General features: G+C 42.4%; 2 protein-coding genes across 2 annotated transcripts; both read left to right on the plus strand.

Moving 5' to 3' along the window:
- The first annotated feature begins 3802 nt into the window (after positions 1–3802).
- On the plus strand, positions 3803–11731 carry ltc4s (leukotriene C4 synthase). Its single transcript, XM_015952208.3, has 5 exons — positions 3803–3980; positions 4529–4628; positions 10007–10077; positions 10191–10272; positions 11058–11731. The coding sequence occupies exons 1-5, from the start codon at positions 3926–3928 to the stop codon at positions 11197–11199; spliced, it is 450 nt and encodes a 149-aa protein (XP_015807694.1). The 5' UTR covers positions 3803–3925; the 3' UTR covers positions 11200–11731.
- A 3991-nt stretch (positions 11732–15722) lies between these two features.
- Positions 15723–55509, plus strand: ccdc69 (coiled-coil domain containing 69). The gene is made up of 9 exons (XM_015952197.3): positions 15723–15838; positions 47804–47861; positions 51795–51973; positions 52625–52712; positions 52934–53007; positions 53108–53209; positions 53399–53518; positions 53743–53840; positions 55127–55509. Exons 1-9 carry the CDS (start codon positions 15818–15820, stop codon positions 55293–55295), a joined length of 909 nt encoding a protein of 302 aa, XP_015807683.3. The 5' UTR covers positions 15723–15817; the 3' UTR covers positions 55296–55509.
- The last annotated feature ends 6684 nt before the right edge of the window (positions 55510–62193 follow it).

Below are 62193 nucleotides of genomic sequence, written 5' to 3' on the forward strand. Positions count from 1 at the left end.
GGTTTGTGTTTGGGGTTCTGGTTCTGCTGGGCCTGCCGGTGTTTCTGGGTTCTATTGTTGTGAACGGGCTCTTTGTAAATGTTTATAAATATATTTTATGTAAACCTTTCCTAATGTTCTGCAGAAATAGAAGTTATTTTTATATATTGCAGCAGATTTTTGTAAGTATTTTGTACTTTTGATATGTTCTCTGTAAAACAAGAGTATTATGTAAATATAGTTCTTTAGAAACAAACTGTTCTCCTGTGCTTTTGTTAGAACTTCACTCAACAAAATAGCTTCTGTGAAATTAAATGGCAATTAAAAGCAAACTGAAAAATATATTTATGAAACAAACATGAATATTGTCTTAAAATCACAATTTTGCATTTTTGCAACAGATTCATCTTAATACAAAGTTATTAATGCTAAATATTTGGTGACATTAATTAAAATTAAATGAGATATTACAAGGTAGAAAACAACAAATGGAGCATAAGTAAAAAAACATTTAAATGATTGCAAAATTATGCACATTTGTGATAATCTGCTACAGTAGGATGAAGCGTAGGTTGTGCTTGCACCTATAAATTAACACACCTGTAGGATTAGGTTAGGATGTGGGCAAGAGGTCTGTCTATGGGTCGTGGCTAGACTATATTCTATTTTATTTCCATCTTGAAACCAATTTTTTTTTTCTAATGTGAAAACATCGAAGGATGCTTGTAAGTAAAAAAAAAACGTGCCAGATGATTGAATAAAAGGTGATTCAGCAGGTTTTCTCACTTCATTATGAAAGTTAAATGTTTATTTTTTTAATCATGAACAGAATCTGAAGCTGTTTAATATTATAGGTAGAACAGTTCCTCGAGTTTTTCATGCAGGCTGAAAATGGTCAGTACACCTATCTCCGGCATTGGCTTCTGATGGAAAGTAACAGTGAAACTTAAGGATTTGAAAATCCGATCTACATTAAAATCACTTATTGTTTGTGGATTCTCCCATCTTGACTTGCAAAGGGAAGGCTGTTGGTTTGGTGTCCAGGAAACGGCAGAGAAAGTCGACTAGTAGAAGCTAGCAATTAGCATTAGCAACTCTACCACACAGCAGAACTCCTCCAGGCTGGTGTTATATGTGGAGAAGCTTAAGTGTTGCAACACAGAGTGAGTGGTTGTCACTTTGCAGTTAGCCAATCAGATGCGACTCAAGCGAGATGTCCAAATATCAAGAAATAAGACTCCAAATCCTTTCTTAAGTATCTATGGAGGAACATGCTAACTCTACACAGAAATGTTGCAGCAGGGTTTTGAACCTGCAACCTTCTTGCTGCAACAACAGTTCTACCAACTTCACTACCATGCAGCCAGATCTGTGAAGATTTAATGATTCTTCATCTCAATGCAGGAATTAAATTATCCAACTTCCTGTTTCTGTTATATAAAATCTTGATGCACAAGATTAGTGTCATCACCAGGCCCAGAAGCCTGGTTCTGGGATGGTACTGACTAGGTTCTGCTGTGTAGCGTTGGAAAGGCCATGTAATGCCAAAGGTCATGGTACTGTCCACAGCCATCTTCATCAGTGTGCTTAAAGCTCAACTGTCTGCTTTCCAGACCAGAACACATGATCTGTTTATGTAACACATTCTCACGCTCGAGGCGCCTAAAAATGATGCTGGGTGACCAAGAGTTTGTTTCAGACAAACGCGTTGGGAGACATGCGCTGTGCCAGAGCATCATTTTCTAACTGCCACGGTAAAACAGAGATTTCACTGAATTCTGACCTTTACCCTCTTGTGCATGCAAAACTTTGTTTCTAGTTGTAACTTCCCTCTCCAACACGGTTAACGGGAAGTTTAGAATAAGCAACAGGGTCAAGGTTAGGATGTGGGTGAGGGGAGGGTTAAATGTCAGTGAAATGTGCATTTCACGCGGACGTCGTTAACCAACGCTCTGGCACAGCACGTCGGAAACAAACGCTTGGTCACCCTGCTTCATTTTTTTAATGCTTCGGGTGTGAGAATGTTGGTTTATGACCTCACCATCTGGGGAACCATCATAACAAACTTACCCTCCTCCCTTATCTTGTGCTGCAAGTCACAAGACTCCCAAAAGAAGACAGAACTAACATTTTATGCTATGATTGTCTCACTTTACAGATTAATTACAATCATAGACCAATGAGGCGACGGTGGCACAGGAGTTAAGTGCTCGCCCCGTAGTCAGAAGGTTGCAGGTTCGAGCCCCGCTCAGTCCGTCACTGTCGTTGTGTCCTTGGGCAAGACACTTAACCCACGTTGCCTGCTGGTGGTGGTCGGAGGGACCGGTGGCGCCAGTGCTCGGCAGCCTCGCCTCTGTCAGTGCGCCCCAGGGCTGCTGTGTCTACATCGTAGCTCATCCCCACCAGTGTGTGAATGTGTGTGTGTGAATGGGTGAATGACTGATTGAGTTGTAAAGCACCTTGGGGGGTTCCAGGACTCTAGAAGGTGCTATATCAAATACAGGCCATTTACCATTTTACCATTTTATCTAAAGTGAATTTAATAAGACTTGATTGCTTGACAGTAAGATGAATCAAAATAACTGTTTGTATCATTTCGGATCTTAATTACACCAAACGAACCTACTTGATGAGTTAATGATGATTTTATTATCAGTCATGTCACATTTTAATATTAGTGTATTAACTATGACAGTTACATCATATTTAGATCCCACAATAAGTGAAATAATCCTTTACAGGAGTCTTAGCAGCAGATGTGATGTCAGGTGACTTTGTTAATGCCTCCCACATTTTTCTGGATTCTGATTGGCCCAACACGAACCTTAAAAGAGAGAGGCACTTCCCCTGTTTTTGAGTTCCAGCCAAAATGCTAAATGAGCTCCTCTTGTGAGATCCAGCCAGATCTTACAATAGAACCCTTTTTAGCAGCATAGAGCCACCCCTTTTCAAAACCAAACAGCCATTGTGTGTTTTAACCTGCAACAACTTCATTAGACGTAGAAAATAACCGGTGAGCCGCCAGCAGACACCCAGAGTGTCTCACTGACCAGCTGAGTCATATTCTAAAGGGCCTACGACCTTTGAATGCCCCAGAAGTCTAATCCACTCGTCATCCATGTCGAGCCGGCTTCGTCTCACCAGCTGGATCTCTGGGAACTCTCACCACGAATGCATAGATTCTGCACACTGGTGTTGGATGGGTTATGATTGAGTGATAACTAACCAAATATCATTAAATTCAACCAGATTATTCTTGTAATCTCAGTCTTCACATCTTTTCCTAAATCACCTAATTAGACTGTAATTACATCCATGGTCATGTTTCATTTGAGTTGAGTAGGGTTTACCTTGAATAATCATTTACCTTCAGTTATTCTGTTTGATCGTTAGTCGTAAAAATATAGTACTAAATAGATTTCTATAAACTATATTTTTGCTTCTGTGTTGTGCTGGTTCCCTGGGTACCCAAGGTATTTACTCCCAGAGTCAATCAGATATTAACGGTTAAGCAATATAATGATCCATATTTTTGTGGAACATTATACTTGTTGAATACCTTTCACATTTTATTGAAAGTTTATCAATTGTGAACACTTACAAAACATTACAGCTGCATCCAGGACCACACCTGGTTCCAAGTCCAAACCCAGACTGTGATGATGACCTGCAGTTGGACTCCTTAAGATGTGTTTAAGAACAGGATGAAATCAGACTTGGAACTGGACCGGGTTCTGATTCTGTTTCATCCTGAAATCCAGAACCTGAAACCATCAGCAGCAAAATAAACCTAAAAATAAAAGTGGCAGGCAGCAGTTGTGTTTAGGCCTCACCTTAAGGTGTGTGTTTAGGCTCCGCCTCCGGCAGGTGTTTTCTAGTTCAGCTTACAGCTCTCGGTCAGTCTTCTCTGCTCAGGTGAGCCGGACTGACCTGTCACCCTGCAGTCATGGAAGAGGCGGTCGGCCTGGGCGCTGTCACTGTGCTGGCGGTCCTGGAACAAGGTAGGTGCATGCTGGGAAATCTTGCAGGGAACTTTCTGTAGGTTGGGTCATTTTAGAGCTGATTTTCTGATCCAGAGTCAGAAGGTTCTCTATTCGGTATAACAATAAAGTTTTAAGTATCAGGCATGGCAGAAAAGCAGAAGCTTTGATGCTCCACCTGAGAGTAAATCTGCAAGGCTTGTCACCAGCATTCAGACATCAATTCTGTTTGCTTCACAGCCAGACAGGACACGGGAAAAAACAAAAAGAAAAAAAAAGAAGCTTCTTTATTCTGATGGAGGCTTTGTCTCTAAATGAATCCTATAACAATTTTCTGTTTAAAGCCACATAATACCTGCTGCCTGGTAAGATGAGATGTTGTAGAAGATCTGTCTTAGAAACTGAGTCAGAACTTTCCTTTGTAATAAAAAGTTTGACATCAGCAGAAAGCAAAGCTGCTGCTATACTTTTTATTGTAGAAACTGTTTTTACAGAGGCTTTAGGTCAGGGTGAAATGTAAGTGTTTTCATTTAAATTCAGATGAATCGTTCTCTGTTTTCTGGTTCCAGCGTATTTCTCTCTGCAGGTTATTTACGCCAGGAGGAAGTATTCAGTGTCTCCGCCCACTACCAGCGGGCCACCTGAGTTTGAACGAGTCTTCAGAGCTCAGTTAGTCTTTGTGTGTGTGTGTTCTTGTCCTTACTACATACTGAGGACCATTATGAGGTTTTAACCAACAGCGTGAGGTCATTTTTGCAATCATCACATTTTTAAAATGTTGATCAGTTAGTTTTAGAGGTATAGTGTGAACTCAGTTTTGAAGAAGAAAATATAATTTCTATAGCGCCTCTCAAGATAAAAATCACGAGGTGCTTCACAAAAACAAAAAATGTAAATATAAAAAAAAAATTTGATAATGGTTGAAAAATATATTTAAAATGAGCAAAAATAGACAATTGTAATTAAAAAATTGTTAAGAAGGAGAGCGAGTGAATAGGAAAGAGGGAAAACAGTGGATCCTGAGGAAGGTGGAATAGGTGGGGAGAGCAGAATAAAGAGAGAGTGGTGAAGAAGGTCATACAAAAGCCAGCTTGAACAAGTGAGTCTTCAGCTGCTTTATAAAGGAGTCCACTGAGTCCACTGATCTCAGGCTCAGGGGGAGAGAGTTCCAGAGTCTGGGGGCCACAGCAGCAAATGATCTGTCACCTTTGGTCTTTAGCCTGGTGCTGCACAACCAGTAGGCTTTGATCACTGGACCTCAGGGACCTGCTGGGGGTGTATGGACTAAGAAGATCACCAATGTAAGATGGTGCTTGTCCATGTAAGGCCCTATAGACCAGAACCAGGATCTTGAAATGAACCCTGAAGTTGACTGGCAGCCAGTGAAGCTGGAGGAGAAGCGGGGTGATGTGGGTGTGTTTGGAGGACTTGGTCAGAAGCCGAGCACAGGCATTCTGAACCACCTGTAGACGGTTCAGGGAGGTTCTGCTCAGACACGTGAAAAGAGAGTTACAGTAGTCTAAGCGTGAGGAGATGAAGGTGTGGAGAACAGTCTCAAGTTCAGAGCGGGACAGAATGGAACTCAGCTTAGCAACGTTCCTGAGATGGAAGAAGGAAGAGCGAACAAGAGAACTGACATGAGAATCCAGGGTAAGAGCTGGGTCAAAGGTCACACCAAGATTCCTGACGGAGGGTTTGGTGTGAGAAGCAAGCTGACCAAGAGAGTCTCTGACTTTGGGAACCAGCTTGTCTGGGGCACAGATGAGGATCTCAGTCTTATCCTCATTCAGCTGTAGAAAGCTCCCAGCCATCCAGGTTTTGATAGAGTCTAAGCAGGTGTGTAACAGCTGCAGCTTAGACATCTCATGGGGCTTAAAGGAGATGTACAGCTGGATGTCATCTGCATAAAGATGGTAGGAGATTCCTTTGAAGGAGCTCAGGATGTGCTGAAGAGGAAGCAGATAGAGGAGGAAGAGCAGAGGCCCCAGCACAGAACCTTGTGGGACACCATGGGTAAGAGAGGTGGTGGAGGACCTAAACTTTGCGACGGCCACAGAAACGGAGCGCTCAGAAAGATAAGAGAACACTCCAGAGCAGATCCTGATAGGCCTACCCAGTCTCTCAGCCTCTCCAGTAGCAGGTGATGGTCAACAGTGTCAAAGGCTGCAGTCAGGTCCAGCAGGACCAGAACAGAACAGTCCCCTGCATCACTGTGAGTCAGAAGGTCATTAGAGACCCTAAGAAGAGCTGTTTCAGTAGAATGAGCTCTACGAAAACCTGACTGGAAGCAATCATAGATGTTATGTTCATCAAGAGCAACTGTGAGTTGTTTAGCCACAACCTTTTCCAAGATCTTGGAGATGAACAGAAGTTTAGAGATGGGTCTGAAGCTGCTATGGAGAGAGGGGTCAAGACTCGGTTTTTTTAAGAAGCGGGTGGATTACAGCATTCTTAAAGTAAGCAGGGACCTGACCAGAAACCAGAGAAGCATTAATTATAGAGAGCATGCTGGGACCGATGGACTGAAAAGCACTATTAAACAAAGATGAGGGTAAGATGTTGAGGGGGCATGCAGAGGTCTTCTTAGAGTTAACTAGTTTGGTTAACTCAGGCAAAGAAACAGGAGCAAAGCTTTCTAGGATGATTGGCCTGGTTGGAGTCGGGAGAAGCAGCGATAAGGCTGAAGGAGAGATGCTAGATCTAACATTACTGACTTTGTCCACAAAGAAAGACAGAAAGTTCTCACAGTCTGCAACAGAGTGGATGGAGGCTGTAAGAGTGGCAGGAGAGACGATGCTGCTGATGCTGTTAAACAGCACCTTGGGGTTCCCTTTGCTCTGGGACACCAGGTTGGAAAAATAGAAAACCCTAGCATCTCTGACTGCAGAGTTAAAGGATGACAGAAGATCCTTTAGGTGCAGCAGATGGACGTGGAGATGGGTTTTCTTCCACAAACGCTCAATTTTTCGGCATTGGCGCTTCAGGCTGCGAAGGCTGTCATTAAACCAGGGAGTAGGGTTCACTGCAGGAACTGATCTGGTTCTGACAGGACAGATGTTGTCCAGAATGGAGAGGCAGTGCTCGTTAAACGGAGAAGTTAAGGAATCTGGGTCGTTATCAGAAGAACAGGGTGGATCAAAAGCAGCAGAAAAATTGCCAGCTGTGCTCTCATTAAGAAAACGAGAACGAACCACACGGCGAGCAGGAGGTGGGGACGCAGAAACTGACAAGTTAAAGAAAATGCAATGGTGATCTGAAATATAAACATCCTCAGGACAAACACTGTCAGCATTTAGACTCTGGGTAAAAACAAGGTCTAGAGTGTGCCCCCTGGTGTGTGTGGGGCCAGAAACATGCTGGGTAAAACTGAAGGAGTCCATGAGGCTGGAGAAATTCATGGCAAAGTGGTCAGAGGGATCATCAACGTGGATGTTAAAATCACCAACAATCACCAGTCTGGACAGCTTCACAGTGGAGGATAGAAAGTCACGAAACTCCTGAAGGAAAGAACTGTTTGGACCAGGTGGACGATAGACCACAGCACAGTAGAATGGGACCTTATGCCTGACTTTAATCAGCTGCAGTTCAAAGGAAGCAAAGTGACCAGGTTGTAGAGCTACATGGAAGATGGTCTCTGAAAACAACAGCTAGTTCTCCACCATGACCAGAACCCCGGGGCTGGCTAAGAAAAGAATAACCACTCGGGCAGAGTTCAATCAGACCAGAACAATCAGATGTTTGCTGCCAAACTTCAGTCAGAAACAGAAAATCCAGGTTTTTAGAGAGAATTAGATCATTAAGCAGGAAGGACTTATTGTTAACAGAGCAGGTATTTAATAGAGCCATGCTGAGTGAGGTGGAGGAATCAGAAACTACAGAAACAGCTGGAGTTAGTGGATGTAAATTAGCAGGGTTAGATCCACGGTGTTTATAAAAACCACTTATGGAGGGAACAGGAGGAGAAACCACTGAGGAATGAGGATAAACCGACCTTAAAAAACATGGACGGAGAAACCGCGCCGCAATGCGGCCTGGCGGGAATGCGGAAGTGGCTCTCAAGTCGCCAAACAAAGGACAAGAAGCTAGAAGATCACGCCAATGTTTACTAGATAAACCACACTTTAAGAGAAGTCTTATTCTCACCTGGATTCCTGCTCGTTTACCTCTTTTCCTCCAACGTTTTTCTGGGACTGGATAAACATCACTGGAGGCGCCCTGGTTGGAATCGTCGTTTGGCTCCGGACCAGTGCACCACTCAGGTAAACAAACAGGGAGGTGCGTCCTTGGTGCATCTTGGGCGATTGTGAACGAACGGAAGGACAAAAGAGTCTGGCGATCATAGGAGATGGTAGAAGGGACACTACTGAAGAGGATCGCAGACAGGAGCAAGGTGGAAAAGAGGAGGTTAGTGAAGAAAAGTTTGAAAAAGTGGCCAGTGACTGCGGCTAAGCCAAGCACAGGCACCATCTTGTTACCCACCGGAAGCGGTCCACATTTTTTGGTTAAATTTAGGGTTAGGAATAGGTCAGCATTGGTTATGGTTAGAGTTAAAATGAATGGAAGTCAATGGATGGTCCTCACTAAGATAGGAAGACAAAAGTGTGTGTGTCACTGTATAGAATAGAATAGAATAGAATAGAATAGACTAGAATAGAATAGAATAGAATAGAATAGAATTTATTGATCCCACAGTGGGGAAATTCACTTGTTACAGCAGATAGTAAATAGTTTAAATTAATAGTAAATAAATAAATAAATAGTAATAAATAGTAAATGAATAAATAGTGTAATTTGACTCTGAGCATCATTAAAGTGTCCACTTTGAAAAAATAAATTATTACATAACTAAATCAACTGTTTTTGGTTTTCAAGCCTGATGAATAATTAATCAGGTTCTTACATGACCTGCAGTGTTTATCCTGTTTATATAATATATAATGGTATTGGTCAGTAATTACAACCATGTCCATTATTATTATTATTATTATTATTATTATTATTATTATTATTATTATTATTATCATTAGTTGTAGTAGTAGTTATAGTTCTGTGAACATCATCAGTCTGAAGAAACAGATTCATTCTTAACAATCCTATCAGCTAATGGCTAGTCATAGTGGGGTCAAATTACTTAGGCTGTTTTTAAACAGCTCTAATCACAAAACTCTCAGCAGTTCATCTGATGAGTAAAACAACAAGTCTCCTTTTTACAACACAGATACTAAAATCTTGTATTTAAATTCTGGGACTAAAATAGTTCGATCCACAACCTAGAGGATTCGTTAAAAACTGCATCTGCAGTTTGGAAGGAGTCTTTCCATAAAATGTCTTGATTTCTTTAAAACAGAAACCTTCACATTAAACTGTTTATACTACTGACAAACCCTAACCTTGTTACAGTACCTGCTTACATAATAAGATCATTCAGATCATAAAAGACTTCTAAAAGCTTTAAACTCCTAGCATGAATTTAAAATCTCTCTCTTTTGTTTTACTGTGTTTTATATATTTCTGGGTTTCTGTTTAAGCTGAAATGTTTAAAGCCATACTATGCAACTTTTTCATATTTTAAATCATTTTCTTGAGCCAATATGTGCTAAAATGACCCATTACAGGGTTAATGAAAAGTCACTCAGACCCCCACTGCCCTCTGTGGCCAGAATACCGCATTTGCAACTTCAGAGTGCCGGTCCGGTCTGTTGCCTTTAGAAATTATGGAGCTGACATACCTGGATCTGCTGTCTGCTTCCAGCATGTTTCCTGCATGTTTTGGATCATGAACACAACTGATTTATATAATTTAATTATGAATCACTCCTGTAGACACTAACGAAGGCTGAGGAGACATTTCAGCTGTTAGATTAAGGTGTTAAAAAGATGAACGCACAGCGAGGAGATAAGTTTTGTTTTGGCTCTACTAAATGAACACTGGGGTGCTACAAGCAAGCAAAACTGCGAAGTAGGCTTTTAAATAAATTAAAAAAGGTGTTTGTAGTGCCTCCTAGAGGTCACGCCTGGTAACACACCTGATCTGTTTGTATGTGCAGAGCAAACTGTTCAGAGTATTTCCCCATCTTCGTCACGTTGCTGTGGATATCTGGAGTCTTCTTCAACCAAGGTGAGAAATACGCACACCCTTTCTCCAGTCATGAACTTTGTATGATGAGTTGTGTGTGTGTGTGTGTGTGTGTGTGTGTGTGTGTGTGTGTGTGTGTGTGTGTGTGTGTTTAGGGTTGTCAAGTGTCTGTGGTTTGCTGTATCTTTATGGACGACTGCGTTACTTCTGGGGATACTCAGTGTCTGCCAAGGGACGGTAAGAACCACAGAAATGGAACTGGTCCAAATAAAACTGGTCTGATTTTACAAATTCTGATTTATAATGACAATAAAAAAGTTTAAAGTGAATAAAATGAACAAGAACAACTACAAAAACACACTAAATCAAGAAAAATGGAACCAGAACCAATGAATTTAGTCTAAGAGTTTCTACAAGAACTAGTTCAGGAGCTGATGAATGATCAGGAGGTAGAGAGGGTTGTTCAGAAGTCAGAGGGTTCTAGGATCGATCCCAGCTGCTTGCAGGGAATTCTGCTGCTGTGTCGTTGGGCAAGACGCTTAACCCTCCTTAAGTGCTGGTAGTGGTCGGAGGAACTGGTGTTGCCTGTGCTCAACAACCTCACCTCTGTCAGTAAGCCCAGGGATGCTGTGGCTACAATGTAGCTCATCACCACTAAGGTGTGAAAGGATGAATGATAATTCAGACAGGTGCAGGTCATTTATCATCAGATCTATGAAATAATTTTTATGTTGACCTTAAACCTGGGGAGGTCATCGGTCCACTGTTGACCAAAGAGAGATTATTTATACTTCTGACAGCTGATGGTCTAACAGGCATGGACGACTGTAGATTCACCCTGAGGTGAGGCGTCAATAACCCAAGAACTCCATGTCAGACTACAGGACTCCATTAGAAGGTCAAAGGTCACAGGTTACAATGTCAAAGAGAAAGCAGCGGCAGCTCAGTGGTGATTCTAGAGTTGTAGAACTGGTTCTGTTATACTATTTGTTAAAAATCCTTTGGTCTGTCGTCTGTTTCAGTTTGGCTCCTCTCTACTTCAGCTCTCAGATTCTGTGGGTTCTGATCGGGTTCTCCTCCATCGGTGTTCTGTTGATGTTCTCCCAGGTGTACCTGAACGTGGACCTGCTGCAGGAGCTCGGTTCTGCTCTCGGCCTGTCCTGATTCACATGGGAGCGATAAAGGCACTGACTGACAACCAGAAAGTTTTTATTACTTTAGTCTATGTAAAACTTTTTTTTTCTCAGATGGACTCAAATAATGCAGCTTTTCACTAAATTGAGGCCGTAGCATCAACTAAACACTACAGCTCTAGGAACGGGTACATCAGAGGGACGACCAGGAGAAGAAAGCAGGTGTTTAATAAGTTTTCCCTGAAATCTTTGAACCCCCCCCCCCTCCCCCCCCAGCAATTACATCTGTAGGAAGAATGTTTCACCACAAGGTGGCAGTAGTTCTATGTCCCAGAGAAAAATCATTTCCAGTTAACAAGAGTAAAAACAGATAAAAGAAAACACAGCAATGGATTAGGAAGGACTTTATTTTTTTAAAGAAAGAAAATTTTGGCTTTGTAATAAAAAAAAGATCTAAAACTGATTTTGCTGCTAAAACTAAACTATGTTTGTAACTTTAGGTTTCACTGTAATTTCTGGAACACACACTCTTTAATAAAAGTCACACCCTGGTTGCTTCTGTTCTCATGGTGTTATTTACTTATTGGTTCAACCCAAGGAGAGCCGGTCTGAGGAGGAAACAACAACACATCTGTGGTCTCCAGCAGCGCTTCAGATTTTTACGATTTTATGAAGAGTCTCTAACTGCAGTCATAAGACTTCAGCTCCTCTGAAGCTGTAAAAAACAGCCAGAACACGCCTGTTGGGATGAAAACACATGGATCCTGATCTGTTTAGTCTCCAGTCATCCATCATCTAACAAACTCAGATCCCATTCAGAGCCAACAAACAGAAACTTTTCACTGGCTCTGAAAGTTGTTTTACTCAGAGTTTTATGCTGGAGGTAAGAAGTAGATTTACTCAAATGTTACTCAAACTTTATTACTTTTTATTACAGTAAAAATAGCTGCTTCTGAACATCACTTACAAAACCACTGACTGGTTTTGGGCTTTTATTGTGAAGCAGGAATCAGGAATATTTTATAAGCTTTATAAATAATGTTATATGTCACTATCAGATTGCTGTTTTCAGTCATTGAAATAAATTATTTGATATAAACTGAAAATCCAACTCAAATGTTGGGTTTGTACTTGAGATGAGTATCAGATGATGTTTGAGGACTCTCAGCCTGTATGGATTTTCTCACGCTGATCTGGAATCTGCTCCACAAAGAGCTGCTCACTATTTATAGAGCAGCTAGTCTGAGTTTATATTAGCAGCCGTAGCTGGCCCGTACAGTACAGCCCTCCGTCAGCCTCCGTCAGCCTGGACATTATCACCCCTCACCCGTCCCACAGACTCCACACAGAATGCGGACATGAGAGTATTTTTAGCAGCTTCGCGTCTCTCTGGCAGACCATAGAACAGCAGTTGGTGTTTTTAGTGTCAGAACAAGTTTCCATCCAACAACAGCTGCTTGACTTTCTTGTGGCTCCTCCTACCCAGAGCTACACTCACTGAAGGCCCTGCCCACAACACTCATGATGGTGATGCTGGTTAGAATAGAATAGAATAGAGTGAAATAGAATAGTTGATTTGTCACTACAGTAACCCACAACTAAATGATTTTACGGCTTTCTTACTTAAACTGCAGTGATACTTTGAGCAAAATTCAACAATGTAATCAATAAAAACAGAGATGAAAACCCATAAAAACGGTTAAAAACAGAGAATAGTGATTTTTAGAAGATACTGCTGTGGGATAGAAGCTGTTCTTCAACCAAGTGTTGTTTGTTTTGAAAGTGTGGGATCTTCTCCTGAATGGCAGGGGGACAAACAGTGAATGTCCTAGGTGAGTGTTGTCATTGCTCACTGTCCTCACACTCCACTGGTCAGCACATACTGTGTTTTGAGGAGCAACATCTTAGTGACATTTTCATCACCCAGATAAGGTCCCTCCTGTCTTCCACAGTGGAGTTCCCAAACCACATGGTGCAGCAGTGGCATAGAATGCTCTCTGTGGGACTATGATCAAAGTTCATGAGCAGCCTAGGTGTCAGACCGCACTTTTTCAGTCTTCCCAGAAAGAAAAACTGTTTACTGACCATGTCAGATCCTCATGGTAAAAACCCTCTGGAACACTGGAGGTCATCCCTTTAAAGGTCAATGGATTCTTCCAAAAGTCCACAATAACCTCCTTGGGTCAAGTGGTGGTTAAAGGAAAAGTTCCCTGAGGAATTATTTTTTACTCTGAGCCGCTCAGAGTTTCACATGCAGGCTAAGTGTGAAAATAGTCTTCTACCCATATTTCCTGCATTAGCCGCCGATAGAAAATAGTTGGGGAAACTCTCGGATTAAAAGTAAGTGAATTGTAAATCATAATGTCAAACTAATGTGGCAAGGTGGATAAACGAGGGCCCGGGCGGGTGATCCATCGGGACATTGTGACAGGACACTCACACTGCCACACTAACATTCATTGATTCACCCATCTTGGCTTGCGACGGGGACGACTGTTGTTGTTCAGCATCCAGGAGAGAGCAGAGCACCTCTTGGCTAGTAGAAGCTAACTGTTAGCATTAGCATCGGCAACCCCACAACATGGCAGAACTCATTCAGGCTTGTGTTATTTGTTTGTGTTATTTTATTTAAAAATAATTTTTGCACCTTAAACTGGCTGTGTGTGGAAAATATGTTTGTGTGCGTAGGTGTGTGTGTGTGTGAGTGTGTGAAGAAAGGAAAGAAAGAAATCAAGCTTTTATATAGCGCCTCTCAAGATAAAAATCACAAGGTGCTTCACAAAAACAAAAAATGTTTAAATATAAAAAGAGTTAAAGTGAGGGAGGGAGAGAGCGTGTGACTTCTATTTTAGCCTTGTTATTTTATTTTACTTATATTTTACTACCTCCTTACGTGGGCTGTCTTTAATGAGCACTAAGTCAATTTCTTTGCACACCTGTGCAATGACAATAAAAAGATCTTGAATCTATTAGCGGAGATAAAACATCAACATTGCAAAGCAGAGTCAGTATCAGTGGTGTTGCTGTTAGCCAATCAGAGGGGAGATTACTGAATATCAGGAAACAAGACTCCAAGTCCTGTCCTCAGCTCATCTTTACCGTGGCTCAATTCTGGTTCCTGAAACAGGAGCACAAGGGCTTTTTCTTCACAGAGATTGATTCACGAGGCATTCGTTGAAACTAGAGACCATTGCAAATGCAAACCTGAACATGGTTTTAGAACCAAGTTGTTATTTGCATACCAAAGAAGAAGAAAGTTGCAGTTACAGAGATTTCACTTCAAGAGCAGCTAAGATACTGCAGTGATACTAAAAAAAAGAACACACACGCCCACCCATTGCTTGTTTATTTATTTTTCCTTGTTGAATCTCTTTCCTTCTCAACTCTTTCCAAGAGGAGACACGTTAAACACGGAACATTATCAAAAGTTACAAGCTAAAAAAATTACATCAAAGTAAACAAATCAAAAAAGTTAACCTCCACATGGCAAATACAAATGCTGTTTAAGGATGGAAACTGGTGAGTCTATGTCTGTAGGAAACTCAAAGATTTGAGGCTTTTAGTTTATACTGACTGGAGCTTCTGCAGAACATTACCATAACCGTTATTTCAGACAAAGGAACCCTACAGCGCATGTCACAGACGCGCTGCCTTCACCAGCTGTGGGAAATTTCAAATAACCACGCAATGAAGGTCCTGCTTTTCGTAAATAAGTGATATTTTATTAAATAAAAATAATTTATTTTAATTATTTCAATTACAAATCTGGTGAGGTTAATGTAAAAACTGTTTATTTTACTTAAAGAAATATAAATGAATTTCAAATTTTTAATGGGTGGCAAAAATTAATTTTGGCAGATATTAAGAAAACACCCCAATTTAAATGAAAATGAGTCAGATCCATGTTTGAGCTCAGATAATATGCTCTACTCAAAAGAAATAAAAGAAATGCTTTCATATTCAGTATCAGAAACTGATCTGGTCAGAGGGGGTGGCGCCACAGAATTATACTGGCATCTGCATAGGCAGGTCTAGCAGGCACTGTTCTTCTCAGATGAGAGCAGGTTCACTTTGTACCACTCATATGGCATCATGTGGAAAAAGTATTCAGGTGGTTCCACATTTGCTTCACCTACATCCAATAATGTTTAGGTCCATCTATACCATCTGTAAACCAATTAGGAGTAGCTCCACTGCTGTCAAACGGGTATATGAGCAAGAGGGGGTCAAAATACTGAGAGTTACTGCAAAGACATTTCAGCCAATGAAAATGTCCTGTATCACCAGTTTTCCAGGTTCAGTTTGTTGATGCGTTTGAATTAAGGCCCTTCTCTAGGTTGATCATTGTACTTAGATATTTTTTCCTAACATAATAATCAATTTATTCCAGTTTGGACAGACATCATACATTTTAATAGTTTATTTCCAACGGAACTAAGATCTTAGACAATTTTTAAGAAACATTCATCTGATTTTCAGCCAAAAACGTGGATTCCGAGTGTCACTGAATGTATCACCGAGAAGCCCCGCCCCATGGCCGGTGGCCTTCGGAGTTTTTTTTTTTTTTTATTTAGTCAGAGTTTGAAAGTTGGAAACAGAACCGGAGAAGGACCGGCGTGTAGCGGACAGCAGAGATCCGAGGAGGAGGGATGGGCTGCAGCCACAGTAAGGTGAGCAACTCCACCGATAAACCGGGCGAAGAACCGCGTAGAGCTGAGAGAAAGGGACTTTGTTCGGGCCGGAGTTAGCTGGCTGGCAGGCGGCCACCGGAGGCTGCTGAGACCGCTGCGTAGAGATGAGCTCCGGGTGGAGCTCGGAGCTCATTTCACCTCCACATCCCACTTTATGTATCTGGATCAGAACCACGGAGGCAGATGGAGTTATGGGTTTGATTGCATCAGAAAAACAATTAATGCGATTTTTTTTATCCGAACATCTGTTTTCAATCAGTTTGAAAACGAGTTTTCCCACGTTCCCCAAACGGGCCCCAAAGCTTGTTAAACTTCTGACTCATGGACTCACCACACTCAGCAGTAAAACCTCTTAACCACTCGGATGTTCTGTGATAACAATTTTATTTATCACTAATAAGGTTGACTCATATTCTCACACGTTTGGACCATCTCTGGGTTGCCGCGGTCTCCGGGTTCGGGATTTGGCCCAAAGGTATGAGTCCAGGTCCGACTCGGGTCTTCTGTTGTCCAGATGTGTCCTGCAGGTCACATCTGGACCCTGTCTGGAGGATCTGTTGCTGAGCTGATTTAGAACTTTCAAAGTGACCTTTAGTTCTCAGAGGTCAAGTAATGTTTCATTAAAGGAATTTAAAGGTAAGGAACAACAGATGTTTCTGTTTGGACGAACTAAAGTGTTTCTTTAGGTTTTTTTTGGTGTCCGAGCTTCAGGATTTGTGGCTGATTATTTTTTCCTTTCTTGGTGGAAACAAGATGTTTGACAGCTGCTGTCCCCTGGTTATTGATAGAAACTGACTCCATGGTGTCCAACTTGAGGCCCGTGCAGCTGCAGCAGGGATGGACTTTGATGGTTTTATCTGGATCCCTTCTGAACACTGATGTTTATACCCTGGGATAGAGTTGGGAAAGATGCCATATAGTTTCGATCTTGTAGAAAACCAGATATGGCTTCAAGACAAACTCTGAAACATCTTTGATTTCTACAGTAATTACGGTAGTTATTGTCCTCATGTTTGAGACAAGCTGGTGTGAGATTCCATGCCTGGAGCTTCTCCTAGAGCCTTCCAGGTGGATCCGACATGAGGCGATGTCACTGAAACACATTACCACTTAGCTCAGTTTAATGGATACTACAGTTTTGGTCAGAGGTTTACATACACTTAAAATATAATATAATGGCTCTACTGAGTGTCCCGTTATTTCTAAAACTCTGATTTTTCTCTGATAGAGTGACTGGAACAGATACTTCTTTGTCACAAAAAACATTCATGAAGTTTGGTTCTTTAATGTCTTTATTATGGGTTAACAGAGAAAAGTGATCACATTTGCTGGGTCACAAATATACATACAGCAACATGAACTAGCAATTTTGGTGACTTAGAAACGTGTCAGTGAACTGAGCTTCATAGCATGGCCTCTTAACTTCTTGTGAGTGATTATGAGTGACTACAGCTGGTGACTTCTCTTAGGCCAGGTAAATAGGGCTCATTGGATACAAACGCCCACAAACTACAATGGGAAAGTCAAAGGAGCTCAGCATGGATCTGAAAAAGTGAATTATTGACTTGAACAAGTCAGGAAAGTCACTTGGGGCCATTTCAAAGCAGCTGCAGGTCCCAAGAGCAACAGTGCAAACAATTGTTTGTAAGTATAAGGTGCATGGCACTGTTTCATCACTGCCAAGATCAGGAAGAAAACGCAAGCTATCACCTGCTGCTGAGAGAAAATTGGTCAGGAGGGTAAAGAGTGAACCAAGAATCACCAAAAAGCAGATCTGCCAAGAATTAGAAGCTGCTGGAACACAGGTGTCATTGTCCACAGTCAAACGTGTTTTGCATCTCCATGGACTGAGAGGCTGCCATGCAAGAAGGAAGCCTTTGCTCCAAAAGCGGCACCTTAAGGCTCGACTGAAGTTTGCTGCTGATCACATGGACAAAGATAAGACCTTCTGGAGGAAAGTTCTGTGGTCAGACGAAACGAAAATCGAGCTTTTTGGCCACAATGCCCAGCAATATGTTTGGAGGAGAAAAGGTGAGGCCTTTAACCCCAAGAACACCATGCCTACAGTCAAGCATGGTGGTGGGAATATTATGCTGTGGGGCTGTTTTGCTGCCAATGGAACTGGTGCTTTACAGAGAGTAAATGGGATAATGAAGAAGGAGGATTACCTTCACAATCTTCAACATAACCTAAAATCATCAGCACGAAGGCTGGGTCTTGGGCGCAGTTGGGTGTTCCAACAGGACAATGACTCCAAACACACATCAAAAGTGGTAAAGGAATGGCTAAATCAGGCTAGAATAAGGGTTTTAGAATGGCCTTCCCAAAGTCCTGACTTAAACCCCATTGAAAACATGTGGACAGTGCTGAAGAAACAAGTCCATATCAGAAAGCCATCAAATTTAACTGAACTTCACCAATTCTGTCAAGAGGAGTGGTCAAAGATTCAACCAGAAGCTTGCCAGAAGCTTGTGGATGGCTACCAAAAGCACCTAATTGAAGTGAAAATGGCTAAGGGACATGTAATCAAATATTAGCACTGCTGTATGTATATTTGTGACCCAGCAAATGTGATCACTTTTCTCTGTTAACCCATAATAAAGACATTAAAGAACCAAACTTCATGAATGTTTTTTGTGACAAAGAAGTATCTGTTCCAATCACTCTGAGAAAAATCTGAGTTTTAGAAATAACGGGACACTCAGTAGAGCCATTATATTATATTTTTTACAAGTGTATGTAAACTTCTGACCACAACTGTATATAAAAGGTGGTAGCTCAGTCTTTTATCTTGGACTTTAAAACATTTTGCATCCTGTAAAAAACAAACACATTTTAGATAAAATAGCCATATAAATATTCAGAATAAGCTTAAACTGCAATAAAATACTTGAAAAGAGGCTCTTAGAGCAAAATGATAAACGTTACTGACAAACTGTTTTCTTTAGAAACTGTTAAACATGCATAATGTTTTTCACCTCTGTTGTAATAATAATGAAATACTGTGAAAACTTCACGTGTAAGCAGAAGCCTAGATGACTGGAGTCTTAGTAGAAAACTCAAACAGAACCTGGTTTCTGGCCAAGTCCCAGTCCAGCTGAGATCAAAGCTTCTACTAAAGGACAGGTGGACTCTCTGTGGACACGACATGGAGCACCCGTTGGTTCAAAGAACTGTTAACACACTCTAAGGATGCTGGGTTATATTTCCATGGAAACCTGACTAATAGAAGAGAACACAGAAACAATTAGACAACTGATTTGAAATTTTTTGATTGTTGCATCAAAAATCTGAGAAAACCCTTTGGCAACGTGTACAGAACTTGCCAGTTTTGCCTCTTTTTGGTTGGGATGATCCTAAACTTTTAAAAAACTTGGAGCTGTTAAAATGTTCTAATTCAGCTCTGATTTGTTGTTCAATTCAATTTTATTTATATGACAAGAGTCGTCTCAAGGCACTTCACATAATAAACATTCCAATCCAGGTCACTTCATTAAGCCAATCAGAAAAAATGTTTCCTATATAAGGAACCCAGCAAATTGCATCAAGTCACTGACTAGTGTCAGTGACTTCACAGCAATCCTCATACTAAGCAAGCATAAAGCGACAGTGGAGAGGAAAACTCCCTTTTAACAGGAAGAAACCTCCAGAGAATCCTGGCTCAGTATAGACCCTTTTACTACCTACGTCATCAAAAGTTGCGCGTGCAGCCTGGCAACGAGAGTGAAGGCTTCCTCATTCACACTTGATACCAAAACAGCGTTTTAAACCCTTTGTTTTGAAGTTCTGAGCACATAAAAATGTCGGGTTGTTGCGTGTATGGATGCCAGAATCGCTTCTCTTCAAGCAGTGGACTGAAACTTTACAGAATTCCGAAGGGAGCACATCCATTTCAACAAAATCGGAGGCATCTGTGGCTGCAGGCCATCAAAAGGGTTGATGAAAACTGGACTGAAAACACGATCCGAAATGCTCGAGTTTGTAGCGCCCATTTTATATCAGGTAAGGTAATTATGTTGTTCTTCAGTGGAGCTGGTTCTACATTTTTCCTGCTCAGGTCTTTCCATGCACATGCCTGATATGTAACTGCAGCCTTTTCTGTTTTTCCCATCCTAACACAAAGCTCAACTTTGAATAAAATTGCTGCTGCGTGGCTGCAGCATGGCCCAAGTCTGGAACATCAAAATGACAGAATTAAACAAATTTATACGCTTTATTTCATGCTTCAAATTAACATTTCATTCTAATTCATCTGTATTTTCCCATTGCATATTAGTATAAACGGTATTTCTCTAAAATTAACACGATTGTACTCTGAGCACGCTAAAAAAAGAAACCTATGCTATACTCACCCTGCCATGCAGGTACAGTTGGCTGTGAAGACGTAGTTCTCTGGTTTGTTTACTATGACCCAAGCCTCGTACATAGCAGTCTTGTGTCCTTGTCTTTGGCTAGGAAGGACTTCTGCCTTCAAGACGCAAAACTCAGAGTCTGTGTCGTGATATTTTACTTTCTGTACATGGCCACAGAAACATAGTTGTATGCATCTAACGATTTGTATGCCTGTAGCTTCTCACGTGTGTACTTACTGGGCCTCTCCACTAAAAACGTATATATATACATCGGGCCACTGGATATCTGGCCACGCACCTACATCTTCCACCCATTCTGTAATGCCACAGGGATCCGGGAGTCTGTTGCCATTCATTAAAGTGAGTTTAGTAATATAACATTCAAGATTTGCTGATGATAACCCCACAGCATAGCTTGATAAAGCCTGACACAACGCCATTCTCTGTTGCCAAGCTGCGCGCGCATTCTCGCTGACGTCATATTGTTTACAAACAGTAAAAGGGCTTATAAGCAGCCATCCTCCACGACTCACTGGGGATCGAGAAGACAGAGCAGACACACACACACACACACACACACACACACACACACACACACACACACACACACACACACACACACAACCAAGCATTGTGTCTATAGTTGCATTGTGATTTCTTAGTAAATATTCTATTTGGTGAGAGATAAACTTTATTGTATTTATCCTAGTGGATCTATAATTAAATGGGTAAACTAGCAGTAGCACGTCAAGGAAAGCAAAAAGTTATTATCAGGAGAGAGAGAATGTTTAAGTGGTTAGCAGCAGTGTGTTAGTCGATGGCCCCCTCCATGAGGCCACCACAGCTCAGCAGAACATCATTGTAGCTTCTTCTGGGGAGAAAAACACTTCGAGAGAAAATAAAGTTAACAGCTGAAATTGCAGAAAATAAAACAGTTAACTCATTCACTGCCATTGACGACTAAAGTCGTCATTTTAGATCCAACCGTTCACTGCCAATGACGACTAAAGTCGTCATTTGCATTTTTTTACTGTCTGAGCATTGGAACGAGCCCCCGCGCTGAGAGAACAAACATCTCAGCCCTGAAGCCGATCTTCATCCGCATACGTCACAGATCACATGATCAGGAAGCAGACCATCCATGTGTTTGGAGATCGTTTTGGGCCGTTCCTGTAAAAAAAGTGAGGAGCGAACCGGAGAAGCATCTGCCGATCACAATTCGACAACGGATTATGAAAGAACGGATAACGCTCGAAACACACGGCTTCTTCCTGATGTTAGAGGTGAGTCTCCTCTTTGTTTAGGTTGTTTTGGCATCGACATCATGCTAGCGCGCAACGTTCTGTGACTCTTAAAAAAACAGTAAAAACGGTGAGAAACGCTGGCAGCGAAGGCCGTTAATGATCAGGAAACGGCTGGCAGTGAATGAGTTAAAGAGCAGATTGTAGAAGAAAGTAGTAGTGTGTGAGAAGTGGTCAGTGTACCCTCCAGTAGTCTAAGCCTATAGCAGCATAACTACAGAGATAACTCTGGATAATCTATCCTATTTAGATGTAGGCATGTTGGAGGCAGGGCAAGGGAGAGCCGTCTTTACCGACTGTACACTCCACCTCCCTCTACTCCCCCACTTGTCCAGATTTAGGCTAACATCAGATTTTAACCATAGGCCCTATCAAATAAAAATGTCTTAAGCCTATTCTTAAAAGTAGACAAAGTGTCTGCCTCACGGACTAAGGCAGGGAGCTGGTTCCACAGGAGAGGAGCCTGATAACTGAAAGATCTGCCTCGCATCCTAATTTTATATATTCTGGGAACCACCAGTAAACCTGCTGCAGTCTGAGAGTGAAGTGCTCGGTTAGGAACGTATGGAACAATCAGATCACTGATGTATGATGAAACTTGATTATTAAGAGCTTTATATGTGAGAAGGAGGATGACTTCATTGATAAAATGGTTTTATTTGTGGTTCTGTTCCTTTTAAAGGGACACTAGACAGTTGTTGCTTACTTTAACACCTCTTAGTTACCATTTCAATCAATTGTTGTTAAAACAAACTGCTCCCCACTCTCGCTGTGCGCTCGTGTTTTCAAACCAACGGACTACAGAAGCACATACTTGTTGAAGACAAAAGCAGTCATGTCAACTGAGGTGACCAAACTCCTATGCGCCTCAGATGCACTTGTTTCTGGAGGTATCGGTCAGCTGGAGAAAGTTGCTTCAGATGACAGGATTTTGAGTCTTATTTCCTGATATTTGGACACCTCGCCTCTGATTGGCTAACAGCAACATCACTCTACCACTGACTCGGTTTGCTCTGCAACATTTTATCTCCACAAATAACACAAGCCTGAAGGAGTTCTGCTGTGTGGTGGAGTTGCTAATGCTAACGGTTAGCTTCTACTTGCCGAGAGGCACTTAGCTGTTTCCTGGATGCTATAACAACAACAGCAGCTTTCCTCATTGTGAGCCAAGATGGGGGGAGGCCGTGAACGTTAAGTGACAGTGTGACGTAGATCTGTCAGGTTTTCAAATTAGTTTCACCATCCTGCAGGAGATAAGTGTAGGAGACTATTTTCACATTCAACCTGCATAAAAGCACTTAGAGTGACTAAATTTAATCCGAAATTATAATTAAAAGAGTTTTTCAGTGAACCACACCTTTAAGGCCAGAACCAATTCAGTGTGAGATTATCTATGGATTATGGATTGTACTGACACCCAAACAGCAGCTGCAGCCTTCGGTCTTGATTGGCTGATCTGATCATCAGACCGTTGCCTGGACTTTAAAGCAGCTCACTGAGGGAGAAACCTCCTCCTCCGTTGGAGTGACGTAAAAGCCAAGTAAGTCTTTGGTAAGCTGAGGAGAGAACCGGGTCAATCCAACAGTGAGGTGCCTAGGATGGATTTAATGACATTAAACACTGAAACAAAACAAAGTAGTCCCAACGTTTTAACAAAATGCAAACCGATTAAAAGTTTATGAATTGGTAGACATTGAATAATAAAATAAATCACAAGTAAACATTGAAATTACTGACATTTGTAATTAAGGGGAATTTTTCTTCACTTTCCAAATTAAGTTTTTTTTTGACAAAATTTGTTTAGTTTTGCTTTGGATGTCGTGCTGAAGAGGATCTATTATATTTTTGCCCATACTTCTCAATTGTAATGTGTAATCATACCAACCATACCAATGACAAACCTGTTTACATCCATTGGTCATAACTGGGAATGTTAGATCTCATGCAAATGAACTGGACAAGCTTGAAGCGCTGATAAGGACCCTGTCAGGATGTCATGAAAGCCATATAATGTGTTTGACTGAACCATGGCTGCAGACCCCCATCCCTGACTTTAACATCCTCTTTGTTTGGTTTTTGGACAACATGAGCAGATTGATTTAACCCTCCCTCTGTCCTATTGGGTGACCCCACCAGGAAAATTGACCATTGAGCAGGGTTGATGGTTTATCACTTGGCTCCATGTGGCAGGGGTGAGGAGTGAGCACCACCTCACTCCTGCCACGTGGACCTCAAGGGATAAACCATCAACCCTGCTCAATGGTCAATTTTCCTGGTGGGGTCACCCAATAGGACAGAGGGAGGGTTAAAAAGATAAGAAGGTAGATTAGCAGTGCTTGTCAACAACATCTGTAATAATCTCACCCTAGTGCATTTGTGTCAACATCTGGAGAGTTTAACCATTTACAGTATATCCTATACAATTCCAACATTCCAACTGTATGTGAAATGCTCCACCAGAGAAAACAAAGCACATGATTTCTTCCAAGCTTGCCTGCTCTTGGAAAAGTGGATCACAATCTTGATATTCTCTATATGTGCAAGCTCTTTGTAATAGATGCAACCTGTGACCTGAGTTGATGTTTTGAGGCTACAAACTGGGATGCACTCTGTGAACCACATGGAGATGAAATCTGTGACTAACTAGCTATACTTATCTGTGGACAACATCATCCCCACTAGAACAGCAAAGCGATACCCCAATAACAAACCCTGGCTCACCAGGGACTTGAAGATGACCAGTCAACTAGAAAAAGGAGTCACCAGGGAAGGAGATAATCATTGAGGAATATTCAAAAGTAACTCGGTCAAGATATGTAAAAAACAATGAGGCAAACTGGAGATCATTCTCCAGTGAAACATTGTCAGATATGTGTGGTCAGGGGTAGGTAGGGATGGATACATTTGACATTTGAATCGATCCGGTACTAATTCCCGGTACCTACGAATCGATACTGGTACTTAACGGTACCAATTTTTGATACTTTTGAGTGTTTAATATTTTTAATACTCTTTTATAATTAAATATATATTTTTCTCAATATATAACCATATTTGATAAATATCAAGATAAATAACATACAACAGTTTGTATTTTAACATCGTCCTTGTAGTTTTATAAGTTGACATTTAAAATGAAGCGAACATCTTTACTATCATTTAAATTTACTGTGTATCTTCATTCCTTTTACCGTCCTTTTTCAATTGATTTTTCCTACTGGGAAGTTAGAATTTCCCAGGAGAAAGCGAACGCACCATTAGATGATAACAACGGTGGCATAGGAAGCTAAGATATCAAGCTAACGTTATCTTAAACGGTTTATATAACTGCTGGAGCAGATTTAAACGATGATGCCTCACACTTAAATCGTTGTCACTGGTTTCATCTTCACCCAATCACCTGTCGCATTTAGTAAAGTGAAGCCAAACTTTAGTGCGCGTTCATGTTCTTCTAGTCGGAATTTCGGAGTTCCGAGGAGAAAGCGAACGCACCATTAGTGAAACGGAAGCTAACAAATCAAGGTAACATTATCTTAAACATTTTATTTACCTACCGGAGCAGATTAAGATGAGGATGTCTCACTTAGATCGTTGTCACTGGTTTCGTCATCACCCAGTTACCCATCACATTTAGTGAAGTGGACCCAAGCTTTAGCGTGCGTTCTTTCTACCATGCTGCTCTGTTTGCAACTCGTTTGCAGCGACCGACGACATAACGCTCTTGCGCATGCGCAGCTGTCTAGGCAAGTTCTCGTTGTGAAGGTCGGGTACCGAAATGAGGCACCGTTTCAAATGAAGTGAATCAGTGCTCGGTCGGTACTGTGGAATTCGGTCGGTACTTTAAAAAGTACTGAATTCGGTACCCATCCCTAGGGGTAGGGTTGTCACGGTGTGAAAATTTAACCTCACGGTTATTGAGACCAAAATTATCACGGTTTTCGGTATTATCGCAGTATGTTTTTAAACGTACATTTTCAGACAACTAAATAAACCCTGTATATCAGGAAAATATTGTCCTCAGTTTGTGTCTAAAATTTGCCTAAAATGTGTTATTTTGTAATTATGTTGTTTATTTGTTTACATGTTTCCCCTTTAGTCTTTAAAATACCAATATTTGCCCATAACTTCTTATTTTTTGTCTGTTTGATGTCATCATTTAAAAAATATTAGATCAGATGATACTCGGTACTCAAGTAGCCTTCTAATCAAATACTTTTTTTTTACCCTTACTTGAGTAATAAACCCAATATCAGGAAATTATTGTCCTCGGTTTGTGTCCTTCCAGTGAGCTTTGCAGATGTGGGAAAATGTCATCAGGCAGTAATCATTGTTAAATTCATAATTATTCTCGGAGAGAGACCAACTCTTATCTGCCCCTGGGAGCCCCGTAATGCATGGCGTCATTTCTTCTTTTTTTTTCTTTCTCCGTGTCCTGTCTGGCTGTGAAGCAAACAGATTGATGTCTGAATGCTGGTGACAAGCCTTACAGATTTACTCTCAGGTGGAGCATCAAAGCGTCTGCTTTAATTGTCACGCCTGATACTTAAAACTTTATTGTTATTGTTTTTGAATGCTTTGCAATTCCGACCAGACACAGAGACCGAGGTGAAAGGAAGAGACAAAAGGTGGTGGTGGTGGTGGTGGGGGTTCCACGAAAGTGAACAATAATGAACAAGAGTCTGCTTCTGTGCTAAGAACATGTGCATACTCAGTGCATAGCGTCATTTCAATATGGGAGTGTCAGTGTCCGCAACACGGTTTATATGCAGGTAGCGGCGCTGCGGCTGCTTTATGTAGCGACCCGTTGCGTTCTCCCTCAACCCAAGTCCTCGGATCACGCATTTTAGCTAAAATGCTAAGGTTAGCTTGCCTTGCGTTGACTGTAGAGTTGTGGGTGATGGTCACGCAGATGTGTCATGAGATTTGAAGCGTTGCTGCCTTTCACAGACACTTTTTCTGCACGTGCCGCAAACAGGATAGCCGTCTTCTATCACCTGTCCCTCGGCGTTCTTCAAATATCCAAAAGATGCCCATACTTCCGACTTTGTCTTGTTAGAGGGATAATAAATGTCCTGAGCGCTGCCGTCTCCTCCTTTGGGCATTATTTCAGCTTTAGCTTCAAGAAAGTTTTGGTTGTAAACAACAAAGCGTGCATGTGCCGCCGGCAACTTCAGCAGATGATACGGCCGCTGGTAAGGGTCACCGCGCCTACACCGCAGCCACGGTAATCCACCGAGATAATATTTTTTTTAAAAACAAGACGGTTATTATTATTGTCAACTTTTTACCGAGGTTTACCGCTACACCGGTTACCGTGACAACCCTAGTCAGGGGTGAAGGAAACCACTGGTGTCAAGTAGAAGGATAATCAGGGAGATACAGGTCTGGATGAAGCCAATGAGGTAATATGTTCAGCATCCAGGTGCTCCTCATTGGGATGATGCTCCTCACACTCCCATTGAGGGGAAAGAGGCTCCTTGTGGAGAAACCCAGCCGTTTGAATGTGAAGAAGGTGTGTTTTTGAGAAGATGTTTGCAACAACGAGGAGGCGCTGAAAGCTTCAAATGGAAACATTTATTCGGCTCCTTAGGTTGAACTTTGACCTTTGTGTTGACTCAGAAATGTTGTCTTCTATTTAAACCTTGTTGATTATGGGAAGAATAAAACAGGAACTGTTAAGTTGCTCAGAGGAACTTCAGCTTTAATCAGAATATCAGGAGGAAGTCAAAAAGGAGCTGATTTTATTCAGATTGAAGTTTCAGAATTCTGTCAGGAGAATTCCTCCTTCAGCATACCAAGGATGTGTCCCGTTCTTCAGATAAAAAACTTCATCCTACTTTTATTTGTCTTGAATTTGTTTAATGCCACAGTGGTTTGAAACAGTTTTGACCCCAGGTTTAATTTTCAAACAAATGTTTTAAAACTTGACAGATATTTGAAGACACTTTTCCTCCAATCATGCAGGAACTAAAAGTCTCATAGTCATAGCTTATGGTGTGTGTGTTGAGGCAGAACCAGACTAAACACTCAGGATATCTTTCATTTCAGTGAGAGGCTGAATGGTTTTGTCTGAACATCTCTGATTTTTCTGGAGCACCGGGTCGGCTGCTGGTTTGTTTTTAGTTGATCTCACCATGACTTTTGACCCAGCTCTCACCCTGGACTCTCATGTCAGTTCTCTTGTTCACTCTTCCTTCTTCCATCTCAGGAACATTGCTAAACTGAGTCCCATTCTGTCCTGCTCTGAACTTGAGACAGTTCTCCACACCTTCATCTCCTCACGCTTAGACTACTGTAACTCTCTTTTCACGTGTCTGAGCAGAACCTCCCTGAACCATCTACAGGTGGTTCAGAATGCCTGTGCTCTGCTTCTGACCAAGTCCTCCAAACACACCCACATCACCCCGCTTCTCCTCCAGCTTCACTGGCTGCCAGTCAACTTCAGGGTTCATTTCAAGATCCTGGTTCTGGTCTAAAGGGCCTTACATGGACAAGCACCATCTTACATTGGTGATCTTCTTAGTCCCTACACCCCCAGCAGGTCCCTGAGGTCTGGGGTGGGGGACGACTCGCACCGCTGCGAACCGGTTCCGCCGTCACATTCCCGCAGAAACTGGTTGATCACACCGGGGCCAGACCACTAGCATGTGGCTTTACAACCACAAAAGCGAAAACGCTTTTAAAAGGGAGGGAGGAGTCTTAACTGTTGCTAAAGGTGTGTTGTGTGAGTGCAGTTATATACTGGTTAATATATTTTTGGGTTCAGTTGCTTTCATGTGGCCTAATGTGAGTCTATTTGGGATCATTGGAATGATCAGCAGCATTTCTTGATGTGACTTTATGGCAGTTGCCCTGGCATCATCGCAAGAAGGATGGCATTCATTTATTTTTGTTTTATTTGGTATTTTTCAGTCATTTTTGGAAATAGTGATTAATTTTGATTAATTCACAGCCAATGTTTAATTACATTTAAAAATTAGTTGTTTGACATCCCCAATTATAATAAATGTCTACAGATGAGATCAAACAAAACAGATGAGAATTGCCCTTAAAGAGCAAGTCACCCCCAAATAAACTTTTTTTTGCTGATAAACTAAATAAACGAGTGTCTAATCGTGCTGCAGACATGTGTCGTCAATAATTTGGCACTTCAGTGCATCTTAGTTCAAATTTAAATATTCTGCCTAAAACTGGCAGTGTTGTGCCGTTGTCAGGTAAAAACTCTGCACTGTATTTTAATTTAAATCTGCCACCGCTATTGGCTAAGAAGTATGCTATGATGTAAACTGGTACATTATGATGTCACAATGCTGTCGTGAGCCTGAGTGTGTGTGTATTTGTTAGCGGCTCCGCCCTCTCGGTCTGCCAGGCAACAGCATTTGTTGCATTTTTCAAACATGAAGTGGGAGTGGAGTTAGACTCTGGTAGGGGTTGACTTGCTCTTTAAGCTGTTTAACTTGGACCAAGCATTTTAGGTCACAGATAGGTGTAGCTTAGGGTCTCTGTCTATACACCTTATAAGACAATTTAGGTGATGGCATGTTGTTTTTCTGCTATTGAACTGTTTTCTAATAATGTTGTGTTTAATAAAGTGAAGGAAGCAGAAAAATAACGTTTCCCTAGCAGTTTTTAAAAATGTCCCTATGTAATCCGATTAATCGATTAATCGTGTCGAGACCCCATCCGATTCATCGATTATCCAAATAATCGTTTGTTGCAGCCCTACTTCTTAGTCCCTACACCCTCAGCAGGTCCCTGAGGTCCAGTGATCAAAGCCTACTGGTTGTGCAGCACCAGGCTAAAGATCAAAGGTGACAGATCATTTGCTGCTGTGGCCCCCAGACTCTGGAACTCTCTCCCCTGAGCCTGAGATCAGTGGACTCAGTGGTCTCCTTTAAAAAGCAGCGGAAAACTCATCTGTTCACGCTGGCGTTGGTGTGACCTCATGTTCACCCTTGTCTTCCTGACTATCTTCTCTTCATGCTGCTGTTTCTATCAGCTCTGTCTTTCCCGATCCAGCGATTACCCTTTTCCTTTTATTTTTCTTTCACATTTTTCAAATCAACCCCCCCCCCCCCCCCCATTTTCATTATATGTAGTTTTTAATCATCTTTTATTTTTAGGCCCGAGCAGCGAAAGCGCTGCGAAGGCCTCTTGTTTTTGCTCTGATTATTCTTTCTTTCTTTCTTTCTTTATTATTCCGGTGCCGCTTTGAACGGCTTTTTGGGGACCTTAACATACCCCAAAACTCACAATATTTTGCACAGTTGTCAGGCCTGGTGAAAAATTTGATATTTTAAAGGTCCCAAAAAAATCGCAAAGAAATTGGCTGAACAGCGCCCCCTACAAAGTGGAAAAAAAAAAACCTCTCCATAAAGCTTAGTTTATCGTACAGTTATGAAATTTGGTACACTTGTAGTACTCAACAGTCCGCACAGAAAAGTCTCTTGCAAGCATGATCAAAATCAAACAGGAAGTCGGCCATTTTGGGTTGAAATGGCGATTTTTTTGCCGTTTTTAAAGTCCGCTTCTGATTGGATTGCTCCATCATTTTTTGCACGATCGTCTCAAAAGTGGTGTAAAATTGCTCAGAAGGGATGGGCGAACAAAATGAGACAATAAAATGGACTTTTCGTAAATATTGAAGGGGCGGGGCCAGGCCTCGAAGTTTGACTACTCGCCAAAAAAATTTAAATTGCTATAACTTCATAAATGAATGGAATAGAGTTACCAAACTTTCTGTGGTCATTCGTCATCCACCCACAAAGTAAATTGAATGGTCGGATGATGACATCACACAAGCCCCGCCTCCTCAGGACCAAAAAGGTCAAGTTTTACTGTGAAAGGTCCCAAATTGCCCCATTTCACTTAATCATCACAAATTTGTAGCTGGTAACTCAAGACAAGTGGGGGTTGCTTGGCGTCACTTTATGGGAGTTTTCGGCAGAGGGCGGGGCTGTGGCGGCGCGGCGAAGTCAGGCGTACCGCCGTGGCCTTACGTTTGCTTCCCATTTCGTCATTTCTAAAGATATCGTCACGAAACTTCTTGTGAGTGATCCTAGTCCGGCCCCCCAAAAGATCTGATGTGAACATCTGGTAGGCGTGGCCTATTTTCTGAAATAGCGCCTCCTAGGACCATTAAAACTGTCGGCCCCAAGCCATGCTTTGACTGAGGATTACGAAATTTGGCACACTAATGTGGTGTCTCAGGACCTACAAAAAAGTCTCTTGGACCCAGTGCAAAGTTGCACAGGAAGTCGGCCATTTTGGTCCAAGTGTGCGATTTAGTGGTTTTCACACACGTTGTTTGGAGAGTGATGCTCCATCGCCCTTTTCACCAATCTCCTTCAAACTTCTGCTATATACTCTTAAGACATAGGGGAAAAAATTCAACCGTCGGATTTTTCAAAAGTTGAAAGGTGTGGGCATGGCTAAGCCTCAAACTTGACCTGTCACCTCACCACTCTTTTTTTCACAGTTCCCTACTGGACTCCTTTTACCCAATCACTAGGAATCTCTGGCAAATAGCAGTAGGCAGCTTGAGGTTACTTGGTCTCCAGTACTGGCAGGTTTTGAAAAAAGGCGGGGCTTTGGCAGCATGGCGAAAATCGCCATCACGCCATGGAAATACGTTTGCCTCTCATTTCTTCAGTTATCGTGATATTGCTACTAAACTTCTGGTGAGTGATCCTAGTCTGACCCCCAAGGGATTTACACAGCTGAAATGTGTGGGCGTGGCCTATTTTCTTAAATAGCGCCCCCTAGGACCATTTAAACTAATAGCCCCAAGCCATGCTTTGACTGAGGATTATGAAATTTGGTACACTAATGTGGTGTCTCAGGACCTACAAAAAAGTCTCTTGGAGCCAAGTGCAAAGTCGCACAGGAAGTCGGCCATTTTGGTCCAAGTACGTGATTTAGTGGTTTTTGCACACGTTGTTTGGAGAGTGATGCTCCGTCGCCCTTTTCACCAATCGCCTTCAAACTTCTGCAATATACTCTTAAGACGTAGGGGAAAAAATTCAACCGTCGGATTTTTCAAAAGTTGAAAGGTGTGGGCGTGGCTAAGCCTCAAACTTTGACCTTTCGCCATTACTTTACTTGACTTAATAACTCCCATGTGCTGATCAGATCTTTTTTGAACTTTGTCTGTGTGATCATTGACCATATCTGTAAACAATGACAATGTGGACAGCTGACATCACCTAAGCCCCGCCCCCTGACTACAGGAATTTATTTTTTATGCTGAAATGCCCAATTTGTCCCCTCTAATTTAGTCAACATGACACTAAGGTCATGCACTGTCTTCATGATGCTATAATGACCATTCAGATCTGATAGCTTTCCAGAAAGGGAGGGGCTTTGATGCCATGGCGAATTCTGGCGTAACACCGTAACCTTACAATTCAATTTAATGGTGAGCTCAGAGGGGATGCTGTAAGGGTGAGGTGCGGACTAGGAGGCCATTTGCGGTTTCTGGCGTCGGGGTGGTTGACGTTTCTGTTCTGCCAGACGTGCCCTGGTGCCCGGGCTGCGGGCCAGGCCGTAGCGGCGCGGAGCTGCGAGGGCCGAACGACGCTGCTTGCAGCTTTAATTAATTTTGTTCTTGTGAAGTGCCTCATGATTTATTTTTTTATCTTGAGAGGTGCCATATAAGTAAAACAATTGTTTCTTTTTTGCGGTCTGTGTCAAAGACCCTGTAAACACTCAAACAGCTGAGTAGCTGTTTGCATTTTTGTGGTCTGAGGCATCTTTGATCCACAAACAAAATATCTAAAAGCCTGCAGGACAGAGACAGAAAGCAGATTCTGAACGTCTGCAGAGACAAATCTGATGCTCTGCAGAAACCCTTACCACCTCAGGAGTCTGGAATCGTCCATACAGAACCTTTTTATGCTGTCCTCACTCGGCTGATGGGATCTATAAACCCATGCGTCCAACACATCAACAAATAAATACTGGACAATTCATTTCCATAGACTCCAATAACACGTTTTTGAAGCTAAATGGGAGGTGGCCACCACCACCATTTTGACCGTGTCACAGGTTCCGTCAAGCCAAGACAATTCCACAAAAGGGAAGAGAGGAGGAGCTGAGGGTGGGGCTGTAAGGCTGGGATTAACTGACGACACCCGGTCGAACTAGCTACAAGCTAACCTGAAGCTAATCCAAAGCTAACGCGGAGGTGGGAGCTAAGCTAACAGAGGTAGCAACCTAGCTACAACCGGAGTTAACTGTGCACAACACCAGAGCTTCTGAGTCAGAAATACGCCGGGCTGACCGCTGGGTAAAACCGGGTGGAATACAGAGGTCTCCGAGACCTCCACAAGCCGGCAGCCGCACAGCAGACAAGCTCCGCTGCGATCTGAGATGCGCAGAGCTGCCGCTGGGGAGAACCGGGTGGAAAGGTTTCCATCCCAGAGCTCCACAAGTCCCACGCAACAAACAGAAGCCGCGATCAGACAGAGATGCGCCGAGCTGTGGGGAGGAGAGAACCGGGTGGAAAACATCGGTCTCCCAAGAGCTCCACAAGCCGATAGTCAGAACCCAGCTCCACCAACATGTTATATTTCAACCCATTTTCTAAAGTGCAGCATTATGTTAAATGCACTGGGTTTTACCCTATTACATTTAAATTTCATGGTTAAACAGTACATGTTAAAATCTAAGCTCAGCTCGGCAGTGACCTAAAATACATAAATATAATTTTACTTACCGAAAAAAATGAAGTGGAGACTCCTTGGACGCTCTATTAGTGCAATTAATGCCACAGCAAGTCATTTTGTCCAACAATTGCACAAACAATTTCCAAAAAAGAATACACAAATGAAATTGGTATTTTTAACATGGGAGTCAATGAAGATTTGCTCGCTTCTGACATCCAGCCCCCAGCGGATGAGGGTGGAACTGCAATTTTTGGTACTTCCGGGATTGCTTCAATTTTTGAGCCGCATTGTGGGGGCTTGGTCCAACAGGATATATTTCATCATGAACATGTAAATTAATGTCTTTCATCTGGAAAATGCAGCGGGAATTAAAGTCACCAGATAGCCAATCAGCTGATCGTTTGAGCTGAACAGCACAGGGAAACTGATTAGACATGTCTGACTATTTACTGATGAACTCTGAGAATATGCAGGTCTTAGATCACCTCCTGATCTGATCAAGCCCTAAACTCTGATCCATACAGACATTTCTCTAGAAACACTGAGATGAGGTCTTCATTCTTCTAAAAAACAAAAAGTGAACCCAGAACCTGTCTGGTTCATCTCAGAACTCTCAGGCTGCTTCTTTCTGGCTCTCAGTGAGTTATTGTGTCTCTAGACTCCTCGTTTGTTTGTTTCTGATGAGTTTCAACTTCTTGTTGACCCGCTGACGTTTAGCAGTGAGTTGGTTTAATGTCTGCTGCTGTGCCACATCTGGACTCTCTCATTCAAAACAATCCAGTTCTTTGTTTGAGTTCTAGAAAAAGAATCTGAACAGAATTGAAAGAACCAGCAAAGACCCGAACCAGGACTTGGTTCCAGGTCATTTTCATATCAATTTATAAAACAAAAGTTCCTCTTAGCTAAACTGCTGGGTTTTTGCTTGAATCATGCTCATTTAGCCCCTCCCACTGAGGTTCAAACTGTCCAATCAGATGTTTCCTGGATCCTGTCAGGCAAACATTTTTGTGCCGTGAGATTGTTGAAGGTGAAGTGTTGTTCAAACAGAAAAGTAGCCTCGCCTCTGATTTATGGCCCTTTAAACTTGAGGCCCATTAGAAGCATATGTTTCTCCTCGTGGCCTCCTCCTCCTAACAGCTCCACTTGCTGCTGAGCTCCACGTCGACGCGTTTGGACCAGAAATGTTTATTGTTTCAGAGTTTGAATAAAGTCCAGTTTCCAGGTCGAAGTGTTTATCTGGTGGACGAGGAGCAGAAGCACGGGGTGGGATTGGGTCGGAGCGATGACGGGTTGTGAAGAAGAATTACAGTTTGTGTTTGGATCCACGCCTCCCAGACTGTTTGTGTTACTCAGAGCTGAGCTGGATGGGTTTCAGCCTGCAGGTTGGACTACTACTCCGAGCCGTTTGTCTCTGACTAGGACTAACACAGCTGGAGTATCTGTGTGCTCTCTGAGTTTATGTGATAACATTCATATCATTTAGGTTTCTGCTTAATGGATCGGCCCATGGAAAATGTCATTCTGTTTTATTTATATATTTATTTTTGTCTCCAATCAGTCACCCCTGGTCTCCCACTCCTAGATTTTGTCTCATATTTTTGACTTGTAAACACTAAGCTAAGAGTCCCAGACTGGTTTCAGGTCCTTGTGAATACAAAAAAAGAGATCCCAAGACTAGAGACTGACCGATATGGATTTTCTATGGCTGATACCAACGCTGTTATGTCGACTTCATGGTCAGACAATGGCCGATAAGTGCTGTTGATTTTCACGGCCAATACCTAGATGTTTTTCACCGTATTCACTCCTCAGTAGGGCCGAGCAGTATATCGATATTTTTAAAACATCAATATAATTTCAACCAAGAAACAAGATGGCTTTATATAGAAATAACTAGTCAAGCCACTCGCACTGCAGCTTACGGTAGCCTCTAATTAAGTTATTTTGCATTAATTATAATTATATATAAATAAAAGTACCTGTGGGACATTTAATGGATGGATGGATGGATGGATAGATAGATACTTTAATACAAACTGAAGGTCCAGTTTACAGTAAAAATAGATATAAATAAATACAGTGTAAAAAAATGAACCTGAAAAAAAAAATTAAAGTGGCACAGGAGTTAAGTGCTCTGCCTGTAATCGGAAGGTTGCAGGTTCGAGCCCCACTCGGTCTGTCGCAGTCGTTGTGTCCTTGAGCAAGACATTTAACCCCCCTTGCCTGCTGGTGGTGGTTGGAGGGACCGGTGGTGCCTGCGTACGGCAGCCTCTCCTCTGTCAGTGCGCCCCAGGGCAGCTGTGGGTACATCATAGCTCATCACCACCAGCGTGTGAATGGGTGAATGACTGACTGTGTTGTAAAGCGCCTTGGTGGGGTTCCAGCGGTTTCATTTATCAAACATTGCGTAGAATCCTTACTAAAACCGTACTTAAGCTCAGAAAAAAAGTACTTACGCCAAGTAGGTTTGTGATCTATCAAACACGGAGTACGCACAGCTGCACGCAATCTCCGCTTCATAAATCAGAAACTATCTATAAACGTTCTCAGCTGCTTTTTAGTCACATCCCGCCCTCACCACGCCTACTTACTGCCATAAATAGTCAATGCAAAGTGCCTTGTGGACCTCATGCATATACATAAGCCGGCTGTTGCAGCATTTCGATCACGACCGCAGATCAAGGAAGCGCTATTCCACAAGCAGAAATTGAGGTACCTGTGGGTGAGGTGGAAAAATGTAAGGAAGTGCTTTTGCAAAACAAATAAGAGAAAATCCACGGAGCGGCACAGCGTTGCTGAAGCCGTCAATGCCGAGTTCTTCAGAGAGATCTGTGGCGAGTATAAAAATAATGATCCAATCAGGATTCGATCCCCAGAATCCTGGGTGAAAGTCACACGTGCTAACCAGTCAGCCAAACGGAGATCTCCCCTGTTCAAGTAGCCAGGGCGCATGATCAATCGGGTCACAGTGACAGGACGCTCACACTGTCTTGATCTGTCCCCCTGCTGATATTCTGCATTCCGTATTCTGCGCTTAAGGCTCTCTGTGTGTGTGTGTGTGTGTGTGTGTGTGTGTGTGTGTGTGTGTGTGTGTGTGTGTGTGTGTGTGTGTGTGTGTGTGTGTGTGTGTGTGTGTGTGTGTGTGTGTGTGCATGCATGTGGGGGTCTTGTTCTGTGTCAAAACAAAGCAGTACAAGTGATAATGCTGCAGGATTTCATAATTTTATCCTCAGCAGCAGCACTGCAGGTGCTCTCCATGTCCAACATGTGTGTAAGCAAGGTCCTTAGTCAACTTAAAGTTGCGCACATTTTTCCTCTAAGTTTTCTTTCATAAATCACAAAGTTTGCGTGGAAAGTTGCTTACACAGTTTTCCAACCCTGTTTTGTGCGTAAGCAAGCTTGATAAATGAGGTCCCAGGACTCTAGAAGGCATCTATAACAAATACAGGCCATTTATGTGCGTTAACTGACAGCTTTATTAGTGTTTCTAAAGCTCAGACTGATCGAGGATGGTACTAAGGTTAATGTTTGACAACAATAAATATGTTTTTATGCATTTAATCTGCTGATAAAATTAATGTATATAATTTCTCAAGATAGTTTGAAGGGAGTTACAACTTGTGAATATTTTACAGGAGGAAAAATACGAAGATGTATTTCGTATATCGGAATTCAGCTAAAAGATATCGAAATAAAAGTTTTGGGTCCTCATGGCCCAGCCCTACTTCTCTGTAATAACATCAGTGGATGCACATTCCTTGACCTGATTCAGTCTTTCCAACACTAAATTTATCCACCACCTCCTGAATCTTAATTTCTTTCACTGCTCTGTATTAAAGTCAAACATTTTATCAAATCAAATATATTAATAAGCAGAGCAAGTGTTAATCATCCACATATCAGAACCTTCTAGAAGTTCCAAAGACCAGATATAAAAGTCGAGGTGATCTCTTCTTCCAGGCTGTTGCACCTCGACTTTGGAATGATCTTAACTAGTGATGTTGCTGTGACACGCAGGATTCGAAGCTTGTATCACCAAAACGAACCACCGCAGAGCAAAGCACTGTGTCGGAGCTTGATTTGTTTACTGAAAGTCACGTGACCAATGAGCAACGATGCTTCATTCACCCTTCCACCCACGTGACCACTTCACACGTTGTTTCAAACATTTAAAGCAACGCAAACCGAGAGGCGCAGGTTTATAGCAAGCCAAATGAGCATTTATTCTGATATCAGGATGTCAGCCAGAATTGTCATGAACATGTAAGCCATTTCTGTCCACTAGTTAACTAGTTAGCCATGTTTGTGTCGACTAGTTAAATAGTGACAGCCTAAATGTCAACTAGTTAACTAGTAAGGCCTAAATTCTCTCTAGTTAACTAGTTAAAATGTTTCATATCTTACTAGTTAACTAGTATTGCTCAGTGTGTTCACTAGTTAACTAGTGCACATTTATGTCTACCACAAGTTAACTAGTGTGCACATTTTGACCCTCACTAGTTAACTAGTGAGACAAATACCTTCAAGTAGCTGACTGGTATGCATTTCTGCTTTTACTAGTTAACTAGTGAGCAGTTTTTGTGTCAACTAGTTAACTACTGAAGCCTAAATGTGTTCACTAGTTAACTAGTGCGCATTTCTGCTGTCACTAGTTAACTAGTGGGCACATTTTCACCCTCGATATTTAACTAGTTGACACAAACATGGCTAACTAGTTAACTAGTGGACAGAAATGGCTTACATGTTCATGACAATTCTGGCTGATATCCTGATATCAGAATAAATGCTCATTTGGCCTGTCATACTGGTTTGTATGACCTGAGATTGACGGTTCAGGATTCAGTATTCAGTGATTAAATACCGAGTCGCAAAAATGGATCCTGTAGCAAAAAGCGGGCGTTCTGAGATGTGGGAATGTTTCAATTTAATCTCTCCAAATAAGGTTTGAAAATGTATTTGGTCTAGTCTAGTAAATTACCTTTATAGTAGTAATACTTGGTGCATATTGTAGGGCTATATCTTTTAGACCGTCTGTCATTTTCCTTTAATTAAATTAAAATCTAGTTTGGTATGATTTTTCTTTTATTGGTAATTAATATAATAGTTGATGAGCTTTGCAGTTTGGTTGTACGTGTAATGGAATTTAGTATGTCCTATCCTTATGTGAATTTTCTAATCTTCATTTTGTTACTCTATTTCTAAAAAAGATACATAAATTGAGCTTATTATTCCTGCCTAATAATCCAATAGAAATGTGAAAAGTAAAATATTTGAATATGTAGAGAATGTTAATATGTGTAAATTAGATATACTTCATCACGTAACCCATAAAAATAAACATTGTTTCATTTCAAGTATTCACACCAAGAAAAGCAATTTTAGTATATTTAATGTAATGTTCAAATTCAAGATACTATTATATGATCCTGAGGAAGCTTTTTAATGCTTTATTTGTCCATAAAGTTCAATACACCATTCATTTTCAGTAGAATTGGCTGACAATACAATGAAATACAAACATTAACCAGCAGATGTCCTCCCAGAGTTTTGAAGCATTGAACCTTGAACCCGTCTCGTCTCGTCTTCCTCCGCTTATCCGGGTCCGGGTCGCGGGGGCAGCATCCCAACTAGGGAGCTCCAGGCCGTCCTCTCCCCGGCCTTGTCCACCAGCTCCTCCGGCAGGACCCCAAGGCGTTCCCGGACCAGATTGGAGATGTAACCTCTCCAACGTGTCCTGGGTCGACCCGGGGGCCTTCTGCCGGCAGGACATGCCCGAAACACCTCCCCGGGGAGGCGTCCAGGAGGCATCCTGACCAGATGCCCAAACCACCTCAACTGGCTCCTTTCGATCCGGAGGAGCAGCGGTTCTACTCCGAGTCCCTCCCGAATGTCCGAGCTCCTCACCCTATCTCTAAGGCTGAGCCCGGCCACCCTACGGAGGAAACTCATTTCGGCCGCTTGCATCCGCGATCTCGTTCTTTCGGTCATTACCCAAAGCTCATGACCATAGGTGAGGATTGGGACGTAGATCGACCGGTAAATCGAGAGCCTGGCTTTCTGGCTCAGCTCCCTCTTCCCCACGACAGATCGGCTCAGCGTCCGCATCACTGCAGACGCCGAACCAATCCGCCTGTCGATCTCCCGATCCCTCCTACCCTCACTCGTGAACAAGACCCCGAGATACTTAAACTCCTCCACTTGAGGTAGGACCTCTCCCCCGACCCGGAGGTGGCAAGCCACCCTTTTCCGGTCGAGAACCATGGTCTCAGATTTGGAGGTGCTGATCCTCATCCCAGCCGCTTCACACTCGGCCGCGAACCTACCCAGCAAGAGCTGAAGGTCAGAGCTGGATGAAGCTAGGAGGACCACGTCATCCGCAAAAAGCAGAGACGAGATTCTCCTGCCACCAAACTCGACACACTCCACACCACGGCTGCGTCTAGAAATTCTGTCCATAAAAGTGATGAACAGAACCGGTGACAAAGGGCAGCCCTGGCGGAGTCCAACCCTCACTGGGAACAGGTCCGACTTACTACCGGCTATGCGGACCAAACTCACGCTCCTCTGGTAAAGGGACTGAATGGCCCTTAACAGAAAGCCACCCACCCCATACTCCTGGAGCGTCCCCCACAGGGTGCCCCTGGGGACACGGTCATAAGCCTTCTCCAAATCCACAAAGCACATGTGGATTGGTTGGGCAAACTCCCATGCCCCCTCCATCACCCTTGCAAGGGTATAGAGCTGGTCCACAGTTCCACGGCCAGGACGAAAACCACATTGCTCCTCCTCTATCTGAGATTCAACTATCGATCGGACCCTCCTCTCCAGTACCTTGGAGTAGACCTTTCCAGGGAGGCTGAGGAGTGTGATCCCCCTATAGTTGGAACACACCCTCAGGTCACCCTTCTTAAAGATGGGGACCACCACCCCGGTCTGCCACTCCCTAGGAACTGCCCCCGATGACCACGCAATGTTGTAGAGACGTGTCAACCATGACAGCCCTACAACATCCATAGCCTTGAGATACCCAGGACGAACCTCATCCGCCCCCGGGGCTCCGCCGCTGTGTAGTTGTTTGACTACCTCAGCAACTTCTGCCCCCGAGATCGGACAGTCCATCCCCAGGCCTCCCAGCTCTGGTTCCTCCTCGGAATGCGCATTGGTGGGATTGAGGAGCTCCTCAAAGTATTCCTTCCACCGTCCGACTATAGCCTCAGTTGACGTCAGCAGCTCCCCATCCCCACTGTAAACAGTGTGAGCGAGTTGCTGCCTTCCTCTCCTGAGGCGCCGGACAGTTTGCCAGAACCTCTTTGGAGCCGATCGATAGTCTTTCTCCATGGCCTCACCAAACTCCTCCCACGCCCGAGATTTTGCCTCGGCAACTGCCACTGCTGCACCCCGCTTGGCTATCCGGTACCTGTCTGCTGCCTCCGGAGACCCACAGACCAGCCACGCCCTGTAGGCCTCCTTCTTCAGCCTGACGGCTCCCCGAACCTCTGGTGTCCACCAGCGGGTACGGGGGTTGCCACCACGACTGGCACCGGCCACCTTACGACCACAGCTAGCAACAGCCGCCTCGACAATCGCAGAGTGGAACAAGGCCCACTCGGACTCAATGTCCCCCACTGCTCTCGGGACGTGGTCAAAGCTCTGCCGGAGGTGGGAGTTGAAGACCGTCTTGACAGGTTCTTCTGCCAGGCGTTCCCAGCAGACCCTCACTATGCGTTTGGGTCTGCCAGGTCTACGCGGCATGTTCCCTTGCCATCTGATCCAACTCACCACCAGGTGGTGATCAGTTGACAGCTCCGCCCCTCTCTTCACTCGGGTGTCCAAAACATACGGCCGCAGGTCAGATGATACGACTACAAAATCTATCATCGACCTGTGACCTAGGCTGCCCTGGTACCAAGTGTACCGGTGGGCATCCTTATGTTCGAACATGGTGTTCGTTATGGCCAAACTGCGGCTTGCACAGAAGTCCAATAACAAAACACCGCTCGAGTTCTGATCAGGTGGGCCGTTCCTCCCAATCACACCCCTCCAGGTCAAGCTGTCATTGCCCACGTGAGCATTGAAGTCCCCCAGCAGGACAATGGAGTCCCCTGATGGAGCACTATCTAGCACTCGTCCCAGGGACTCCAAAAAGGGTGGGTACTCTGAACTGATATTTGGCCCATAAGCACAAACAACAGTCAGGACCCGTTCCCCGACCCGAAGGCGCAAGGAAGCTACCCTCTTGTCCCCCGGGGTAAACCCCAACACACAGGCAGAGAGTCTCGGGGCTAACAAAAAGCCAACCCCAGCCCTCCGCCTCTCACCCGGAGCAACTCCAGCAAAGTAGAGTGTCCAACCCCTCTCCAGGTCTCGGCTTCCAGAGCCAATGCTATGTGTCGAGGTGAGTCCGACTATATCTAGCCGGTACCGCTCAACCTCTGCCACAAGCTCCGGCTCCTTCCCCGCCAGCGAGGTGACGTTCCATGTCCCAAAAACTAGTTTTCTTGTCCGGGGATTGGACCGCCAAGGCTCCCGCCTTGGTCTGCCACCCAATTCACATTGCACCGGACCCTTCATGTTCCTCCTGCGGGTGGTGGGTCCACAGTTGGACGAGCCCATGTATCCGGTTCGGGCTAGGCCCGGCCGGGCCCCATGGGCGAAAGCCCGGCCACCAGGCGCTCGCCCACGGGCCCCAACCCCAGGCCTGGCTCCAGGGTGGGACCCCGGTAACCCTCCGGGCCGGGTACTCCGACTCTTCGTTTTAACCGCCATGAAAGATCCTTCGAACCGTTCTTTGTCTCACCCTTCACCTAAGACCAATTTGTCATGGGAGACCCTACCAGGGGCACTAAGTGCCCCAGACAACATAGCTCCTAGGATCATTAGAGCACTCAAACTCCTCCACCACGATAAGGTGACGGTTCAAGGAGGAGTGAACCTTGAACCTTTTTTCGATACAATTGGATTGTAAAGCTTTGTTGGTTCAAAAGGCTTCACATCATCATCACTAATCTTAACTTTGGAATGAACGTTAACAGTTTGGTCACCTTTTAAAAACAGCTGAAGACCCTTTTATTTAAAGCTGCTTTCACCTAAACCTTTTGTTTTCTTATTTTTAACTTGAATATGTAATCATCTTTCATCTGTTTTATGATATTTAGTGTAGGGTTAGCATACGTATTTATTTTGGGTGCTTTTTAAGCTCAATATACATTTGACCAATAAGATGTGAATTTTTATAGAAATATGGAAATCCAGTCTGATTGGTCTTTGAATGTTTAACCAGAAGATTTAGAATTCTTTTTTTATTCAGGAATCGTAAGACACTTCGTATTAATTCAGAGAGAGTCAAGTTTATAAAAAAGTAAGACATTTATTTTCTAAACAATTAAAAACATGACAACTAGGAACACTTTGTGATGAATGAATCTACGTGGATGGAATGTGAGGTGTGATGATGTGAATGTGATGTTATCAGAACCCTCGTATCAGGAGAAATTGAGTTCTGAGTGGGAGTGAATTTTGTCTGCTATAAACTACAAGTGATGGCTTATAAAACCATATCAGACGCAATCTGTCGAGTCTTCGTACCCTTCGAAGACTCCCGTGGTAGATCCGGAATGTCAGGAAGTCCGTGGACCCCAAAGGTACCGAAGTCTGTAGAAGAAACCGCAGTGCCTCTGGACCGGTCTCGAGATGTCTCCAGGTCATGACAGGTACCGTATTTTCTGGACTATAAGCCGCTACTTTTTTCCCACGCTTTGAACCGTGCGGCTTATAATGTGGTGCGACTTTACTGAAGATTTTCCTTCACCTGCCAGGGGGCGCTTTAGTAGAAAGTGAAACAGGTGGAAGTCCAAAGTGGAAATCGAAGAAAGTGCTCATTTTAATTTAGCACATGCAAGCAGCTGGCACCACGAAGAATTTTTTTTCAAATTCATACCCCCTCATCATGGTAACTACACGTATGAGTTCATATGTTGCCACATTTAAGTTGAAAGCCATCGGTCTGGCAGTAAAGGAGGGAAACAGTGCTGCCGCTGGTAAGCTTGGCATGAATGAATCCATGGTTCGGCGCTGGAGACGGCAGCGGGAAGAACTCATTCAAGCCAGCTTCACCCGGGGATGATGACAGCAACACGGACAGCGACACTGACATCGTCACAGAAAAGGTATGTGACGAAGCTCTTCTGAGGCTGTTCAACTCCGATACTGAAGAAGAGGACTTTAAAGGCTTTAGTGCGCAAGAGGAAGATGAGAGCGAATGACTTCTTCTGGTAGTCAAGTGTGTTTTATTTACTGTTACGTCCCCGACATGTGTTGTTAAAATGTGAAGGAAGGGGTAACATAAGAAATGTGACAGTGGATTTAAAATGGGTTTGTCATAAAAGGTTCTAAAACAAGTGCAAACAGATGGTGAGCATTATTAACATAATGCAAAACAAAAACAACTCTAAAAGGTTAACATTAAAAGAGCAGTTACCAACATTAAAAACACCTGGTTAAAACTTATTAAAAGTTTCACCAAAACAAAAGGTGTTTCAAAATCCACAAAGTTGGTAAAAGTTCTAAAACAATCTGTTGACATAAAACACCTGGTTAAAACTTATGTTAAAAGTTTTACCAGAACAGAAGGCGTTTTAAAACCAAAGTCAATAAAATTGTATCACAGAGTTAACCTTTAAAACAATCCCTCTGGATCACCCGGAGTTAAAACTATAAAAGTTAAACTCATCTACTCAAAAGGGGTTGAAAACAACATGAGGCCTGGAGGACAGCAGAACCCCTGCACTGCTGCCTCCCAGACTGCTGAAGGTACAGCCTTTTTATCCAGGTGTTGGTCATCAGCAGGATTCAGATCAGCTGTGCTCCTCAGCAGCCTGGCCGAGAGGAGGAGGAGGGGCGGTGTCAGGCTTGATCACCAGGGCTGGCTGATCTTGGCTCATGCATCCCACTGGCCAGGCTGGCAGCCGTAACATTTACTAACCAGGCATATTTTGTGTGCAGTTTTTATTTTCTAATCATCCAGGGCTTATTAATGCTGTGTCAGCACTGTTCTTTTCTTCTAAACATGCATGCAAATTACCGGTAATAACGTGTCAGTTCTGTTTTTATTTTATAACCATCCAGAAATATGAATGCTATCAGTGCTGTTTTCTTTTCTAAACTTGCAGGCAGTTCACCCGTGTTTAAAATTTGTTTTGTTGAATTAAAACAACAACGAAAAACCTCTGTGCAGCGTCTTTCTGACTAATTATCTTATGTTATGGCCATACATGCGCTGTGCGCTAGAGACCTGCATGTGGCTGCTGTGCCGCGGCTTGTATTTGAGTGTGGCGTGTATGTGTAGAAAACCTTTTTTTCTACTGGTGCGGCTTATATTGAGGTGCGCTCTATAGTCTGGAAATTACGGTAATTATTTGCGTCTATGGAGGAATCTTAAGGAGTCGGAGCTGGTTCAGCTTTATACTGAAGCAACTGTTTGTGGTCAGCTGTAGCGTGCAACAGGTTTTGACAGCTTGTCAAAAGATGCGATGGGAGAAGAGGCTTCCTCCGATGGCCAGTCAGAGTTGGGCTCAACTGAATCACTCAGGGAGTGATGCTGTTTTAATAATGGCCATATTTTGGTTTACTGACAAATCAGAACTTGCCTTGTAAAGGGGTTTTGCCAACAAACCTCAGATACACACCTCCCTTAGATATGAAGATGCTGATTTTGTGGACAAAAAAAATATCTATGTTCAGTAAAGTTAACTTTAACTCACGTCATGGAGATATGGTGAGTGTGTCTTGTCCAGTCATGTACGCTGATTAAATATATGGGTCATATATTTCATTTCATCCTTATTAATCTAAGCACAGATTAATCAAAACATTTAATTTAACCATATTGTTCATTCATTATATGGTTATTTAAGTATTCCATTTTATCATATTGTTCATTCTTATAAAAGTTCATTTCATTATACGATCTAATTATGAAAGTTCATCCTTCTTGTTCTGAGAAGCAAAGCCGTCTTAGATAAGAGGAAGCTGGAGAGAGACTTTGGTCAAGCAACAGTATCTTTCTTGCAGATTAAAGGTACCAGTTAAGACGTATGTCTCCAAATGACCAGATACTGAAGAGGTCACACTGTGGATGAAAAACTGACCGTTTCTGGAGTCTACATTAGTATCATTTTGTAATGGCAGTGTTTAATGCATTTATTAAGCAGAAGTTTTTCAGGATCATAAAACTTCGCTATAATATAATTCTGCTGCAGCACCCTGCTGCCTCACACTGATGTCCCTGACCTTAAGGTACAAGTCACCCCAAATCAACATTTTTGCTAATAAACTATATAAATGAGTGTCTAATCGTTGCTGTAGACTCGTGTAGTCATTAAATTGGCACTTTAGTGCATCTTAGTTAAAATTTAAATATTCTGCCAAAAACTGTCAGTGTTGTGTCAGGTAAAAACTCTACACTGTATTTGAATTTAAACCTGGCATCGCTATTGGCTAAGAGGTACTCTATGATGTCAGCTGGGGCATTACGATGTCGTAACGTTGTTGTGGGCACTTGTGTTAATGTATTTGTTAGCGGCTCCACCCTCTCGGTCTGCCGGGCAACAGTATTTGTTGCGTTTTTCAAACAGGAAGTGGGAGTTGAGTAAGACTCTGGTAGGGGGCGACTTGCCCTTTAAATCGTCTGTAATTAATATATTGGTTCCTGTTGATATATGGGGTAAAAAGGTAAGTATGGGCTCGATATATTAGCTGACCAATATATCAGTCTGTCCCTGCCTGAGACTCAGGGGAGTATCTGAGAACCATCTAGAACAGGGCTATTCAATTCTGGGCCTCGTGGGCCAGTATTCAGCATGTTTTAGTGGTTTCTCTGATTCAACACACTAGATTCAGTGGTCAAATCAGCAGCATTAGCTCATCAGGCTCTGCAGAAGCCTGATAATCACCTGCTGATTGGAATCAGGTGTGTTGAAGCAGAAGTAAAACTGAAACGTACTGGATACTGGCCCTCGAGGCCCGGAATTGAATAGCCCTGATCTAGAACATCGGATACATTGGACATGTAACAAATAAAAACACATCCACAAACTAGGGATGCACCAAACAGCAGCAGCAACACTGGTAGCCACTGTTAGTCATTGTTTAACATAGATAAGTAAAACTGGGCCAATGTTAACAACCAATGCGCAACATTTGTGGTTTTGGACTTTGAATATAACAGACTCTTGAATCTTAATGTTGCTCACTTAAAATCGAACATTTTCATCAAATAAACCAACAAAACTGACCAGTTTATAAATATAAAATAAATAATATTGAAGATAATTTATTAAGCAGATGTTTTTAAGGAGCCATTAAAAAAAGGAATTCAGCATCCCGGCTGCCCACAGATGTGCCTGACTTTAAATTGTTTCTACTTCAGGCAGAGGAATATCAGTGGACCGATATATCGATCTCTGTCTAATGTATAATATTGATTATTGCTCACATCAGCATATTGGAAAAGTTGTCAGACTGGTGCATTTCGTACAAACAGGACTTTCCTCTTCGAACAATGGAGCCAATGATTTTACCAGCTGTGATATAATTGGAGCTGTTCGGTCATCACGATGCTCGCATCGCTATGTGGGTTTGAGCATCCTGACCTGTATCAGAATCAGCTGAGAGGATTCTGATCATTAAAGTTCAGCTGTTGGGTGAACAGCTTCCAGTGTTTTATTGAGCTGCTCTGTGGTTTGAGACTAAAGAGGAGCTCAGAACAAACTGGATTAATACTCAGACCAGAACCAGAGAAGCTTAATTCCTCATCAACATTCATGTTTGTTCTGCAGTAGTTAGATTTAAAACCACTTAAAGGCATTTAAGCGTTCTGTTGGATGAGTTCTGGTCCAGTTTGACCAGTCAAAATCTTCATTATAATATATATATATATATATATATATATATATATATATATATATATATATATATATATATATATATATATATATATATATATATATATATATATATATTTATATTTATTTATATTTACTGAACCTGCTTGATTTGTTTCTGGCTTCCAGTTATGGTTAGACCTACACATACAGGAGTTGGGTTTAATGTGGAAAATGTTCACATTTCAGGTAAAAATGTGGGATTAAAGTCACCAGAACTTAAACAAACCGTAAGAATCAGTTGGGATCTTCTGTTTTATACAGACTGGGACAAAGAGATCAGGAGCGCAAATGCTCAAATACATTAAAACAAAAAAATCTACTCAAAACTTTCTTAGAAAACTATTTTATCTGATGCAGGGTTAACTAAAAACAGGTCATCAAACCGCAGAATATTTTCCAGCACCTCCCCTCCTTATTGGTTCTTGTTAAATATATTCTCTCAGCATCACCATAGAAACGATTAGTTTTATTGCAGAAGACCAGAGATCTGCTGATGGATCACCTCCAGATTTACACCCTGCTGACACCAGACTGCTGATACAGATCTGATTTATGTTTGTTTCTGTGAAAACTGGTCCAACTTTCAAACTTGGAGCCAAACTTTCACTCAGTCTTGAGAAAATCAGGAATCCAGGAGGGAAAAACAAATCAAACTGAAACTTCCTCTGCTTGTCGTCAACAGAAAAAAAGCAAAAGCAAGAAAGGAGAGAAGCACCATAACGGCTTCCGGGATGAAGGAGGTGAGTCCACATCCTGTCATGGTTTCGTTTGTCTCATCAAACAAAAACTCAGCAGGTCCCGAATGGATATGAATTCAACCTGAGTGTAAAGTTCTTCACATCGGCATTTATCTAGCAAAAACGAAACCAGAATCCAAAACCAGTGAGTAAAAACGGAGTCTGTCCTTCCTGTGGCTCTTTCTACAGGGAGTTGAGATGAATACCCATGATGCACAGCTGCAAGCTTATAGAAAAGCTTATCTCAGGTGTCAGCACAATGGTGGAGGGTTGATGTTTTGGGCTGGTTCTGGAGACCAACATATTTTACAGTCTGAAAGCTGGACTAAACTGTCTCATGAAACAGAATCATAATCCCAAACAATCGAGGTGTGGCAGTGGTCCAGTCAATTCACTTAAATTCAGTTTATTTATATAGCAACAAATCCTGACAAGTGTCGTCTCAAGGCACTTCACAAAGTAAACATTCCAATACAGGTCAGTTCATTAAGCTAATTGGTAAAAAAGTTTTCTTTATTAAGGAACCTAGCAGAATGCATTGAGTCACTGACTAGTGTTGGTGTCTTTACAGCAATCCTCATACTACACAAGCACCTAGTGGAGAGGAAAACTCCCTTTTAATAAGAAACCTCCAGATGATCCTCCTCTAGCAGTCTAAGCCTATAGCAGCAGAACTACAGAGATGACTACCTTTTAGGCCTAGTCTTCAAAGCTGACAAAGTGTCTGCCTCATGAACTAAAGCTGGGAGCTGGTTCCACAGGAGAGGAGCCTAATAACTAAAAGATCTGCCTCCCATCCCATTTTAGATAGACCAGAACCTGACTCAAACACTTTGGTGGGACCTTCAGAAAAACCGAGACCTTTCAGTTGTCTAGAATTCCTCCAGAACCATGTGAGAGACTGATAAGGTCTCATTGAGAGGTCCTGCTACCGAAGGAGGTTCTGTTGGGTCGGCAGATGGACTTTGACTCCCTAGTTCTGAATTTTGTTTAGATTTTAGTTTTGTTATTCATCTCTGGTTGGGTCATCAGTTTTAGGACCTGCTGTGTTCCAGATGAGTCCTGATTTGTAAAACCTTTTATGGAGCCATCTTTTCTGCTCTGACGGTAAACGTGAGCCTGTAGATCTGTGGTTTCCTCTCTGACTTTTCACACAGCTCACCTTTATTCTTCACTTCCTGTTTCTCTGTTCAGTCGACATGTTTCACTTGAATCTGTCACTTCAGTAACGAGGCAGAAACATAAAACACAGTTTCACACAACAAATAAAACATGATGCATTTTTTAAGTAGTCAGTTTCATAATCCGACACTGATTAAATAATCTACAAAGATTCCAGACTAATAAATGTAAAATTGCTGCTGTTTTATGGGGCTTGTGTGTTTTCATGTGGTCTGGTTAGAGCTGACATCTGCTGGGAGGATCCAGCACCAACACTTTGGTCTTTGTTAGAATCTTTCATGAAAAGGAGAAAGGTAAAGAGAAAACCTTACAAATGTCCAAGGAGCCTTCTGATCATATTCTGCATGACCTCCAGGAGGCAGACGCCGACAGACTTTATTATTGATCGGAGCACAAAAGGAGTGTTTTGTTAGGACGCGGGAGACCAAACCATCTGCTGTGGATGGGTGACTCAGCTGGTTAAGTCTCTCGTTTCCCAACTTCCTGCTGTTTATGAGCAGTTTAAGTGGCAAACCTCTCGATTTGTTTCATGTTGGTTATGGGTGAACTGTAAGTAACGCCTGTTCCTCTGCATAACTTTGTGAATGAAGTCTAATAGGATCAAACTGGAGCTCAGAGTTAATCTGCAGACAGGCTTCGACTTGCTTACACCAAACTACAGAGGGATTATTAGAAAACACCAAGAAAACACAACAAAAGTCTAAAAGCAGAATCCGTTTTAGTGGGAATGTTTTTTATTTTAACTGCAAAGGGAAAACAGACGGGGGGGGGGGGGGGGCATTTAAGAAAATGATAAAAATATGAGCAATAATTAGCTCTGTTGAGTTCAGCTGGTTCACTCTAACTGAATATGTCACTGGAAATGAATTACGTGTGTGTGTGTGTGTGTGTGTGTAAAGTCATGTGTCCACATGTTGATGATGTCATCGACCCTTGGTGATAAAATTACAGTACTGATGGTTGGAAGACTGAACATTTAGTGTGTTTGTGAGGACTTGTTAGATGTTTGGAGAACATTTTGTTTTGTTCTCATTTTCAGGAAATGAGGGCTTTATGGTGTCAGATTTAATAATGACTACCAATTAGGATTAAACAAAAACAGACTGGTTTGAAAAAAAAAACCTTGTTTTTCTGCCTCAACTGGACGAGTCTTAAAGTGCTTAAAGCTGAAAAAAATTGCATATATGCAGTAACGGTAAATGTTTCTGATGACACTGGTCCAACGGGGAACAAAGAAGATTGAGATCCAAAACTCTACAACAGATGAACACAATCTTTTGGGAATGCCCAGTGTCAGTGCATCAGCCTCTCTATTATCCTGTTAAAGATTCTGTCTCTATTTTTATCATTCTTTATCATAATCTGTAGCTTTAGAAAAAATAAACAAGTTTTTACAAAATGACATGAGCAATATTCACAATAATTGCCTGTAGCTTTATATCTCAGGGAGATTTTACACTTGAAATGTCATTTAAAGTTTAAATGGGTCACAGAGAGCTGGTCTTTACATGACTGAACTTTTGACATCTTTGATGGTTTTTAGACAATTAAAGTTTAGGTTTGATTTTATTTTTTGGTGGGATTTTTTTAGAATGTTCAGGTGGTGATAACGCACCAACTTTTAAAACAGTGTTTTTTGTTGATTTATTTATTTTTTTGGTTTTCTAGTCTTCTTCCACCCTTCATAGCTTTGGTTTCCACTAAACAAGTTTGGGGAGTTTTCTGAGAGAGGTGAAAGTGTAGGGAAAACATGATGGCTCAGTCCTCTTACCCTTGGTGTCTCCATACAAAGTCAGCCCTTTAGGACTTTGCTAAGACGTCAGCATATCTCAACTGTTTTGACAGTGAGTGTGTCACTGATCTGCACCAAAAGGTGCCCACAGCCATACATTTATAACATTTATGTTGCAATAGCAAATCTGCAAATAAGCTAGCCTTTAAATACAAACATGGTCACAGAACTCTCACCCCTCCTGTTGGCTATCATCTCTGGGCTACATCCGCCAGATACCGGAACCAGCATTGCCACAGTAAATGAGAGCATGCTAAACACCAGGCAGCGTTTTCCAGATCCAAACCTCTTTTGTTGTCCGTGACTTTAAATGGTGCTTTTCTTTTTGTGACTCTGGTAGTTTGTCCTAAAGCAGTGGTAGCAGCCGTCTGTTTCTCCTTCTCAGATATTATTGAACGGAGCTCTCACATCGGTGGTGTTCTGTTGCTAAATACGTGAGTGCGTAATGAGTGAAGGACCCAGGTAAATTGGAAGTATGGTGGCTTGGTGAGACCGACAATCAGATGGTCCAGTTGGCTGAGGCTTCTAGACAATTACGTGAAAACCACTTCTATAATTATGATCAAATCTTTTTTGTAGCTATGCGATATTGTAACATTGAACAAGTGAAATTTTGGACACAACGCTTGAAAGTTGTTAATAAAGATTTTTTTTAAAGTAGCACCAACAGCGACCGACATCACTGCATGCGTTGCGGTAGATGATGCAACGCTCACTGTCCCAATTCAGGAATTATTTGCACACTTGTGTACTATGCACTTGAAGCCTGTGCACTTCCTCTAAGTGCACTTCACTGAAGACCACAGGGTGCAGTGTGGGTATTGGGACTGGGCTATTGTAAATCTTAGCTCTGTAGTTCTGCTATCAGCCGCTAGGGGTCAGGTCTCTCATCTTTGCTTGTAGAGAGCAGATTGCGTGAATCGGGTTTTGTTGTTATATCGAATTATTTTCTGTCTCGACAGGTAAATGTGTTCCAGGTGAGCAGGACGTCTGTCTGGAGAAGCAGCTGGAGCGTTTTGAGTGGCAGCTGAAGATTTTGAAGGAAGTGTTGTCAGCCAATGGGTGGTCAGAGAGGGTGGAGCTCTTGAAACACCACGCTGATGAAGAGGTGCTCACCCTCGTCTTGAGCATCTTTGATGAGGTGAGAAGCTGAAGCAGGACATTTGTGTCTTTGTTCATCATGTCCAGGTTTGGCCTGACTTGTCATCTGTGGGTTAGTTTAACCCTAACTAGTGATGTGGTCCTTGTGTTTATCTGATCTATGTTGTGGTATTTCCCTCGTTGGTACAGTCTACATGAAACTCCAGCAGCTGGGATCATGTGATCGTGATGTGGTCATGTGACCTCCTGAGTTTATAGCCAGCAGTCTGCTCGTGAATTGTGGTATCAGCCTCATTTCATTGGCGGCTCGTGAGCTGGTTCACTGCTGCTTTATGTTGCCATGGACGGGACTGTGCCAAAGCTCCGATCCACTCTTAATTTTCATGTTTGACTTTGGGAGGAGTGGATGCTTTTATAATCTCATGATTTATGTTTTTAAATCTGCAAATCCTTCTAAACACATTTAGTGACTCAGCATCAAAGTATGAGGTTTAACAAAAGGCTCTGTGAAAAAACAGCTCCAGGCATAAGGAAAGACTCGTTCAGATCTTCTGAGAGTCTGAAGATCGTTGATCCAGAACCACTGTATAAGGAAACTATAAAGACCAGGACCGGATCAGGAGTTACTAACTACTGCTTTTTCCTTCTCAATCATCAAACTGACCCCCGTCCGTCATCATATAACCTGCAGGTGAAAACTGAGACAACGGCTGACCTGAACGCTCTGCACGAACACAAAAGTAGATCTGAAGCTGAAGAATACAGAAGGCAAGAAGAAGGTAACTGCTCTCTCTCTCTCTCTCTCTCTCGCTCACACACACACACACACACACACACACACACACGCAATTTCATTGCCATCTTGTTATCTCTGAGCACACTGGTGAATCTGTCTGACATATTTGTCTCACACTTTTTTTCTGTGTTGTGAAGTCTGAGTGTGCAGCGCGATGCTTGTCGTGATGTTGTTGGTAATAAACTATTTCCTTGTTTCCTGCAGAGCTGCAGAGGAGACACGAAGAGGAAAAATTTCACCTGACCGAAAAGTTTCAGGCATCTGAGAACATTTTGAAGGTAAATGTTTAAACCGAAGTTGAAAAGAAACGATAACTCGTCTTCTACCAGACAGACGATGAACTGTTGGAGTTTTTTTTTATGGAAAATGTGATCTCAGAGCAGAGTGGAGGAACTGACAGCAGAGCTGCAGGTCTACAACCAGCTGAAAAGACGAGTTGCTGAATCCAACTTTAAGAAGAATTTACAGAGAAACATTCAGGTAGGGTTTGAAAAGTGTGCAGTTTCTAATGTTAGTCACGTTCATTTAAAACCTGTTTACATCATCAGCACCTGTCAAACCAACACACACCTGGTCTGATGATCAAGAGTCTTTAACACTGAATCATAAATGAGTCAAATATTCTGTTTTTGTCTGAGGCTAAAAAATAAAGACAAGTGTTATCTTCAGGAACACGGCAGCCCAGGGGAATTTTGGGAGTCGGAGCAGGAGTCCCTGCTGTTCGTCATTGAAATGAAGACTGAGCGTGTGCAGGATCAAAGCAGGAAGCTGCAGCAGATGGATGAACTGGTATGTTCTCACAAACCCATGTGGTTCTGGAGTGTACTGGTACTTGTACTGGTTTATATGTTAGTACTTATACTATTACCTGGCAGCTTTTTTATTTTACAACATTTGAATAAACAAGAGGCTAAAGATCTAGGTCTGTGATGTTCGGCCTCACTCTGAATCAATTCTGGAGTTACGTTGTCCTCAGATGCATTTTGTTTTGACTCACGTGTTCTGATGTTCAGGTGGAGAAGAACCTGTCTCTGGAGGACCAGGTCGTCCACGTCCTGCAGCAGAACGAGGACCTGAAAGTTCGGATTGACAACTGCCAGACACTAATTCAGTAAGCACTTCAGATATTCACCAAACACTAGAAAACACGTGGAAGTGGCACCATCTGCTGTCCAGCAGCCTTCTTGGCTTTCACGTTGAAGAGTTCCTGTGTTAAATACCAAAGGAACACCAGAATGATTAAGAAGGTGTGTGAACCTTAGCTCCTGTTGCATAATTAGAGTCCAGCTTTCAGCTCAGATTTTAATAATTTTTCCCACAAGCCCACCAGAGACAAAATTAAATCAGACACAAACTGATTTTATGTCCTTCTGGCTAGTGAGCTGAAGTCTATTAAGAGTTTTAAACATTAACAGTTTAAAAGCACACTTTGCACTTTTTATCATATTTTTAAATCATTTTCTTGAGCCAGTATGTGGCAAAATTACTTTTTACAGGGTTAATGAAATGTCCCTCAGACCCCCGCTGCTCCCTGTGGCCAAAATATAACACTTGCATCTTCTGAGTGGCGGGCTGCCTCTTGTTCGTAAAAATGCCTGCCGCGGGAGTCTGTTTCCAGCACGTTTCCTGCATGTTTTAGGTCACGAACACAGCTGATTTGTTTTATTTATTGATAAACTGTTCTTGTAGAAACTAATGAAGGTTGACGAGACATTTCAGCGGTTAGATCACGGTGTTAAAGCGTGGAGCTGTTCTACTTTTGCTTTCACTAACTGGACACTAGGGGGTGCTAAGCACAATCCAAAACTGCAAAGTCTCCCTTTAAGTTTGATGAAGTTTTCACTGACATTTGACGATGCCACACTAACATTTTTTATGCAAATGTCTTGCAAACAAACAACAACAAAAAAAAAAAACAAGCTTATGTTGGGTTTTCAGACAGAAGGTGCATCTGAGTCCTTCAGGATTTCATAACTACTTGTTGGTGATGAGGATTTTCCAGGTTTTTCCAGGATTTCGGACACAAGGAAGTGAGTTTCCTCCGGAGGGTGGTCGGGCTCAGCCGTAGAGATAGGATGAGGAGCTCGGACATTCAGGAGGGATTCTGAGTAGAGCCGCTGCTTCTTTGCATTGAGAGGAGCCAACTGACTGGGTTCAGGCGTCTTGTCAGGATGCCGCCTAGATGCCTTCATGGGGTGGTGTTTTGGGCATGTCCTACCGGCAGGACTCCGGGTCAACCCAGGACATATTGGAGCAAGTAAATCTCCAATCTGGCCCGGGAACTCCTTGGGGTCCTGCCGGAGGTAGCCGAGGAGAAGGCTGTTTGGGATGCTGCAACCCGGACCCAGACTAGTGGAGGAAAACAAACGATTAACACTCCTTTATTTGTTTCTCCAGGCAGTTTTCAAAGGAGCAGCAGGACCTAAAGGCAGCGCTGGAGAAGCAGGTAGCGGTTAACCAGAAGCTTTCTCAGGAGAAAGAGCAACTGATGTTCAAACTGAGACACAGAGACTCGTGTCCGACCATCCACCTGTCCACCATGATGCAGGAGATCACACCCAGCTGACCCTGATGACCCTGACTGCCTGCTTACCGTTGAGACTCAACCATCTGGGCCCCACTAAAAAGGCTCTGAATCTGCATCAGAACTGGACCCGAGTTTAACCACTCCAACCAGACTTTAAATCTGGATCAACAGCTGGACTCAAACTCACCTGTCCTATTTTCACTGTTGACCTCTCTCAGATCCAGTCAGCACATGAGATCATCCCTAAATATTCCTGGACTGCAGAATCCTCGGTTGGCCTTGGAGCAGGACGCTGCAACTTTCAGAAGCTCAAAAACGCAAACTCTGATTTATTATCTTTCTCTCAGGGATGTCAGATTGTTGCTAATGATAATGTTTTTCAGATGTTTGGATCTGATGAAAGTCTTTGAGATCCTCATTTAAGGTTCTGGAAGAACGGTGTTGCTGGCTCTTCCTCCTCCCATCTGTGTGTTCTGCTGGAAATTTTTTTTGGTTGTTCAGCAGAGTGAATGAAACTGCATCCTATTCTCTGAGCTCATCCTCATTCCCAGAAACCAACCTTAATGCAGGTTTATATTCTTTTTCTTTTTGTTTCTAAAACCTGCTGACTCACTGACATGTTTTTGGAAATGAACATCTTTCTGGGTTGTTTCTTTAAGATTGAACAGGTTAAATTGAACCACTTCCTGTTGTTTAGAAAACTCAGGTGATCCACTGAAACTTCAACAGTTTCAGCGATTTATATGAAAACTTTTCTGACTGAACACCAGACCCAGCTGGACTGATTTAGGGTTTTCTGAACATTTTGTGTTTGGCCCATTACAAGTTTTTTATATATATATATATATATAAAAATCATTGCTCATTGTTACTTTTTAGTGTTTTATTTTTATTTTTTTGTTGCCACATTTCAAGTACTTTCGAAACAAAATGCCTTCATCAGTATTGGTTTTACCTTTTTTAGCTGACAAATTTTGGCTAACACTGTATCCATTCTCAAAACCCCTTTTAGTGCTCTGAGGATAAAAAGGTTAAAGCAATTAAATACTCTGCTTAGAAATGAACCAAACGATGGAATTTGATGCCTTTATCAGTGTTTATCAGACCCATGATGTGTTAGCATGCTAACACTTTATTTAGCTAAGATTAGATGAATCACACTGCTCTGGTTTCTTTTGGATTAATCTGACAAACACAAAAGTGCTAACATGAAAATCTTTCTTGACCTTTCTGGTTAATGTTAACAATACAGCTTTAGCATGCTAACATGCATGTATGCTAGCAACATGTTGTTTAGAGATTCAAGTTCACTTATATCATGCTGAAACTTTACAGTTTTGGCAGGATAACCTGCACATTAAAGAGTTAGAAAGCTAAAACTATTATTTGTCATAATGTCAGCCAGCAGCATGCAGTGTCTAACGGTTATAGAGGAACAGGTCTGTGCGCTAACACAACCTGCTAGCTTCCTCTGTGTTAGCAGCACATTTTCATGAATCTTCATTTTTCCATAATATTTGTATTAATGTTTATAATAATATCTCAGTTTAAATTAAAGCAGGAGCTTCTATGTTAGTAACCAGTGTTTCTGCCTTTAAACTGAGATTTCTATTCTGTATTTTATGCATTATTGTGGATTTTTGTTGAGCCAAAGAAAAGCAGATTCAATGTTTTTGAGCTGTCGACACGCACCAGCACTTTCAACAGGATTTTACAGAAAGTCATTTCATACACTTGTATTTGCTTTTTTAGTTTTTTTTTTCTCATTTCCTTTTTTGTGTGTCACATACGATGTGTTTAGAAAGAGCAACAATTTGTATTCAGTTTCCTGTTGACTTACTGAGTTTTTTGAGCTATACAGAATTAAAACCTGTACATATGTTGTATTACTTATTTAAGCTTATTTTTATTGTGTTGGTCATTCATATGTAACCAGTTTGTTGTAGTTTTTTTTTAAATTTTGACATAATATTTATGTTTAAGGAACATTCAAAAGAATATTAGTAATTCAACCAGTAGATGGAAGCACAGAACCATTTGTTAGAACACTTATTAGCTCTTTGGGTTCGAACTGATCTTATTGTTCCTCAGATGACCTCCGGCTGCTGTTTTAGACCCAAACAGAAGTTAAAGGATTACTCATTTCCTAGTTAGTACTTGAGTTTTAAATTGTTTCTGTTGCCCACTAAACGTTAAAGGGCGCCTTTAGAAATCAGATGTGAATGCATTAGAGGTGTTTTTACCTCATGCTAAGACTGTAAAAGGTCAATGTGATTTTTTTTTGTCTCTCTTGAGTAAAAAGTTAGACCTTTTTCATTGAAAAAAATTCTGGCCTCTTGGAGGCGCTGTAGCCCAGCAGCAGGCAGAGTTTCACTGTGAGGAATTGTAAATCTGCTCCTCAGATTTCAGCTTATTTACATTGCGGTCCTGAAAGTCTATCTTCCTGTTGACACCTGACAGAGTGCGAGCAGCTTGAGCTCTGATTGGGCAGAATCTTACTGATAGTCCCTCACGGGGTCCGGACCCCTCAGGCTGAGTCCCTTCAAGTTCCCAACATCTGTGAACTGCATTGTATAAACAGGGATCAATGTATCAAGGAATGTTTGACGAGCAGCAATGCCTGAATTGGACACCTGTAGACTGAACCCTTTCCATTTTCTGGCTCTGTGTGTGTTGGTTTTACTGATGCTGTGAGAACAGACTGACCTGGAATCTGTCCAAATTCAGAGACAAGTTCAAAAGTCTCTATTTTTCTTTCAAAGTTACTGAATTCCTTATTCAGGTATAAAAGTCTCCTAACTCAGGGGATGAGCCAGAGTCATGTTTATGCATAAACAGTTTTATGCTGGATGTTTAATTTGGCGATGCCAGCAGCCTGAGACAGAAACAATCTGATCCTGGTTCTGACTCCAGCAAGAAGAAAAATATAGCCATGAGACCTGGATCAGGAGTTCAGAAAATGTGGCTTAAGGTTTATGATAAATGATAAATAACCCACACTACAGCGCCTGACTCCGAAGTGTTTTACACTACAGTGTATCATTCATCCATTCACACACACAGTCACACACTGATGGTGATGAGATGTAGCCACAGCTGCCCTGGGGCACACTGACAGAGGCGAGATGTCAGCAGGAACCCAAATCTGTGTGTGTGTGTGTCTCGTCTGTGTGTGTTAGTTATGGGTCACAGCGTTCCCAGGACACTTCACAGCCACCTGGAAATCCCTGAAGAGGAGGTGCAACAAGAAAGGAAACCCAACAGGGGTGGGGGACGTGTCAGTGGGATCAATGGTAAAGTAATTCAAAATCAATCTTTATTTGTAGTTTAAATCAATCTGATCAGTATTCAGAGTCAGTAAAAATGTTCCTTAACACAAGCATGTACGCACACTCAACAAAAATATAAACGCAACACCTTTGTTTCTGCTCCGATTTTTCATGAGATGGACTTAAAAATCTAAAATTCATTGCAGATACACAATATTACCATTTCTCTCAAACATTGTTCACAAATCAGTCTAAATGTGTGATAGTGAGCACTTCTGCTTTGCTGAGATAATCCATCCCACCTCACACGTGTGCCACATCAAGATGCTGATCCGACATCATGAGTGGTGCACAGGTGTACCTAATACTGCCTACAATAAAAGGCCACCCTGGAATATGCAGTTTTGTCTCACAGCAAAACGCCACAGATGCCACAAGAAATGAGGGAGTGTGCAATAGTGGAATGTGCATGCTGACAGCAGGAATGTCAACCAGGTCTGTTGCTTGTGCATTGAATGTTCATTTCTCCACCATAAGCCGTCTCCAAAGGCGTTTCAGAGAATATGGCAGTGCATCCAACCGGCCTCGCAACCGCAGACGGCGTGTAACCATACAAGCCCAGGACCTCCACATCCTGCAGGTTCACCTCCAAGATCGTCTGAGACCAGCCACTCAGACAGCTGCTGAAACAATTGGTTTGGATAACCAAACAATTTCTGCACAAACTGTCAGAAACCGTCTCAGGGAAGCTCAACTGCATGCTCGTTAACCTCATTGGGGTCTTGACCTGACTCCAGCTCATCACCGTAACAGACTTGAGTGGGCAAATGCTCACATTCGATGGCATCTGACACTTTGGAGAGGTGTTCTCTTCATGGATGAATCTCGGTTTACATTGTTCAGGGCAGATGGCAGACAGCGTGTGTGGCGTCGTGTGGGTGAGCGCTTTGCTGATGTCAATGTTGTGGAACGAGTGGCCCATGGTGGTGGTGGGGTTATGGTATGGGCAGGCATCTGTTATGGATGAAGAACACAGGTGCATTTTATTGATGGCATTTTGAATGCACAGAGATACTGTGATGAGATCCTGAGGCCCATTGTTCTGCCGTACATGAACATCACCTCATGTTTCAGCAAGATAATGCACAGTCCCATGATGCAAGGATCTTCACACAATTCTTGGAAGCTGAAAATGTCCCAGTTCTTGCATGGCCAGCATACTCACCAGACATGTCACCCGTTGAGCATGTTTGGGATATGCTTGACCGGCGTATACGACAGCGCGTACCAGTTCCCACTAATATCCAACAACTTCTCACAGCCATTGAAGAGGAGTGGACCAACATTCCACAGGCCACAACTGACAATCTGATAAACTCTATGCGAAGAAGATGTGTTGCACTGCATGAGGCAAATGGTGGTCACACCAGATACTGACTGGTTCTGAGTCCCCAGACCCCCAATAAAGCAAAAAAACTGCACAGTCCAGGGTGGCCTTTTATTGTGGGCAGTATAAGGTACTGTGCACTAGTCATGATGTCAGATAAGCATCTTGATGTGGCACACCTGTGAGATGGGATGGATTATCTCAGCAAAGCACAGGTGCTCACTATCACACATTTAGACTGATTTGTGAACAATGTTTGAGAGAAATGGTAATGTTGTGTATCTGGAATGAATTTTAGATCTTTAAGTCCATTTCATGAAAAATCAGAGCAGAAACAAAGGTGTTGCGTTTATATTTTGTTGAGTGTATATTTCTACAAAACCAGAAACAGACAAATGTGACTTTATGTTGCATTGATGCAACAACCATGATCTGTCTGCCCAGCCAGTGCTGATACAACAAACTGTTTTCAAAAAATACAAACTTTCAGTAACACGAACCTATTGTCTCTGTAAGTGGATACTCTCAGCCATCACGTTTTCTCCTTGAATCTTCTCATAAATGTGTCTGATTTCCATCAGCTCCTCCTAACATCATCCAGTTCAGCAAACCACAACCTGATACAGACGCACTGATATACAGGTGCTGGCCAGTAAATTAGAATATCATCAAAAGGTTGAAAATATTTCAGTAATTCCATTCAAAACGTGAAACTTGTACATTATATTCATGCAATGCACACAGACCAATGTATTTCCAATGTTCATTACATTTAAATTTGATATTCATAAGTGACAACTAATGAAAACTCCAAATTTGGTATCTCAAAAAATTAGAATATTCTGAAAAGGCTGAATATAGAAGACACCTGCTGCCACTCTAATCAGCTGATTTACTCAAAACACCTGCAAAGGCCTTTAAAAGGTCCCTCAGTCTTGTTTTGAAGGCACCACAATCATGGGGAAGACTTCTGACTTAACAGCTGTCCAAAAGACAATCATTGACACCTTGCACAAGGAGGGCAAGACACAAAAGGTGATTGCTAAAGAAGCTGGCTGTTCGCAGAGCTCTGTGTCCAAGCACATTAACAGACAGGCGAAGGGACGGAAAAAATGTGGTAGAAAAAAGTGTACAAGCTCTAGGGATAACCGCACCCTGCAGAGAATTGTGACGACAAACCCATTCAAAAATGTGGGGGAGATCCACAAAGAGTGGACTGCAGCTGGAGTCAGCGCTTCAAGAACCACCACGAGGAGACTCATGAAAGACATGGGATTCAGGTGTCGCATTGCGTGTGTCAAGCCACTCTTGAACATGAAACAGCGCAAGAAGCGTCTCGCCTGGGCCAAGGACAAAAAGGACTGGACTGATGCTGAGTGGTCCAAAGTTATGTTTTCTGATGAAAGCAAGTTCTGCATTTCCTTTGGAAATCAAGGACCCAGAGTCTGGAGGAAGAGCGGAGAAGCACAGAATCCACGTTGCATGAGGTCCAGTGTAAAGTTTCCACCGTCAGTGATGGTGTGGGGTGCCATGTCATCTGCCGGTGTTGGCCCACTCTGTTTCCTGAGGTCCAGGGTCAATGCAGCCGTCTACCAGGAAGTTTTAGAGCACTTCATGCTTCCTGCTGCTGACCAACTTTATGGGGATGCAGACTTCACCTTTCAACAGGACTTGGCACCTGCACACAGTGCCAAAACCACCAGCACCTGGTTCAAGGACCATGGTATCCCTGTCCTTGATTGGCCAGCAAACTCGCCTGACCTTAACCCCATAGAAAATCTATGGGGTATTGTGAAGCGGAGGATGCAATACGCTAGACCCAACAATGCAGAGGAGCTGAAGACGACTATCAGAGCAACCTGGGCTCTCATAACACCTGAGCAGTGCCACAGACTGATCGAGTCCATGCCACGCCGCATTACTGCAGTTATTGAGGCAAAAGGAGCCCCGACTAAGTATTGAGTGCTATACATGCACATTCTTTTCATGTTCATTCTTTTCAGTTGGCCAACATTAGAGAAACAAACATTTTTTCATTGGCCTTTAGAATATTCTAATTTTCTGAGATACCAGATTTGATGTTTTCATTGGTTGTCACCTATAAATATCAAAATTAAACGTAATAAACATCGGAAATACATTGGTCTGTGTGCATTGCATGAATATAATGTACAAGTTTCACGTTTTGAATGGAATTACTGAAATATTTTCAACCTTTTGATGATATTCTAATTTACTGGCCAGCACCTGTAATCACGGGCTGGTCAGGTGCATTCTGCAC

The sequence above is a fragment of the Nothobranchius furzeri genome, chromosome 1 (assembly GCF_043380555.1).
Source record: "Nothobranchius furzeri strain GRZ-AD chromosome 1, NfurGRZ-RIMD1, whole genome shotgun sequence".
Taxonomy (NCBI): Eukaryota; Metazoa; Chordata; class Actinopteri; order Cyprinodontiformes; family Nothobranchiidae; genus Nothobranchius; species Nothobranchius furzeri.

Coding starts and splice junctions, on each gene's coding strand:
- ltc4s (XM_015952208.3), top strand. CDS start 3,926: ATGGAAGAGGCGGTCGGCCTGGGCGCTGTCACTGTGCTGGCGGTCCTG. Junction 10,078..10,190: donor TGGAGTCTTCTTCAACCAAG/GTGAGAAATACG, acceptor GTGTGTGTTTAG/GGTTGTCAAGTGTCTGTGGT. Junction 10,273..11,057: donor TCAGTGTCTGCCAAGGGACG/GTAAGAACCACA, acceptor CGTCTGTTTCAG/TTTGGCTCCTCTCTACTTCA.
- ccdc69 (XM_015952197.3), top strand. CDS start 15,818: ATGGGCTGCAGCCACAGTAAG. Junction 15,839..47,803: donor TGGGCTGCAGCCACAGTAAG/GTGAGCAACTCC, acceptor TGTCGTCAACAG/AAAAAAAGCAAAAGCAAGAA. Junction 53,210..53,398: donor ATTTACAGAGAAACATTCAG/GTAGGGTTTGAA, acceptor TGTTATCTTCAG/GAACACGGCAGCCCAGGGGA.